Raw genomic sequence first — 72,089 nt, 5'->3', positions numbered from 1 at the left:
TTATTTAGTAGCTCTCCACTAATACCATTTTTACATTTCTGACCAAAATTTTTCATAGTTTACTTACTTCATCCATTCAGTGAGGCAGCAAAAGATATGACAAAAATGACATTCTACCAGAAAGAATGTTTCTTTTTCCATCTTTTACATCAACTGGGGGAATTAATTTCTTGATCTAGGTCAGGAGCAACCATTTGACAATAAGAAATTATAATTTTTATGGAGGGGGCTCGGTTGTAATAAAAGGCATGAGAAGCAATGTAAGGAAAGGTGAAGCAGAAAACAGGAGCATTTTCATGTCAGAGAGGCCTGATCTGAACTCCATATGTACTGTGTGTACTGAGCTTTTTTTCTCCGATGGTCCATATTCCCTTCTTACTGCAGAAAGAAGCTGCAAAGATTTCTGAATGTGTTTCATTTATAATATCCAAACTGTGTTTCTCAGGAAAAAACAAAAAACAAAACTTCCAAAGTCTATTTTTTAATGAGAAAGAGAAACATAGATATATTAAGTAGTCAGTCTAAGATTTCACTGGAATATGATTTTTGGGAAAACAAATATAAAAACTACTATTTTCAGACCATTATTACAGCCTTCTCTTCCTTCTCTTTCTTTCTTTTATTTATGGATTATCACAGAAACAATCAGTTATCTTTCATTAAATCAATATCTTTGAGGAACTATTAGTTACACACATATACCTAGAAAAATGAATTAAAACAAACTAAATAGTGATGCATCATTTACCTAGACGATTGCTAAGAGACAGGGTAAAAATACAAAAAGAGACATAAAACAAAGAAAAAAAACACTACCCTCATGAAGAATACAATGCCAGTATAGCACATCAATTATTTGGCTATTGAGTTTAATATCTAACCAAACAATTGAAAGACATGTGATGGTGAGGGCCAGGTTTGTCCGTTACATAGTATTTCTAATACCTGGCATAAAAATAAGTCAGAACTATTTGCTGAATAAATAAATTTATGTGCACAATGTTATCTTAAAAATGAAAAAAATAACAGAAAATTTTATTTATTTAATATTGCAAAGTTATTATTTTGAATTTAGTATACATAGTACGTTCATTCTGGCAGGGCCTCAACTAGTTGCTTTACTTGCATTATTTAATTGTATTTCCATTAATACTCCATTTTAGATGTAAGAAAAAAAATAAAGGATGTTTTAGAGTTGGTAAGTAATTTCCCTAAGGTCAGTAGCTGGTAAGTGGTGAAACTAAGGCAGTAAGACCCCTATAGCTTTCAAGGAGACAATTAAACTTCTATAGCAGTAAATTAGCAGTTTTTTCAGATTATTTGGACGTATGGAAATATTTGATGACATAGATTTCAGGGCTTAAGAGAAATGTTAAAGGATCAATCTGTAAAATAGCTCAATATATTAAACATGATTAGATTTAAGATGGTGTGAACAATGGTATTGAATGAAGCACAGAAGGGTCTGAAGATCCAAGTTGTGATCCATATTACATCAGCAACAAAGAGAAAACTATATTTCATGGTATGGAAATATAATGCTAAGGAAATCAACAAAAGATGAATAAAATAATTTGCCAAAGAAATTGACTTAGTATCTATTAAGAACTAAGAATCTGTCTCTAGAGAGGAACGGAGATCTAGTACTTAGAGGTTTTACTAATGCTTAATCATTTCTACCTGCTTTTCATGTCCGTTCCCCCCCACCCCAAATTTATCTTCTCCTGAGAAAATAAATAATTAATTGTCACTTAGAATTCATTTCAGCTGTGAGAAACAGAAATCCAAGAAAGAATGTTATTTCTCGCTCACATAAAAGTCCAGAGTACATTGTCTAGAGCTGATAATGGCAACTTCGTTCTATAATGTCCTTAGAATACCAGGCTACCTCTATCTTATTCTGTCATGTTCATCTTCATTCCCAAGGCAACTCATAATTCTAAAAGACTGTCCTTTCTAGCTATTATACTGACATTCCAACCAATAGGAAGGGGGAAAAGATGATGAAGAAAGGACAAAGTATACACTCAGCTATATATTAAGGAAAATAAGCGTTAGAAACATGGAACACCTTAGATCTTGTTGGGTAGAATTTAGTCGCATTGCCTGGGATATTGAGCAGTTAGGAGCTGTATGTTTTTCACAGTAGTCATCTAAAGGTAAGCAATTTTATAAGTATTACTATGGAAGAAGGGAAGAGTATATGTTAAAAGACTAGTAGTAGTCTCTGCCGCAGTTAATATTTATTTTAATAATGAAAACATTTCTTTTATTATCATATTTTTAGATTGACTTAAAACTCACTTCTTCCAGAGATACCTTCAATGTATAGAGAGTGAGGAACTTGCTACTGTTTCTAATATTTGCTAAATTTCCTGGGAATTATTTGCCTTTAGGAGCAAAATTTGTTTTAGAATTACCAAAATACCTTACCACAAATTACATTTAACATTGAGACCCATAAAGCCATATGGATTGATTTATACTTTTTCTCATACACAATCTTTGCACTGTTTATTTGTGGGTTCAGTACAGTAAACGACAACAATCTTAACCCTAGGTTGAGTTATTATTCTTAAAACATCACACTTTCAGTTCTGGCCTGGCTCATCTTCTTCTTTCCCCAAACCTGTTTTCACTCCTGCTGTACATTTTGATGAATGGTACCACCAAGCTACCTGAGGTCATACTTTATTTTTGATTCTTTCATCTAACACAGTCAAATACTATTGGCAGGACTCAGTCTTCACTGAAATCTATCTGGGGCAGGTTGATAGTGTAAAAGGTTTTCCAAATAATTTGTACCCATCCCTTCACCATCCTAGCTTCAGTTCTACTAAAGTCTTGACAAGAACCCACTCCTTTCTCTCTTAGGAAGCGAAGAGATTCTGTCTGTATTACCCATTGGTAGGGCTATCACTACAGAAATTCCAGGAACATAGGTAATCAATGTTTAGCTTTAATGTTCCAAAGCATAGATAGTAGTTATAATATCAGGAAAAGTTATTTTTAATTTAAAATACCTTTTGTCTTGAGCGTTGAGTATCTACCAGGTCCTGGCCTAAGTGAGGGGTACAGAAGAATGGTGATAATTTACAAATTGTGAAGTTATTTAACCCAGAGAAGGAAGATAAGAGATCAGAGAGAAGAGTCACTGTGATATGTCTCTGAAAGCTCACTTAGTAGTCCTCCTGGAGTTACACTCTCAGGATACTATAATCCCCAGAAAAATCTGGAATGCAAGAGTGAAGGACCTTTGGCATCATTACCTTGTTCTAATCTAGGGTTCAACCAAACTTTGAATTTTTCCTCACATGGTATTTGTGGTCAAAGAGTAACATAAAAGTGGCGGTCATGGCAAACCTGTATAGAAAAATACTGAGAAAAAGCTTGGGTGAACATGTCAAATTTCCTCTACTTTTCTGAGAACACTGTGGAATTGGCTGAAAAAAAGGCCTAGGAGGACTTTCAATTGTAAAAGAGATACCCTGCTGCTATCTGATTGGACTGTGTGATGATGGCAGAACATGGGAAAATATCTCAGCAAATCCTGATGAAGGTAAATACAGGAACACTGGGGACCGTCACTTTCCACTCCATCCTCAACTTGACTCTAGTAGCTTTGGAAGCTAAAAGACGTCACAGAGAAGGACATACACAGCTGAACCTGGAAGAAAATAAAGGTATAGGAGGAGAAGGTGCTTCTAAGCCACTAAGGCCTTTAGATTCCTTTTCCCTTAATGACTCGATTTTATTTAAACACCAACTCCGACTATCTCTGAATACAGATACAAACCCCAAACATGGTGATGAAGAGAGAATAATCAGCCTATACTAACAACCCAAAGGGTCAGTTAAAATATAAATTACATTGAAGAATTTTAAAATTATGTGCACACACACACATACAAAACATAAACACATCTTGCAACCATTGATTACATATTCATTTTTTTAAAAAATATTTATTACTTCAGCCCTAAATCTGGTTGTCATCATCATCTCTCACTGGAAGCACAGCCCTTGGAGCTTCCCCAGGGCCTGGCTTGCACATTCCTCATCACAGGTTATCAAGAAGGCAGACTAGAGGTACATCTGTTGACTCTTCTGCTGTGAGTTTCAGCCTGTGCTAGTGATGCCACTGGCGTTTACCCAAATTCTTTGCATCAAAGTCCCTTTATTTTATTTTATTTTTTGCTGATTACACTTATTTGACTATAATGCTTGTAGTTATTATATTGTATCATAATAAAGTATTCACTTATTTGCTTTTCCAAGTGGAAACTCTTTAGGGTGAAAAGAGTGTGCCTTATGGAATTAATTCCAATACCTGATACACAACATATGATCAATCAGTTTTCATGAAATAAAAAAAAATAATAATAACAAAAAATAAAAATTTTTCTACTTTACATTTTTGAGTTTTAATAAAATCTTAGAATAATTATTCTAGTTAAATTAAAAAAGGAGAAGCCTAAGAAAAGAAATATCTTGAATGAAGTCCAGAGATGTCTTGTATGGAGGTTATAACAGGGTTACAGGCAAAACTCCCTAATTCTATACTTGCAACAGGAAAGATAAAAATAAAATCAGAATGTGTTTCTGAGTATTTTTGAATTTTCAGTTGTATATGTGTTTAGAGTCCAAAAATATTTCAAAAGCTCCATTTTAATTTAAAAAATGAACTTTGCTTTTGCTCTACAGGCTTTAAGTAAGAGCTTAAAAATGGTAATGTAAAGAAAAATTTTCTACCAAATTCATAATGTAAGTGCAGATCAGTGAAACAAACAAACAAAAAAATAGTAGACATTTAGCTATTTCATACAACACTTCCCCAAAAACTAACACACTTTTATCAATGAAAAAAATTAGAAAAAAGTTTGGTGTAGCCATGGAAGATTGTTAAAAATGACCCCTCAATAAATCATGCCTCTCTATGACCATAGTCTTTTGCCATATTTTTGCTGTTCCTACAATCAAAAGGTAGAGTGTATTTTCCCATCTCTTTGATTTCTCTTGGCCTTGTGAGTCTCTTACCAATACAATGCAAGGACTGATTTCTGGAACTTTTTACACCAAAATTTAGGAGGCTTTTTGCTTCTGCTTTTACTCAGAAGAACCACAGTCGCCATATGAAGAAGTCCAGGATATCATGCTGTACAAAGAAGCCAGGTGGAGAAAGAGCTCTTGGGGATAAGAAACCAAGTAGAGAGAGAGGTCCTGTGAAGGAGAACCAGAGCCCCAGACATATGAGAAAGCCCAGCCAACACCAAGTAAAGACAAAACCGAGCCGTCCTAGCCAACTCCATCCAACACTAGGGGTACATGAGTAAAGTCATCTTGCAACCTCCAGTCCTAGGCAAGGTGAGCCCTGACAATGTAACTATGGAGCAGAGATGAGTTGAGCCCCATGAGTCCTGCCTAAATGATAGACCCAAATAATTATAAGCAAGAATGAGTATTTGAGCTATTAAGTTGTGTGGTGGTTGCTTTGAAGCAACACGTAACCAATACAATACCTTAAAGGTTATCATAGTTTTCTGTACCTCCCAGAAATTGGTATAGGTTGGTGGCACACTAATTACTGCACTGTCTATAATAGTTGACTATAGGTGTTCTGAAACTTTTGATTAAAAAAAATAATAATAATTATGTGATTTCTACATGAAAAATGATAACTTTTGCAATATGTTCACAAAAGAGAGTATCTCTTAATGTTAAGAGTCAAAATATATCTGGTCTTGCAAAATTGCCATATACAAAAGAAAACTAAATAATTTCATTTTATTTAAATAAAAAAATATAATCCATACTTCTAAATATGTCATATATAGTAATATATTAAATAAAATATTTAAGTTCCATTAGAAGAAGAATAATGGACATTCAAGTATATACCATTTATGTTAAGAAACATATTTGCTGTTTTAATTTATATTTTCTTGCATACAAATTTTATGTTACCAATTTCAAATGGCATAATAAATCACATTCTTAGTTTATGAATTTTTAGTATTGAAGCAAAACATATTTTAAAAGTTGTAAATGTTATATTAACCATAAAAACAAATGATCCAGCTCGTTTAATTTATCTCATTAGTGTTATTTGACTCATCAATATAAAAAAATAGGAAAAATATAGTTTGAATTAAGGCAAAGAACAATGTTTAGGCATGTCTTACCCTTTTTTCAGTCATGTGAAGAACTATATAATAAATATTAGTCTCTGAAGATTGAAAGATGAACTGTTCTTCCAGAAAAATAGCTCAGAATAAGTAGAGGAAAAAAATCAAATGAGACTTTTTTTTTATTGTGTTTGTTTTATGTTTTATTGTATGTGACCACTGATCATTTCATGTTTCAGTTTGCTATTTTGTTTTGCTCTTTGTGAATGAAGAGTGAAGAACTAAGTGGTGTTACTTAAGGGTTATCACTAGATTTAATCAACCTTACTAAAAATCATACTGTAAGTCAGAGGCTTTTCCATTTCTACATTATACCAAAAAAAAAAAAAAAAAAATAGTGTCAGAGATAATCCCCAATTTTTACCAAGGCAGTTTTTTTTTAAAAAAGCATATGAAAATACAGAGAATCTTATGAAAATGTTTTATAAAGCTGATTTTAAAAATGGCTCATTTGTTATAAAAAATATTTATAGGTGTTTAATAGTCTCTAGAGAGTCATAATTTTTCTGGAGGGTATTATTCATTGTATTTTCAGGCATTTTGGTATCATTATGGTAAATTTTTGAAAGAGAAGTAATCATAGCTGACATTTCTGAAAAATTATCCAGTTTTTACAATTAAGTTGATTGCCAGTCTATATTTTTCATATAGAATATAATTTGCCACTTTATGAATAACTTAGCATTGATGAATAACACTCAAGTTTGCATACACAGTTATAATGTTCACATAATACTTTTCCCCCCTGTAACATATCTATCCTTTATTTTGCCAATAATTTTATGGACAACAAATTCCCAATAATTCCCAGCCTTAATCAAAGAGAGAGGACAAGACAAACAGACAAACAAAAACTCATAAACACAGACAACAATGTAGTGGTTACCAGAGAGTAAGAGGCAGTTGGTAGAAGGGTTAGGAGGTCAAATATATGGTGATGGAAGGAGAATTGATCGTGGGTTGTGAACACAATGCAATATATAGATGATGTATTATAGAATTGTACACTTGAAACCTATATAATTTTACTAACAGATGTCAACCCGATAAATTTAATAAAAATTAAAATAAAGAAAAAAGGCTGGGTTTAGAGGCATGAACAAATACAGTAAAAGTAATAAATTGGGTCCAGCTCACTTTTCCTGGGTTCAAAATTATGAGGCCAGAGCTCTCACTTTTTGGATTTTACATTCAATTGATTGAAATGGATTGCATATATTTTAAAATTCATTTTAAACAATGAAAAACTACCATCTTTTAAAAATATAGGAAGCAGAAATTTACAAATGACTTCACTGACATTACTATGCCTCTCAATCCCCTTATGTAAAAAATGGACACATAACAACATGGATAGATGTCTGTGAGAGAGGTTTTGTCTGAAGTTGTAGTCTTGATGATACTCAAAAGGATTTTCATTACCTGATAATCAGCATTCCATTAAATTCAGAGTATTGTCTAAAAATTTTGTTTGTATGTGTGCAATGGCAAAATGTGACAAAAGCACATTTGGTTTGCATTTAATATAGAACCAAACTATCTCTTTTTCTGCACTGGTTGGTTTTAGCAGATTTATTCTATGGCTACTAGGATGTATTTTAGTAACTCATTGCTGTGTAACAAATCATACCTCCTCGCCTCCCTCAACTTTGTATCTTAAAATAAAAATTCACTATCTTCTATAATTTTGTGGAATCCTAGACCCAACTGAGCAACTCTTCTGTTCCACATTATGTTTGATGGGACTGCAGTCATCTGGGGCCTTGGACTGGACTGTCCAAAAAAGCTCACTCACATGGCTTGGTAGGTTGTACAGGGTCTTGGTTGCTAAAAGACGTCACAGAGAAGGACATACACAGCTGAACCTGGAAGAAAATAAAGGTATAGGAGGAGAAGGTGCTTCTAAGCCACTAAGGCCTTTAGATTCCTTTTCCCTTAATGACTCGATTTTATTTAAACACCAACTCCAACTATCTCTGAATGCAGATACAAACCCCAAACCTGGTGATGAAGAGAGAATAATCAGCCTATACTAACAACCCAAAGGGTCAGTTAAAATATAAATTACATTGAAGAATTTTAAAATTATGTGCACACACATACACACACACACACACACACGCACACATACACATACAAAACAAACACATTTTGCAAACACCGATTACATATTCATTTAAAAAAAAAAATATTTATTACTGGAGTTGGTCTGGAGTTGTTAATTAGACCAACTGGAGGTCTGGAGTTGTTAATTAGAGCACTTCAGTTTTCTTCCACATTGCTTCTGTATGTAGCTTAGGCTTCTTAGAGTACGAGTATGGGACTGGGTCTCAAGAGAGGGCAATCCAAGAGTGAACCATTGAAGAGGAAGGAGGCAGAAGCTGCTAGTCCTCTTAAGTCCTGGTGTTATTTAATGCCCAGGCTGTTACTTCCACCACATTCTTTTGGTCAGAGCTGCCAAGGCCAACCTAGATCCAAGAAAAAGAACATAAGTTCCATTTCTTGAAGTGAGGACTGACATCTGTGATTGTACAGAGAGGCGAGAAATTTTGGACCACCTTTGGAGACCAACTACTACAGACTCATGTACTAAAGTCTCAAACACTCTCATACCAGCGAAGTCTCCTTATCAACTTTTCCATTCCTCATTTGCTCTACCCTTAAAATAGAGAAAAAGCTTAACTGAGGCATATCTGTTGAGTTCTTACCATGTGCCACACACAACTGGTTATTGTGAGAACGTAGGCTCACCAAATAAAGAAGACATAAAATGGTATCTTTTGAATATCCAAATTATTAGAGATAGGGTTGTCATTGTCCTGCATGTCAAAAATTCAGACTTCTTAATTTCCTATGTGTTTCTGAGGATTCTCATGGAAAGCTTCATGGATGCCCCAAAACAAATCTGCCTCTGTTCCTGTCTTTTCATTTTGCTGTCATGCTCCCACATTTACATCAGGTTACCTGCTAGATGCGGTTTTCTTCCTGGGCCATCTCCATTGGTAATTGTCCTGTTCCACCGAGTTTCTCATAGCATGACTCATACCAGGAGGTAACATTTATCAATGATTCAAAAAGGCTTAATGCTAAGGTAAATGTGACATAAAGATAGCTTGAAATCACTGTTAACAGGGACTATTCTTAGGTGCCACAGAAGAAACCTCTCAAATAAACCATTGCCTAACTATATACACATAGACCTTTACATTCTGGATTCTGACTCATCCACATCAAAGAAAACACACATTATCTCCATGTCTAGAAGACTGGGCCCAACATTATTTTATCTCCAGAGACAAGAAAAAGACTTCCCCTAAATCACTGACTCTCTTAGAATCTTAAGCTCCAACTCATTTCCTGCCACTAATTTTCAGAATGATTGGCAGTAAGAATGCCCATTAATTTAGTGTGTAATGCCCACTCCCATAGATATGGTGTGGTCTGGGTCACGTGGGCAGCAGACAGCAATTTCAATAACTGACAGTGCATTGCCCAAGTTAGATATGATATATTAAATAACACCTTATGTGACAGACATCATTCCAGCTCCTTTGAGTCCCTTTCAACAGTGGGACTTTAACAGAAAATCAGGTCTGATTATCTACTCTGACCAAGTCTGGTCTAGGTTGCTAAAAGAAAACAAAACAATTGCTTAAACCAAAACTTTTTTTTTCTCTCTCTCTGTCTCTCTCTGTCTCTCTCTGTCTCTCTCTGTCTCTCTCTCTCTCTCTCTCTCTCTCTCTCTCTCTCTCTCTCTCTCACACACACACACACACACACACACACACACACAAACACACGCACACATCAAATCACAAAGAACATATACATTTTAAGCATTAGATATTCTAAATCCAGATTGAGAAAAAAGTAAACTAAGGTAAATTTGACTTTTATTGGTTTCCCAAGGCTGCCATAGCAAAATACTACATAGTAGGTGGCTTAAAACAACAGGAATTTATTTTCTCAAAATTCTGGAGGCCAGACTTTTGAAGTCCAAAATATAAGTGCCCACAAGGTTGGGTCCTTTGGGAGTCTCTGAGGGAGAACTAAGAACTTATTCCATGTCTCTCTCCTAGCGCCTGGTAGTTGAACTTAAGCCTTGGAGTTGCTTGATTTGTGGACAACTTACTCTAATCTCTGCCTTCATTGACAGCATACTATTCTTTCCTGTGTGTCTCTGGGTCCAGATGCCCTTGTTTCTGGGAGGACATCAGTCATACAGTGGGGCTTAGGCCCTGACCTAATTGAGTATGACCTCATCTTAACTTAAATAGGGTCTTTTCAAAGACCCTATTTTTCAAATAAGTTCACATTCATAGGCACTGGGGGTTAAGATTGCATCATACCATTTTCAGAGGGCACAATTCAACCCAACACTCAATATTTGCATCCAGAAAAAAACTGCTATCTTATAGATACACACAAGTCAGGCTAGTTAACAGCCCACTTCACGTTCCTCACTTAAGTGTCTTAATATGTGTTACTTCATTGAATAATTGAAAGATCCCAAGAATAATTTAAGTACTTACCTATTTGCCTAATATCTGTATAGCTTAAAGACTAGATCATCCATATTGTCCCTTCCAGAAAAAGGAAAGTCTGCCCCCAAACAAATATCAACTTCCAGTCAATAAGGCAGAAACTGCTTATAACCTCCACTTGGCAATTTTATAACTTCAAAAATCTTAAGCTTCAATCTCCACTGGGCACCTGTTTACAAGGATAAAATGAAGTAATAGAATGAGAAATCCCTCAGCGTTCTTAGGAAGAAACAGTGATATACAAAATCCAGGGCAGTTTTATTATTCTCTTTTCCACACCACTGAATTCATTTTCACAGTAGGAAGCCTTTTCTATCATCCTCTTTTTTTCTACATTCTTTCCCAAAGCAGAGCTTATCTTTTTTATACCCCTTTCACATATATTATGTCATTATCACTAAAAGCAAACTTTAAAAGGACCTAGATATTGGAGCTGTTGCTGTACTCTTGAGAGAATACTATGCTACCCACTGAGAGAGAAGGAATCCTGCTGTTAAGATCTCTGTATGGTGAGATGACCGGGGTAATTGTCCAGGCTCTACCCTGCCAGGAGTTGGACAGGACCCAGAAAAAACACCAGGGGCTCTGAGAGGTGCGACTAAGTTGAGAAAATACCACCCATCACCAGTGTAAAGGGGTTGTAATTCAGACTATTGTCTCTCCCCCATGATTATTTTAAAAAACTTTAAAATCCGACTATTAAAACATACAAAACTGTAACTCTAGCCTGGACATTATGTGATCTAGGACAGGGCTGATAACTAATTGCTGAGAATTCTAAGTGATTTGAATATTCTACTCCAGAGATGAAGATTTCCAAAGATTAAATCTCAAATTCACTTATTTTTATTATAAAATTATTCTGACATAAAATAACTGTAGAAAATCATATGACAAACTCCATTGTGAATTTCCTATTCAATTGTATTCACTGTTTTTCATTTTTATTATTACTTGCAGCACATCTTTTTAGTTCTAATATATTAACATTTATCACTCTATCCCTTTTTAATGTGCATTTTTGTGTTTTATTTAGGGCAATGTTTTCCTTCCTTGAAGCCATTAAGCTATTCTTCTCTATTTTTTCCTAAAGAATTCAAAGTTTACTGTTTTACATTATATATGTACACCTATAGAAATGTATGTCTATGTTGTAAAGAAGGGATAGTATTTTTTATTTTTTTTAACCCACAAGGGGAAACCAATTTTCCAAGCCCATATGTTGAATAGTACATATTTTCCCATTTGAATTTTGGGAAAGACAAAATTACTGAAAAATTAAGGAGATGATTTATCCTATAAAGCTATAGTAGTTGGAAGAAAATTAATTAATGAAGAGCATCTCAAAGTAAATTAGGAAGGGGGCTTGGGGTTTTATGGAGTTGGGTAAACAAAAGAGTTTCTGTGAGACTTAGAGACACACAAGGAAAGAAGCAAAACGGTCTTATCTGGGAATATATGAGGGCATATTTTAAGGTTTTCCATTTTCTGAAACACAAAAATGTGGGGATATTTCAGAACACAAAATTGTAGGGTGGGGGATTTCTTAATCATTGCTGCTTTCTGGTAGCACAGGGCTCAGATCACAATCAACACTGGCACTTAAGGTCAAACCCCCTATAGAAAGATTTTCTTTTCCATTTATTTTCTGTTATTATTTTTAAATTAAGTGTATTTGGTATACAATATTATGCTAATATATGTTTCAGGTGTACACAATAGTGATTTGACATTTTTTTATCTTACAAGGTAGTCACTTTACTAATTCTAGTAGGTTTTCTATAAGCCTGACCCTGCTTCTAGATTATTTATGGGTTTGTCTATTCATTTGTTACTATTACCATTTCTTAATTATAATAACTTTATAATAAACTTTAGTATCTCATAAAGTGAAAACAGTGTCCTTGTTCTTCTTCTTTAAAATCCTTTTGGCTCTTATTTGTCAAATTCCAGGAACACCAGTTATGACTTTTATTAATATTACATTGAGTTTAAAGATTAATTTTGGAAATGGTGACAACCTTGTCCCATTAAGACTTTTTATACATTAATTTGGTTTGTTTTTCTATTTACTGAAGTTTGTTGTCATATATTTCACCTAAATTTTCATCACAACTTGCTTTTTTTTTCTATTTTTAATGAAATACAATAATTAGCTAAAATTTAATTAGGTAAATTTTGTTAAATTTATGTTGTGCTAGACTTAGCTTTATATAAGAACATATTTCTCACCACACAGGAAATATTGACTAATTGTAGAAATTTTAGATAAAAGGGAAAATGGTAAAAAAGAAAATATACATTGTCAATATTTTATATATTTCCTTCAAAGATCCTCATATTGAATACATCTATATATGATAACATTGGGATCACAGTTTCATGAGTAATTTTATATTCTACTTTATTCACTTATTATTACAAAGTTTAAACAAACCAATACTGTACTATTATGTGGACTTGCAATACTTACTGTATTTATTTCCATTACATTGAGCAGTTTGGTTGCGTGTAACTCTCAGTGTTATAAATAACATATTTTCAGAATATCTGTATAATAATTCTTGCTAACTCTGCTTAATTTCTTAGGACAGAGGTCAGCAAACTATGGCTCACTGTCTGTTTTTGTAAATAATATTTTCTTAGAACTCAGCCACGCTCTTTTGTTTATATTTGGTCTGTGGCGGCTTGCATGCTACAACAAGGGGTGAAGGGTTGTGACAGACACCATATGGCCCACAAAGCCTAAAACGTTACTCCCTGACCATTTACAGGAAAAAAAAAAAAAAATTGCTAATGCCTACCTTAGGGTAAAATTCTACACATAAAATTTCTTGGTCTACATATATACATAATTTGGTAACATCTAATACACTATAAATTTTCTTCCTGAATTTCTGAAGTTACTTTAACAGTATTGTATGAGTGCCTGTCTCAAAACACAATCATTGGGATTGGATATTTAACATTTAAACTTAAACAACACATTTTATTCTATCCCCCTAGTGGATTTTTCAAAATTTACGATTCAAACAATTTATCCATATCTTAAAAAATAAACTGATGCTGACTTCCTGCAAGAGATAGTTTGTTATTTTTATATTATAATTTTTATATCGCAATACTGACTTGTGTTTGGCCCTCCACAATATGTGTTCCTTGGGCTTTTCAGTGAAATCAGTGTAACGTCATGTGATGCTTGAAGTATTTGACACCAGCCAAGGGGATAATTATTCATGAGAAAACTGAAGCTGTTTGGGTATTACCCTTCCACTGTGTGCTCATGCAGATTCCCCTGGTATATGCCAGTAAACACCACAGAGTCTGCCTCTTTTCTGCCTCCAAGAAGATTTTCATCCTTCACCATTAGTTTTGCCATACTAAATCACCAGAACAAAAATTCTAGGCCTGTGTGCTCTGTCATCTTCTGCAGAAAAGAGTAAGAAGCATTTATGATTCTTACTATGTTTGGCTTATCAAATGCTGTACTAGCAAGATTTGTGTATGTATACTTACAACAGAACAATTTTATTTAATAGCAAATGAAAACCCAAATAATGACAAAAAATATTTTTTTTTCATCAGCTATAATATCTCTATTATACTCCAGTTATCTTATACAACAAAATTGTTGAGGAGATAAGTGTATGTGGAATGTTCTGCAACAAATAACAGCCAACATATTCTTTAGAGGAGAGACTGTGTCAGAGAGACAGCAAGATTTCGTCTTTGTTAACCCATTTCATTTTAGGATGGTGTTTAAGTTTATAATTTACTTGTTCTTTCTGTCAAATCTTTTTAATTAAGGAATTACAATACATTTTAAGGGATTAAATGTCTTTATAACCATTTTAACGTGTTTTGATTATTGGTTAGTTTGTGTCAGGTTTGAGAATAGAGGGCTATTACTGGGATGTTTTAGGGAAGATAAATGCCTATTGGGGTTTGACCTCTTGCTTTTTGTCATGAGAACAATCAAATCCTTTCTACAACTTATTTAAACTCTGGACATGATATTTATTCATGGAAGTGATTCTCAGAATATGAGGCTTTAGTGAGGAGATGACACATTAAAGAGAAATGATGTGTTTCTTTGAGTCTGAGAATTGATGAGGAAAATGGGTATTTATGTATATTGGAAATTCCATACTGGACTGATACCAAGAATCTCATCTGCAACCAAGTTACTTCCTGCCAGGTTTACCCCTTTCTACCATTCTCCTCCTACCCTGGACTAGAAGAAAAGGAAACCATTATGACTGTGTAACCTCTTTGCTAATGACACAGTGCTACATGATGTTCCTTTGGGAAAGGTGGAAATGGCTCTAGGATAGTCATGGCCCTATGAAGTAGAATAGAAGCACTCTGCCTCAGTGGTCAGATGGGGTGTGGGTTTGGATTTCACATAACAGAAAGCCCTGATAATCAATCACTCTCACCACTGTGTTTTAAAATGTTAATGGGAATAATATCTTTCAGAATTATACCCTCACCTGCTCGTTAATTTATGCGAGTTCCCTTATGTCCACGAAAGAAAGATCTCTGGAATTGAGCTCCAGTGATCTACCTTTTTTTTTTTTTTTTTTTTTTTTTTTTTTTTTTTTTTTAACCAATGCCCTGATATTTTTTATGTAGACAGAGCACTATTTATAAAGAACTGTTTTCCACATCCTTCCTTATTTTGGAAATCAGCTTTTGAACTTGATGGAAAACTGTGGGAGCTTTGCACATATCCATTTTTCATAATGTGTGAAATAAGAATTTGTAATATAGTTAATATAGAGAGCATATACAGAATACACTTAACATACAGTATAATTTAGTGGAAAACTCTGGAGCTGCTGACTGACTCAAATGTCAGTTTTGAATTTTCATTCCATTTTCTAAACCTGATTCCTCAGTAGTAAAATGACACTAAAATTTAAACCAAGAACTGTAACTGAAATATCTTTTTATTCCAAGGTATCTAGATCGTGTTACCATTTTTTTTACCCTACACAAATTCATTCACACACCCTCACACACATGTGAATCAGCCCATGCCATTCATTCAGGTATGCAGAGTCCTAAATGCCTCACATGGAAGAGTAAAACTTCTACAGTACCATTCTTCTCTTTAAAAATCAATCTGAAGAATGAAGGAATAGGAGTGATACCACAAGAAGAACTTCACTAGTTTGATCTCTATAAGTTTCCAAGAAACTTGGGACTTAGGCAAATATCTTTGCCTGGGGAAACCAGTTATTTTTTCTTTCATTACTGAGGAAAATAGTTTATAAATATTCTTTCTGTGAGCTTTAGTTTTGGAAATGAAAGTAGGAAAAAACCACCCAAAGATAAATTACTAGGAATATCCCCTACATTAACAAAATTTTGGTTGGGAGTGGGGAGTTTTGCATTTTATCAATTACTAGATGAGCACAGTTGGCTGTCACTACAAGTTGAAAGTGGCTCCAGTACATCACTGACTGATTCATATCTTTGTCCTCCAAAACAGACAAATATAGCTCAGCACAGATGAACTCCAAGAATAATACTTTACATCTTGACTTTTCAGATCACTGTGATGTTTTGCAATATTCTTGTTATTAAGTCTAGAGTTCCTCTAGTTATTAGAATATATTGTCAGGAAAACCATTTCCTCAGTGAGTGATAGCTTTAAACTGTGACATTATATATGCCTCAAAACTGTTTCATTGAAATCTCCACAGAGATAATCTAACCTCAACTATCTAATATATTTTCCAAAACGTGGGAGAGTAACTTGGCAAGTGTCTCCAGAGGCATGGAGGGTCTGGCCTTTCCCCAGAGATTCGTTCTTTCACTAGATGTCTCCTTGTTCTGGGCAGATCTTTGAGGTTGTACACATTTTGTGATAGGAGTGGGCCACTAGCTAAAAAAAAAAAAAAAAAAAAAAAAAGAATACCTGATTTAAATGTTCCTCTCTTCCACTTTCTCTTCTTTCTTTGTCCTCTGATGTCTTATGTCTCTCCTTCTCCCCTTTCTCTCTCTCTCTCTCACTCTCACTCTCTCTCCTTCTTTCACTCTTTCTCTCCTTACCGCTTTTATTTATTTTGTTCTTCCATCATTTATTTTCTTCTTATCTTTCACATACATGTATTAAACTTCAGAGACAGTACTTTGGACAAAATTGGATCATAGTAAATGCTGAAGTATAATAATTATATGTGTAGTACATGTGATTATGGGTCTGTCATGTTAGAAACAAGTGTTTCTTTGTCTCTGGCTAGAACACTCAAAAACACTCTGCTGCAAGTTCAACCAAACTCTGATTTACGTATGGAATGACTTACCAACGTAGGCTGGCTAGTTTCATGACTTGATGTAGTCTTTCAAATTGACCTAGCAAAATAGACCAAGTTGATGGTATTTCAGGAAAATGTGCTTTCCCACCTTTCAAAATCCTTAATAAATGCAGATCATTGAGCCAGACATTTTTTTGTTTAACATTTCATTATTTAAACTATTTCCCTTCAAAATATGTTTATGTAAGAATTTAAACATTGTCACATATACCAGTTTTGGGAAACTTTACTACTCTAACCTCATTATTCTTCTCACTTTTAGTCTTAAGTGTTTCTTTTCCTATCTTCTAATGAAAAAGTTAGGATATCTAGGTAAACTGAGGAAATGAGCATAAAAGGTGATTTTGATTCTAGAAATACATATGTGTGTGCATCTATATATATGTATATATGTATGTATATATATGTGTGTGTGTGTGTGTGTGTGTGTGTGTGTGTGTGTCTGTGTGTGTGTGTTTTGTTTGTTTTGTTTTTTTAAGTTTTTGTTTGAGCACTGGCCAAATGCTAGTTATTCTGAGACTTGTAAGTCCAGAAACCTGTAATTTCTGTGGTGGTGTTTTGATGTTCATATGTGATAAGGCTGAACTACAATCCTCAGAATATGCTGTCTAGGTTGATACTAGCATGTTATGATGTGCTACAAGAGATAATCTCTTGTGAGAGTTGGGCCATGAAAGGAGACAGTGGCCATTTTTAATCACACACACCTTCTCAAAGGTATTCAAACACTAATCTAGATGTTGCAGTGAATGGATTTTGCAGAAGTAATTAAAATCTCAAATCAGTTGACTTTAAGTTAATCAAAGGGGTGATCCTGATTAATCAGTTAAAAGGCTTTTAAGAGGGCTAAGGTCTTTCCTGAGATCGCAGATTCCAGAGAGCTGCTGAGTCAGCAATTTTTCTCCCTTCTGTGGATCTTCCTCCCTGACTGCATGCAGACAACAAAATTCAGATCATATCATGGGGTTGCAGCCTAATCATCAATTTTCCTTCCTGACTGCCTGCCCAAGACTTCAGATTTGTTCAGTCAGCCTCCACAATTGCATAAGCTGCTTCCTTCAATTACCTTTTTACATATTATCTTGCTTAATTTATTTCTTTGGTTGACCAGTGAATGATACATTGTAAAGGAATAGTAACCTGAAACTGAAGCTTCTACCAGAGACCACTATTACGATAACTACATTTTATGTGTGTGTGTGTGTATTTATGTCTTTGCATGTGAAAGTTGTTATTTTAAAGTTTAAGCACTAAGAAAATTCATTTCTATAATAATTAAGAATGTTTATTTTGTATAGAATGTTCTGTGAGAATACGGGTAAAGTGTGAAAATTTGGGACAAGTATTCACTTGGAGTTATAGTCAGTTCACCAAAAAATAAAATGAAATTGGTAAATTATATATTTTACATTGAAAATGTGAGTAGATATGATGAGTGAACAATATACTTAGACAAAAATTCCATAATACCAATGCTTTGAGATTCATTGTATCAGAATTTTGAAAGATCTAAGATATAGTATGTTGGCTGTAATATGTTCACATTAATGATATTTTTGCTGAAGGTAATCACTCACTACTCAGACAATGTATGTTTTTCATAATAAGGGAATTTAGACCAATGGCATAGTTATCCTGATTATCCCATTGAGAATTTACAGGGTGTAATAAAAAGATAGCTCTGAAGTAGAAAAGTAGAGGCAGTTTGTTTTTGGCTTCTCCTTATTGAGATGATTCATTGTTAAAGGAGAGAACAAGGGCAGAGATATGAAACTGAATCATTATTTACTTTTCTTATAGTATGTGATCTGTATTAGGGAAATAGGCTAAGTTTAATTAAGTAGTATACTCTATTTGATATTTTTTGTATTTTTGCAGTTTTCATATAAGATCTGTGTATACAAATGCACATTGATGGACTAGAAACCCCTGGAATTCTTAACAATCAACATAGAAGTCAAGTAGAATGATTTAAATTCTACTTTGAATCGATGTTGTAACTTAGCCCAAAACAATTAAAAATATATTGATTAAGAACTTACTGTGACCAGACATTATTCTAAGTACTATGGCAACATAATGATGAAAAACATGGTTTATCATTTTAAGCAAAGTATAATCTAAAACTCTTTAGTCTCATTCACAAGTCCAGGAAATCTTTTTTATTTTTCTCTATAACTAGTTATGCGCTTCTCTTATTTTTATGGAATCTATTAAGTAAGAAAATGATGGAAATAGCATAGTCTTTTCCCTGTAAGAATTTATATTTTAGTAAGTAAATAAAATTAACATGAATTTAGATCATAGAGGAAATTCATAGGAATTATAAGTAAATATATAATTATCATTAATATGTGACATAATACAAAACAACTAAATATATTTAGTGTTTACTAGTATTTTCGTATTAGCACTTGACTATATAGATGTAATTCTTGATGGATTAGGGACTTTAGTTTATTTGTACTTTTTCCATTCTGTAATTGTTTAACTAAAATCTAGCTTTTCATATTATTTTATGGAATCCATTTAATTTTCAAAGGTTCTTGAGCCTAGTTGTTTAAAACCTGGGAGCAGCACTCATGAATGTCCTCTGGTTATCACCTTTTGTAAAAGTTGTTTATCTAATGAGAGCTAAAACTTATTCCTGGAACTCAGCATGTCAGCATTGAAAGACATCTTGCTGGCTACAGAAGCCGTTACATTTTCTAGTATTTCCTCTCGAGTGAATATTCTGTGATACTGTAGATACATGATATGGTGTTCTTATGCCTAGAATTATCTTGCCTTGGGTTTGTTCAGCTGAATCCCATTTAGTATGCATTTAATGTGAATCTATTTCTAACAATTCTGGTTTTACTTTTTGGGTAGACCATGGATTGGAAAACTATAGGCAATGTGCTAAATCCAGCGAAACGCCTATTCTTATAAATAAAGATTTATTGTAAAACAGCTATTCTCATTCATCTATATATTTTCTCTGGCTGCTTTCTCACAACAACTTGCATATTTGAGTAGTGGTGACAGAAACCATTTTGCCTGTGTGGTAGGCAGAATTCTAAAATGGCCTCCCATAGTTTCATGCCCTAATTCCCAGGACTGAATATTGAGCTTGTCTGGCCTGCATTGCATCTCAACTTCTCCTTCTGCCCAAGCTTGCATCTTTTGCTCCCTTTTACAGATTTTGATCTAAGGAGCACTTTTTAGTTGGCTTTTTAAAGGAAACAACCTGCATCGCAGAGGTTGATCATACAAACTCACTGTTTTTCACGGGTCAAATTTGGACCTTGTCTAAACCTGTTATCTTTGTTACTTGCAAATGAGTGACAAATACTTAGCCATTCATGGGAATATGGTGCTTTACTTCTGTATGGCTTTCTTTTTTCTCCAATGACCTTTGTTCCTATATCTATTTCTTATTTTAAAAATCTCAATATTGTGGTTTAATTAAGACTATAATTCCTTGAATTTTGCAATATTGAAGTGAGAGTTGGGGCCTGCTTCCCTCCCTGCAGGTGAAGCACCTTGAATCTTAACTGCATCCTAAATCCTCCTCTGCTCACAAGAACTGGAGCCTGGGGTTTGAAAGAAGCCAAATGAGCTTCTTTCTTATGTGGCCTTCTAATTTTTCAAAGAACCTTTCTTGAAAGAATTCTCATTTGGAGTCAGGAAGCATTTGTTAAGGTGTAGAATCAGACACACTTTATTTTAATTCAGGCCATCCTATGCTAGCTGTGTGATCTTACCCAGGTTATATAACTTCACTGAATCCAATTTCTTCAACTGTAAAATGGAGATGTTAATATCTACCTCATAATTTTTCTGTGAGCTTTAAACGGAGGGGGAAATGTACAAAAGCACATAGTACACTGCCTGGCACATTTGTAAGTCCTCGATAAATATATTAGTTATTATAAGTATTTAAGTTATTAGACTTATTGTTCCTATTATTACATGTACATGTCTGACCATATTAATCCTTGCTTTAAAATCCATCAATGACTATATTTTCTTCTTTTTTTTTTAGGATAAAACCCATAATCATTAGCATGCCTCATAGGACCCTACGCGACCTAATCCTTGCTTGTCTCTCTGCCCCATCTTTGCCATTTTCACTAAATCCCAGACACATTGGCTTCCTTTGGTTTCTTGACTGCAGCAAACTTTGTCTACCTCAGGGTAGTTCCATATGCTGTTCCTGGGTGTGGTATTCTCATTTTCCCTGTGTTGATTTAGATAATTGCTACTTATCCTGTAAGTTTCTGCTTATAGTTAGGTTTAAGGATAAAAACTTTTTTATTTTTTCTCCTCACCACCATGACCCTTCCTCCAGGTTTAGATAAGAACACCATATGATAATTAGTCAACTCAGTCCTTACTGTAGCTTCATAGCATTTATTATTAGATATGATTATATTTTTGTGATTAGTTGATTAATGTAGGATGTAGCTTCCATGATAACAGGGGCTTTGCTTTATTCATTGACATGTCTCCAAACCTGCAATACTCCTTGTTCATAATGGGCATTAAATGAATACTTGAGTCAATGTCTGTGTGTCTCATTAGACTAAGACATTTTCGAAAGCAAGAAGTATATAATTTTATATCCCAGTGCCTCAAACAATGTTGACATGTATTAGGATTTCAATAAATATTGGTTGAATGATTGAATACATGAACAAATAAATGGTTCTATAGTTTTATCTGGTTAGATAAATATTTTTTTAAATAAGCAGGTAAGAAAATCTATAAAATGTAAGTTAAACAGTAAAATCTTTATAATATTTGGGTATTTTGTCAGAGATCTAGCTTGTTGTCTGGACTGGGCCTTAGGCTGCCATGATCAGGCGCAACAATATTTTACCCACACTAGTGTGTCCTGATGTACATTTACTAATGAAGTTAAGCATTTGTAAAGGCTTACTGGTCATATATATGTTTAATCTTTTGTATTGCCTGGTTATGTACTTTGTCCATGTTTCTGTATAGCTTTTATTTTCCTACTAATTTATAAGTATCTCTCATACCAATATTCCTTTACCCAAGTTCTATATCAACTTTTAAACTTGGAGATGGCTTGCTCCAATCTCTGGAAGTTCTTATTAATTTTTCTTCTACTGGTATATACAACATTTACAATAAATGATTATGTTGAACATCCAAGATGAATAATTATTGCTTTACATACTAAGGATGTTAAAACGTTGATTATCAAGTTGGTTATAAAAGTGTTTGTAGGTTGTATTTTGTCTTTTTTGACACATTGAAAAATTTAAATTTTAAGTAGTCAAATCTATCACTCTTTTGATTTTATATGTATTTTCATTTAACATTGATGTTATGCTAAGGGAGATTCCTTAAATAGATTTTTTTTTTTTTAACCTTCATGTTTCAATCATTTTGTAAATAGAAAAAAATGAAAGCGTGTATTTTATAATTAGTCTGATCATCATCACTGATGCATACAGCTAACCCCCTCAGCAGCACTTTAAATTTATTGAATAAGAATTAATTTATTTGGGTAGAATAAGGAGTTATAAAATTATGTATCAAAGTGTTAGGTTAGCTGTGCCTTGTGTTGGCAACATGACCTCAGGTAAAGGACAGGGGTATTAAAATCAAACTTACTCTCAGCTTCTTGGGGGCAGGGGCCTGTCTTATGAATCTGCATAACCCTGTACCTGGGATAGTGTCACACAGAAACACTTAACATTTGTTGGATGAATGAATTTCTTGGGATACTATTAAAACCCCACAATTTATGGGCCATAGAAAATTACCAAATTATTTAATTTCTTTGATCATGCATTTTGTCATATGGAAAATTTATATGATAACTTCTTTTGAAGGCTTGGAATCATTACATTAAATAATTTAGAGTGAGACATGGTAAGCATGCTATAAATAGTAGTTATTATCATTTGATTCCTTGCTCATTTGTTAGCTTGGGTTCTAGGAAAGATTTTTAGAGGATTCAATAAAACTTAAACAGAGTTATGAAGGAATAAAAAAGGTTTTAGACATACTTCAGCATACTTAGGAGTTTTGATAAGAAGGTGTATATCTGTTTTTATGCTTAAGATTGAAGCTAGGTTTGGCAAGAAAGCTTTAGAGAAACTTTCCAGCAGAAATGGTGGTTTGAATCAATTCTACTTTATTACTCATGTAAATTTGGATTATGTTTCTACAAATACTTTCTTTGTTTGAACATTTAATTGATTTCAACTAAGAATTGATATGATGATTTTAAACTTGGCTGTTGATTCAACTATTCTGAAAATAATCTGGTCAATTTATTCTATGATGAGCATATATCAAAATAATAAAATATTACAATTAATTCTGAAATGCAGTTGCTATGAATTTATTTTTATTATCTGGACTGCATGGCTCTCACTTGACATAACAATTAAATATAGTTATAGAGATAACAAAACTCCTTAGCATAACAATAGGCCTGTTCCTTGCAGCTGTTATTCTTAAATGAACAGGAAGGAACAAAATAGAGGCAGCGTGGATGGCTTTTAATGATTTCTTTTCAATCCACATCTATGCAATATATTGGAGTGCCACTGTAGTTGATAAGAAATTACACAGTTTAATGAACACAGCATTTGTTTCATCAAAGTTTAGAAAAGAATATTGTTTGAGATGATAACTCTCCTATGACATTTTGAATACATGCGTTTTCAAAAATTAGTATTGTGCAACATCATATTATCAGACTTCAAAAAACTAATCCAAACCTATGCATATTATCACACAAAACTGTAGTCTTATCACTTTTTTAGGTGCCAACAAAAGTGTTATAGTTACTTACAAATAAAGAATTCAATAAAATGTTTAAAAAGTTAATGTAGAAAGTATATAAGTACACTGAATCATCCTGTGTGAATTTTACATATTTTATTTGGAATAAACATTCTATTATGATGCATAAGAAATATGTACAGTAAATATTTCATGATACATCATAAAATCTGTTATTATTTGCATTTCTGTAATACAATAGACCTGTATTATAAGAACATTTATATGAAGATATATTTTACTTTTGGTTTAAAATGCAGAGTTGTTTCTTTTGCTGTTGTTGTTGTTGTCTTAATAAATCAATTCTATACTACAATCATAAATACCTGATGTATGTCCTTAATGGTTCTTCATAGAACCAACATTTAAACTCTTACTTAATGCAGGGGAATTTGATTTACTAGAATACGCACCTTGATTGCTGTAGGAAAACATTTACAGAGGTTTCACAGTATTAAAATTGCATTCAATTTCTTTGTACTTAACTGTTAGGAGAATGCAGGGAATAAAGATGAATGAATGACTAATGTCAGAAGGTTCTATATTTGTAAATGTATGACACGCTGATAAGACTGGGATGTCATTAATCTAGTCATATGTAAGTATTAATATTGTGTGTTTCTGATGATACATAAAATAAATTATTATACAGGGAAAGATTTGTTGACATGAATCCCAGCGCATAAACAATATGAGCTTCCTGGGCCAGGGAACTCTGTTATTGGAACATCATAGATCAATATTAAATACAAAAACAATAAAGAACAACTACAGTGCTTTTTCTTTATAATCATTTTTCATTTTGTCTTTTGTGCGTTATTGAACTAATCTGGGTTCAAAGCTCCAAATAAATTAAATATAAGTTTTGGAAATAACTAGATGATTGAGAAATTAGCCCAAGGTTATTTTGTGTGTGGATAGTTAGACTAACGCCAAGCCTGAATGTTTCATTTTTATATCAGAATTAGACAACATCGAATATTTTCCTCTTTGAAATCTGGCATTTTGCTTTTGTGTGTGTGTGTATGTACAGGTGAGTTTGGTTGGTTGGTTTCTGTCATATTATGCTTTGCTAGTTTTTCTGTCAATTTTAAAATCATAAACCACTTCTCATTTCTCATTTTCACAGGAACTTCTTGACCTACTCATTTTTGGTGATACACTGTGTGCTATTCTTGTTCACTTTTCTACTTTTGCATACTTACCTGGGGGAATTTTATCTACTCCCCTGGTTTCAACTGTCAACTCTTTGCAGGTGATTTTAAAGTCAATAATTCCAATCAAATATCTTTCAAAATCCAGACTAATGATACGCAACACTTCTAAAAATTTCTGCCTCGACGCGCCAAAATAACCTGCAAATCAAATCTGGCTTTCTAGTGTCCTTTCCCCAAAGTGATATCTTCATGAGAGGGGAAAAGGCTAATCAGCATTTCTAGTCATATGTGGGCTTCAGCTAGTGCAGAAGAAACAAGAGAAAGGCGAGAGAAGTAAAAGAATTCACAGAATTTCTAGAATAACGGGGGCATCCTCATCTGTAGCAGGAAGTAAAGAATCCAGAATTGTTTCAGACAGAGTGGTGAAGCATGCCAAAGCTCCATAAGGGTTTCTCTACAACAATCCTCAGTAAAGCCAATACCCTAGGCTTGACTCATCCTTGTTGGACACACAGAAGCACAGATATAATGAAAGCCAGAACTTCTCCTCTAATAACTATTAGAAAAAGAAGCAGAGATGCGTTAGTATTTCCAAGAGTGATTGCCCAATGACCCAAACAAGAGATAGTAAAGCATCATGTTAGACATAGGTATTAGAAATTTCCACTCTAAGGCTGTGGAAATTTTTTTCTAATTTACTTCGCTTTGGATTACCATAAAACTATCTTGGTCAAAATGCTGGGGGGAAAAAAAAAAAAGATAAATTCTCATACTGGCAGTGAAGAGGTTCAGAACTCATTTCCCCAGAATTTGCCACTTTGGCATGCAGGTTATTTTAAGCTGAAGGCAATCAAGGGCAAAGGATTCCAGAAAAGCTTTTTACCTTCCCCTTAACTGCCTAAAAAAAAATTAGATAGAGGGCCTGATCCAGGAAAAGAAGTGCCCTGAAGTGGAGGCAAGTTCTCAAACGGTAACGTTATATCATCAGTATACTGGGACCATGTTACTGACGGGTAGGAGAACAGAAACATATCATGGGGCTGTGCAGGTAGCCTTGGGAAGGCACACAAAAGGTTTACTATTGTCCATCCCACAAGAAGGCAAATTGATCTTAGTCACCAGAAACCTGTGCTTTTGATAAAATTCTTCTTAAAAAAAAAAAAAAAAACAACACACAAAAAAACCTTAAATGAATCCATTCCAATCTTAGCTTAATTACACACAAAATTTCTTTCTTAAGATTCCTTTTTCACAAACCTTCTGCAAGTTCCACTATTAAAGAGGAAACCATAGGCTCTAAATGGTGTTACTTGTGATAAACTCCATGATACCAAACCTAGACTTAATACCTGACCTAACTACTGTTTCAACCTCTCCCAGAAATATAAAGAATTGCAAAGCTCTCCTTCAGCCTTTAACCCAAAATAATAGTGCTCAGTTACTTTATCTGTATGTGGCCCTGACTAGAAAACAAAAGACCACAGTTTGGGTCAAGAACTCCCTCAGTCTAATGAGCAAAGAATTATTTTTCTATTTATCCAGGAAGAAGTTCTATTCTAATGATTGAGATTTAGCAAATATTTTTCTAATGGCTAATTTCTCCATGGAACACAGATTGAGTTTTCTTTCCTTAAATGAAAGAAATGATAGTTTCAGTTAAAAACACTTTTTTTTTTCACATTTCAGTTACTGCCATATTGCCCTGTATATATTTCATTGTTAATTTTTGAAATTAGATTACAATGTTTTCTTTTTAAAGAGAATCTTAAATAGAATCTTTTTATTGATGATTTTCAACTTAAAAATTAATTCTAAACTAATAATCTTCTAAATATATCCATTGGAAAGGTCAGTTGTGTTCATGACTAAATCAATTTGATGTTCTTATCCTAAAAATCTTTATTATTTTTTAACATAAAGAATTGTATCTTAAGCTTATTAGTTTTTACTACCAATTTTATTTTACTGAAGTGTTTTGATTTTCAAAGAATAAGATAGTAATGCAAAGATTTTCAGGTCAAGCAAAATATGTACTGTTTTTAATGTCATTCAAGCAAATTGAGATACATTTCTTTAAATAATTGTCATGGTAAATATTTCAAGAATGTTTTTATTTAAGTTTGGCAGCAAAAATTTATGAGTTTTTGAATGAACTGCATTTTAAATTAATTTAGTAATATAACCAGGTTCCCTCATATAGCCAAAAAAGATTACTGAAGATCTAAAATGACCATGAAGTGGCCTTACTAACATATTTCATGACACAGTTTACAAACTTCATCATTGTACAAACTTGTATCTATTAGGTCTCCATGTCATGAAAGATTAGCATCATTAAGAATGCATGGCTTCCTTCCACACCTGGCATGTGGTCCCATATTCTTAATGGTTACTCCAAACCACACTCTATAGTGCGTGTCTACCTTCTCCTTACTTGTAGCACGCAAACTTATTTCTTCACTCATAACACTGAAAAATCATTTCCTAAAAAGCATCCATTCTGTCACTTGAGCAGAGCTTTTCTTTTCTGGAATTTTATGCACCACAGAAAAACAAATATGTAGTTGAGAGAAGAGAGAGAGAAAGCGCTTGTATGTGTGGTGTGGGCATCAAGGATATCCAGACTATTTTCTCTCTTTGGCAAAAAGAAAAGTGGTTCACTCCTCTTCTGTGAAGAATGAGGAGGAAAGCAGTTTTCTTGTGGAGTTGCCTATGGGAGGGATTGAAACTTGAATTTTGTGTGTCCTTTTTATATTTTTATTAATGGTTCTTACTTACTGGTAAATAAAGTATGTTAGTAAATTTAAGTTCTTCTGAGTAACTTGTTTTCAGAGGATTCGGAGAAGGTAGATTTATTCTAATTTCAATGAGAGCCTCAGGAACGCTACCCTACTTGCGTGGCGGTAATAGCAGAACAGGCACGGGGACTGAACAAAGATGCATTTAGAATCAAAGATGTTGGAGACAGTGTTCTTAAAGGACCCCATTCATCTTTTTTTTTTTTTTTCCCCAAAACCTCATTGTTGCAAAGAAGATCATATGATTACTTCCCCATCTGGAAGATATGAGGTCTGACAATTAAGTTCACGAACTGGTGTTAATGATATTGCTAAACGTTTTTGATATCAGAGGGATTCTTCATTATGAATTTGTACCAACTGGACAGTTAACCAAGTTTATTATTTGGAAGTGCTGAAAAGGCTGCGTGAAAAAGTTAGACGACCTGAACTTTTCCCCAACAATTCACGGCTCTTGCATGACGACAGTGTACCAGCTCACACGGCACTGTCTGTGAGGGAGTTTTTAGCCAGTAAACAAATAATTGTATTGGAACACCCTCCCTACTCACCTGACCTGGCCCCCAATGACTTCTTTCTTTACCTGAAGATAAAGGAAATATTGAAAGGAAGACACTTTGATGACATTCAGGGCATCCCTACAAAGACAACTCTGATGGCCATTTCAGAAAAAGAGTTCCTAAATTGATTTGAAGGTTGGACTAGGTGCTGGTGTCAGTGCATAGCTTCCCAAGGGGAGTACTTTGAAGGTGACCATAGTGATATTCAGCTATGAGGTATGTAGCACTTTTTCTAGGATGGGTTTGTGAATTTAATAGTCCAACCTCATATGCAGAAGGTGATATTTATTCTTTTCAGTTTTAGTGTTGCTAAATTTGGCTCATTTTTCATATCTGTCCAAATCCTTCAAAATTCTGATTCTGTCATTCAGCTTATTCAGTCATCTCTTCCAAACTATGTACCGACATAGTCAATGCATCACCAGTGTTTTCATCTAGATGCTGGTTTTATAGATTGAGTATAGCCCAATGATATAACTCTAGAAAACTAAACTAAAGTTGACATACGTTTTATCATCTGGTATATTCTTAGTGTATGGTCATTCAATAATGAATGACAATGTAAAGTTGTATCACAAATTCACACAACTGGATTATTGTCTATTCTGTAATGTTTCATCTCATCAATAAGAATATTGTCTACTAATTCATTAATTGGACACGTGAGACAGGTTTTCCCTGCCTAAGTAAAATCCAGGTGTCTATACTACATAACTTTATCAGGGTAGAAACCCAGCAGAAAAGAATTATATAGGATAATATCATGATCACAGTTTTAAATATAAATATTTTATCTCTAGCATTACACTTATTAAAATATAACATTTTTATTATAATGCATAGTGAAAAACATTGGATGCACCATGTTTTTAATTTAAGATATAGTGTACTTTGATTTTCTAAGATTCTGTTATGTGATTTTTTTGTTTCATTTTCATTTGCAGTGTATTTCTATTTTATGAGCTCTTATTCATTAAACATAAAATGCCATTAGATGTAAAACAAAAGAGATTAAAATTAATTACATCCATCTTTTGGGGGGTAGTTTTGTTATTTTAATCGTTTGGGACTTTGATAGAATACATTTTCCTGTCTATCCCATGATGTTTTTAGGCATATTTATATAATAAGGCTAAAACTGACATATCAGTTTATGGTTGCCAAAATAATTACCATTCACAATAAGTGTACTTTTACTTTATTCTTTATGAGGTTAGAAGAAAAAAAGACTATAATGGTGAGCACTGCACAATACCTATTTATTTAACCTAACAGATCCGTACTAATATGCCTGTATCAGTGTCAAATTTATCAGTGAAAAATACAATTAATTTATCAGTAGGGGATTTACTTATCAATAGAGGTAAGAAATGAAACTAATGGCTCCCTTAAACAAATTCTAATATTATTACCCAGTTCTGGACATGAACCTGTAATCTTTCTGCCTTTCGTCAGGAAGAGAAGAACAAGAAAAATAAAACAAAAAGAACTATGGAGGTAAAAATAGGATATAAGTAGGGAAGAAGATTAAAAGAAATTAAGACTGGCATTTGGATTTTTTTTTCTTAACCTTAGAAATGGGTGAACAGTAAAGAAGTATCAAAATAAACACACACACACACACACACACACACACACACATATATATATGTAACATAGGTGTGCCTATGTATGTGTGTACACACACACACGCAGACATATGTATGTAACTGGAACAAGGCTTTTCCCTTCTCATTTCTCGTACACATTCCTCCTAAATGTTGTATCACTGGAATTCATTCCTAACTAATAGAGAATAAAAATGATCTCTGAGAATATCTATTTAACATTTTTTTTTGCTTATGCTTGTTTAAAAATGAAATAAAAAAGGTACTACAAATATGGTCCTATTTTAAAATCATAAGATGATCATGTGAGATGGAAATGGACTAAACTGAATTTGCAATGGCAAGTCAGACAGATTAATTTAACAATTAAAACAACTAATGTGTACTAAGAGCTTTTTCTGTAACTGTCAATATGCTACATTTCATATTATTTTTAAGTCTAAGGAATGAGAAGTCTCAGCATTAGTAGAAGTATCGAAGATAGGATAAAAACTAGTGTACTTAATATTCCTAATTGTTAAAATTTGTGAGTTAATTTCTTATCTTTATAATTAATGCTATAGTGAGTCCCTACTTTATATATATTCATATTCATATTTATATTCATATTTATCTTTTACTCATATATTTATGTTTTTATGGCTATACTTTTTCCTCTTTGCTAATGATCTTCTTGAATAAAAGGAGCACTTAAATACAAAAAACTGTGAATAATTGTTGAGATAAATATCATCTTAATGTTCTTACAAATATATACCACTATGTTCTGAATTTGTCTATCCTCTTTGGACTTCCTTTAAGAAGGGACTTGGATACCCACTTGTTCAAAACATATTGTTTGATCATCCATTCTGAGATGACCATTTTGATATGTGCTCAGAATACACATAGAAGACAAGATCGCCTCCTTAAAGGATTTAAGAGTATATTTAAAAAAAGCAAACATATAAACTCATAACTGTGTCATGAGCTATAATGGAGCTTTTTATTACAGACTTTTAAGATTCCACAGGAATGAATTATCAACAGTGTCTGGATGGATTAGGAAATTGGTGAGGAAATTCTTGCACTAGACGTTGAATATGGGCAGAAGCTCAACAGGCAATTGAGGGGCAGTAGAGGCTTTCTCCGTAGAAAGAAAGATGGGCACTAATGCTAATGTAGCCATAAAACAGAGTGGTAAATTTTAGAAATTGTAAAAAAGTAGTATGACTGCACTATATTGTAACTTCAGAAAACCAGTGATGTCAGAGTTGAGGCAAAGTTCAGATTGTGAAGGGCATAGAAACCACATCAGGATTATGTATTTTAGTCTGGATTTAGTGCAAGTTCTCTGAAGAATTTCATTATAGAGAATTCAATGTTATATTTACATTTGGAAAGACCTCTCGCTCCCTCTCCCCCAAGCAATGGTATAGAGGATGGAAAAACAATGATAAATGAAGATATTCATCACTTTCTAACACTATATAGAGATAACCCGAATTTACCATGTGATGAGTCTTGATGCTAAAGATTTGTGGATTAAATTAAATTTAAGAAAATATTAATTAAAAAAGTTAAATAGTACTGTCTTTAGTTCCTTATAATTCCCAAATGGGTAACAAGAGAAGTTTTAAAATCAAGTAAAGTACCAGGATATTAGGCTGCTAGCCTCTCATTCTGAGGATTGCACATTAATAGTGAGAGCAGTGTTGGTTTTTCTACTAGCAGGATCTTTCTTTTCTTTCTTTCTTTTTTTTTTTTTTTTAAACATTTTCTATTATTACATCCTAAGCCACCTTCCCACTGCTGCAGCTGCCACAGTTTTCCCCCCAGTCCCCCCCCCCCATCATCTTGCCTGGTTTTGCTGCACCCCATCTCAGTAGTTTTGTACCTGAGGCCAATTTGTAGTTCTCTCCTGTAGTTAAACCAGCTGTTTTGTAATAACATTGTTGATTTCCCTGAATCGGTAGTACAGAAAGCAGCCTTTTACATTGTCATAACATTTGTAAGACATGAGCCCAAAAGGATCTGAGAAAATTTATAGTGTGAGAGAACATAAAACGTTTCTCTAATTTCAAAATGGTTTGTTAACATGGATTTGAAATAATATGAAATAATGGCAGTCACTTGGCCCAGCACTGATTCTAAAGAGAAGTGGTCTTTAATGTCAGGCAAAAAAATGAATGCTGGTCCATGAAGGCTGTACATCTGTTAAATTCCCAAAACAGCTTGACAGGCGAAGAAAGAAGAGGAAGTGGTAGAGTCAAACTTTAGCTGCTTAAATGGGAAGGTATCTGTTTTTATAATCAGCGTAATGGGTTAAGAGTAAAGATACATTAAACTGCCATTTATCTTTTCTAATTATATTTTATTTCCATTACTTCATTAATAAAATTGATGTTTTTAAATTGCATGTAGCACATCTGAGCCAGTTATAAAACCCTGAGTGTTTCTATACTGTAATGTTTTGTTAGAATGAATGACTAATATTGGGGGGGAAATTGACAAATATTACACAGATTTTTCATGTGTGTTTCAAAAAAATTAAGAATGAGAAGACTTTTTTCTAGGTCATAAATAGTAAAATGTTGTATTATACACTGTCTCTAACATAAAAGTTGAAGTATGCTAATCATTATGGTATTTAACACAGTATATTTAATTGGAGACATTTTTACCCACAAGCTACTATTTTTGGTTATTTTATCTCTATTTCTATTTTTGACTAAGTATCAAAATGAAACACTCCACTTGAGTTCATGAAATGATGCAGTAAGCCTTTTTACATCATGATTGATGAATTTCTGTAAGATGCTGCTCGTCTACTAGCATATGTTCCAGATGTTAAATATTATGAGCAATCTCTAGTACTTATAACACTAGTAAGTGTCTTAGAAAGAGACAGACCATTATTAAATTTGGAGAGGAAATCCAAAACTGAGGACAGATTTAACATTTATTTCACATTTAAAATGTACTATCTTCCATGAGTAAATTGTATTAGGAAAGAATCATACAGCTAATATATTCCTTTTAATAAGTCTTATTGAAAAACTGGATCAAAGTTTTCCAAGTCATCTGTGGTAGACCAGTCAAATTTGTCACATGTGTAAATGCAGGGTCACTAGCCACCATAAGCTTTCTTTCTATAAAGCTAATAGGATTTTCAGCTGGGATAAGAAAAGTCCAAGAGAAAAAAGAAAAACAAAAATCCTTCTCATTTAGATTCCACCAGAATTCGTATAGGTTGGCACATGGTAATATTAACACAGGCTTTCCCCAATCTTTTAAAAATTTTACAGTTTCAAGGAAATAAATGTAGACCGGCTTAGTGATTCCTCTACTATAATGTTTCTCAAACTTCTGTGTATCAGAATAATCTAGAGAGTTTGTTAAAACCGTTTACTGGGCCCAATTCTGGAGTTTCTGATTCAATAAGCCTGAGATGGAGTCTAATTTTTGCATTTTTAAAAAGTTATAAGATAATGTTCACATTGCTCATATCAAAAACACACTTTGAGAAAAACTTTATTCAAGAATAAAAAATAGAGGAAAATTTATTAATTTGACCATTCAATTATGGTTTTCTTTTGACAATGAGACCTGTTTTTCCCCTTGCTTTTTTGGTGTATCTGATTTTTAATTTAATGACAGATATCATGGATATAGACAGAAGACAGTGAGGCAGGTACAATTAAGTCTGGAAACAGGCTTGTTTCTTCTGTAAAGCTGTTATTGTTGGTTGTGTGAATTTATCAATCCGGAGATGGTCTAGATTTGTTGTTGTATGGTTACCTTCAGTGTACCACACACCTCACTATCTCCGATGCTGCCTTGTGCTTAGGCCTAGGAGTCTAGTTTGGGGTTTTTTTGCGTGTTTTTTTCCTTCTAAATCTTAATGCTCTACGTTCAGCTTTGTCTCTGTGCACGCCAGACACAGGGCTTTTCTGTTCCTGATATACGCCCTTTCCACAGCAGTAGGTTGCCGTTGTTTGTTACTTGGTGCTTTAATGGCCTGGTAGTAGGAAGTGGGAGGGTGAAGTTCTCTGTTTTCAAGGTCCAACCACAAACTTAGATAGGTCGTGGGCCTGGGCTTTATGAGTACTGCTTTCTCTACATTCTTAAAATGTTTCCTCACGGCAGCTGGTCGCTGCTTTGGATTTGTGGCCTATTTGTGCAATAATTTCCTGCCTCCCTCCTTCCACTCTGCCAGTGGTAGAATATCTCTAATAGCATTGGTCTAAGATTTTGGGCCTAGAATTGATTTAGCTAATCTCCTATTCATGGAAATGGAATTCCCTTCATTGTTGAAATTTAATAAAGAAAACTGTCTTTTAGGTGCACTGGAGATATGGGCTTCTCTTCTATTGTATAGTACTTGTAAATATTGAGTTGTGTAACTTTACTGTGTTTAATTTTATTATATTGTGGAGGACTTTTAATTAAATAAGCATTAGTCAGTCATTCATGAGAGCTTTAACACTCTCACAAAAACACCTGAGACTGATTTTTATTTATTTTATTTTAAATTACATGATAGGTCTAGTATAGAAAATTTACAATGTACATTTTATTTTATTTTTTTTTGTTAGTCTATTCCACTTTCCAATATCTTCTTTTTTCAATTTTGATAATGTCCATTTTCTTAGAAAAGTATGTGTGATGAACTGAATGTGTTTCCCCAAATTCATGTTGAAATTCTACCTCCTGATGTGATGGTATTAGTAGGTGTGGCCTTTGGGAGGTGATTAGGTCATGAAAATGGAGCTCTCCTGAATGGGATAGTACCCTTATGGTAGAGTCCAGAAGGATCCATCACCCCTTCTGCCATATAAGGACATAACAAGATGGCCACCTCTGTAACAAGAATGGCTCTCCTCAGACTCCGAGTCTGGGGGCATCTTGATCTTTGACTTCTTAGCCTCAAGAAATGTGAGGAAAAAATTCTGTTGTTTGTAAGATACCCTATTTACAGTATTCTGTTATAGCAGCCCAAATAGACTATGACAGTAGTTCTTTTAGTTTTTCATATTATAGTATAAATATTATATATGTAATAATATATGTAGTAACTTACCTTATTTTATATTTGGTTGTTTATTTGAGTTTTCTTCTGTGTGCTTTTTTAAATCACTTTGTAACAGATTTACTTGTCTTAGTACTTTGTTCAAAGAATCAGCATCTGTTTATTAGACATATCAATTTTATTTTTTACTTCTCTGTTTTATCGTTATCTGTTTTTATCTTTTCTATTTTTATCCATATTGTTGTTTGGGTCAGTTTACTTCTTTGTTTGTCTATATTCTTTAATTGTTTTCTTAATGATTTTTAAGCTTTCCTGTTTTCTAAAAAAAAAAAAAAATGAATCAAATTTATAGCATATAGCACTGCTATATTCTTTATTTCACAATTTTGAACTATAAATACTTCATTGTTATTAATCTTTAAGTGTATTATAGTAAATTTATATAATTCTTATTTCAAGTGTTCTTTAAATTACCAGACATATGAATAGTTTTAAGCCATGTTTACTATTGCTTTCTAATTTTATTACATTTTAGTGAGAATATATAGTTTTACAATACTGATTATGGGACTGTATTAGGCTTTCTTTCTGACTTGATGCATATTTGAATTTTGTGAAGGTTTTGTGTTTGCTGAAGAAAAATTTATATTTTCTGTTGATGGGTTTATAGTTCTCATGGCTATTAGTTTAAGCAAATTAATAGTATTATTCAATTTCCCATACTTTTGTTATTTTTTTCTACTTATTTTATCAGTGTTTGAGAAAGATATAAGAAAACAACAAAAAGTATGGGCCAGGTGTGGTAAGCTGGGGAGACTGGCTGGGTCTATTTGTTCATGTTCTTCTCTGTGTTTCATTGACTCTGGCAAACATTTGTTTACCAAACATTTGCTCTTCTCTTCCTGTGAATTGACTGCTTCCCCTCTGAAGCCCATGGAGTATGAAAAAAAATAAATAAATAAATTATAATCCCTTCTCCTTAGCTCAGGATGTCATATACGCCTCAATTGCCTGACTATCTGGGACCCTCTCATGTCTTTGTGATTCTCCTGTACATACGAAATTTGTTTTTCACTTGCTAATCTTTCTTATGTCAATTTAATCAGCCAAAGAACCCAGAAGGAAGGAAGGGAAAAGTTTGCTTTCCTTACAGTGGTTGGTATCACCTAGACTTTTAGTTTTGAGTAGATGTGGATGCACGTTGTCTTATATGTCAGCGTTTTCTTTGTAAAAAGTGAAACTTATTATGAACTTTCTTCATTCTTACTTATCATATAATTTCTTCTCCTTCCTCTTAGATTTATTTCTTGCTTTTTTTAATTGCTAGAATACAAAATTTTAATTTCCTTTTCTCCAAAAAGAGTCATTTTGTGATAAATTCTCTGGGATCCTGTTTGCCTGTGGTTTTTATTCATTTATTTTAACTGCATATGCTTATTTTCCAGGAAGTACAATTAAAGTCCTTTCTTACTATTTTTTTCTCACCTCTCATTTATATAAAGAAATTTGATATTAATCAGATTCATTCTTTTTATGCTATCTGATTTTCCTCTGGAAGTAATTAGATGGTTTCTTGACTTTGATGTTTTCAGATTTCATTATCTTTTCTTTCTTCATGAGATGTATCCTAACATTCTGAGCGTTGCTTTCTTTTTCTTTTTTAAAAATTTCTCTCGAGTTTTATAGATATAGCAAAGTATAACATTTTTCGTGCTTCTTTCTTAATGCTTGTATATCTCAGATGCTTTACGTTTTTCTTTGTGAATTCATCTTTTATTCCTTTAGAATTATGCTTTGGCTAGTGACGACTCCCTGAGGGTAGAGAGAAGACCTGAGTTGTAACCCTTACAGATTATTTTTTGGAGGCTGGGAGGTAAGTATTTTGCCTTAGGACTGAGATCCTAAAGTTTTACAGTTTGGGCTTAATAATTATTTTTTATTCATTTTTTTATACTTGAGGTGTCTCTATGTCCTGAGGAAACTACTGTACTTTCATTCCAGGGACCACTTTCCTCATTCATATCTAAGTACCTTTCAGGGTAATTTCCTTATTTATGGTAGGGAGCGGAGGGGAGACGTGAGAATTCTCAGAAATCTGCTAATTCCCTGACTTGATATGGGATAAAGACACTGCATGCATTTTGACTTTGTTAAGAAAGTATAAAGGCCAGTATATAAGTTAAAATTTAAAAGAACTTTATTTCCTAATTACATGGTAAGCAGACATTAGGTAATGTATCAGATTTATATTGTAATGGATATATCCCCTCTGGACTGGACTCCTTTGGTCTCTAAGCATGTTGACCAATTGTCTTCTTGTTTGTGTTTTTCTCCTCCTCCCTAGGTATTCTCTTTTCTTCTCTCCTACACTCTGTCTTCTGTTTCTCAGACACTTGTTTTTTTATATTTCTCTCCATTTCTTCATTTTGTGTTTGTTTTTTTTTAAGATTTTTATTAAAAATATAGTTGGCATATAATATATTAGTTTTGTGTGATATAATAGTCAACATTTATATACCTAAAGAAAGTGATCACCATGATAAGTTTGCAACCATCTGACACTGTACCACGCTATCACAATATTATGGCCTATATTCCTTATTCTGTATATTATATCCTCATGACTTATTGGTTTTATACCTGGAAATTTGAACCACTATTGCCCTTCACCTTTCCCCCTTTTTAATTTTTCAGTTACAGTTGACATTCAATATTATTTTATAAATATCAGGTGTACAGCCTATGGTTAGACATTTATATAATTTAAGAATTGATCCCCCTGACTAGTCTAGTACCTACCTGGCACTATACATAGTTATTACCATATTATTGACTATATTCCCTATGCTTTACCTTACATCCCCATGATTATCTTGTAACTACCGATTTGTACTTCTTAATTGTTTCACCTTTTTCACCCTGCCCCCCAATTCTCCTCACATCTATCATCCCAATAAATCTAGTATCCATCTGACACCATACTAAGTTATTACCATATTATGGACTATAATCCTTATGCTATACCCTACATTCCCATGACTACTTTTTAACAACCAATTTGTATTATACTTCTTAATCCATTCTCCTTTTTCATCTACCCCTTCAACCCCCCCCCCCCAATCTGGCAGTCATCAAAATGTTCTCTGTATCTATGAGTTTGTTTCTGTTCTGTTTGTTTATTGTGTTCTTTAAGTTCCATATGTAAGTGAAATCACATTGCATCTGTCACTGTCTGACATACTCTACTCAGTAGAATATCCTCCAGGTCCATCCACGCTGCTGCAGATGGCAAAAACCCATTCCCTTCCCTGGCCAAACAATATTCCACTGTATGTGTATCCACCTCCTCTTTATCCATTATTTCTTCAAATAGGTTCTCAATCCCTTGCTTTCTCTCTTTTTCTGCTGGTACCCCTATGTTGTGAATGTTGTTATGCTTGATGTTGTCCCAGAGGTCTCTTAAACTATCCTCATTTTTTTTGGATTCTTTTTTTTTTTTCTTTTTGCTATTCTAATTGAGTGTTTTCTGGTACCTTGTTTTCCAAATTGCTGATTCCATCTTCTGCTTCATCTCTGCTGGTGAATACTTCCAGTGCATTCTTCATTTCAGTTACTGTATTCTTCACTTCTGACTGGTTCTTTTTTATGATTTCTATGTTCTTTTATCATGCTTGCAAACTCTTTGTTGAAGTCCCTTGAGCATTCTTACAACCATTGTTTTGAACTCTGTCTCTGATAGATTGCTTTTCTCCATTTTTTTCTTTTTCTTTTCTGGAGTTCTGTTCTTTCATTTGGTACCTATGTCTTTGTTTCCTTATTTTGTCTGCCTCTCTGTATTTGTTTATATGTATTAGGTAGGGCTGCTATGTCTCTTAGTCTTGTCAGATGGCCTTATGTAGTAGATGCTTTGGCACAGTCTCCCTGGTCACCTGCTCCATGTGCTCCAGGAGTGTCTTTTGTGTGTTCCTTCCTGTTACAGTTGAGCCTTGATTGCTATTGACACATCAGTGGGTGGGATTGACACTCACACTGATTGGCTTTGGGGATTGGCTATGTCCACAGTTTATAGGTTGCTGTGCAGGGGGCTTACCCCACTGAGTGGGATTTACCCCAGTGGGCTCTGGTGCCTGTTGAGACCATTGTGTTTTCCGTTTGTGGGGTTAATTAGGTTGTGTTCTGGTGTGGTCTGTGCCAACCTCCAAGTTTGTTGTTCTGGGGCCACTTGTGAGGGCCTCTGGTACGGGCCCAGGTCACCCATGCCTGCAACTGGCTGGGGTCTACTTGGTTGGAGCTACAAAGCAATCTGCAGTTGTTCATTGCCTGTGCTAATCCTGGAGGCACGTAGGAGAGGCCACACTGTGAACTGAGGATGCCTGTCACCAGTACATAGCCTGGGGTAGCTCTCCAAAACGCCAGGACACCCTGCTGCCTGCTGCCACTTGCTAGCTCCCTTAAGGTTCAGCCTCATGTGGTATACACATTGGGTGAGGCAGAGTGTCACTAGAGTGGGAAGAGTTGTGGTCACCATGTTAATGTAGAATCTAGTTTGGTGCCAGTGTTGAGCCTGGAGTGGCTCAGCAAAAGTCTCAGAGCACACTGAAGCCAGTGTTACCTACCTGGGGCCAATGGACTCTGGTAGTTTGCCAAGAAAGAGTGCAATTTGGGTAGAGCTGTGAGCTCACAGGGAAAATGCCTCTGATATTGGGTGACTTGGATGGGGCAGAGTCCTAGTGAATCAGCAGGATGGAGTGAGTGGAGCTTACTAGGCCAATCAGTGAGTGAAGCTTACCAGGCCTGTGGGGGAGGGATCAACACAGGAAAGATGGTGCCTGCCTGCAGGCTGCATGGGGTAAGAAACCCAGCAGGGAAAACGGAGAATGTCCAACACCCCTCTCTACGAAAACACATACCTCAGTCTGCCCCCCATTTGTTTCCAAGAAGCCCCGAGTTACTGTCCCTCTGCTGGAACCCAAAGTGAGTGACTGCGAGTGAGAGTCTGTGTGCAGGTCACTTAAGAGTATGTATGGATTTCCCACAGCCTTCCATCCCCCCCGCGGGTCAGAATCCCCACTGCTTTTCATAGCCAGATGTTGTGGGGACTCCTTTTCTCAGCACCAGTACACTGAGCTGGGGAGATTGGTTTGCATCTGGATTCCTTTGCTCCTCCAGGGGGAACGTTTGTGTCCAAAGTATCCCTCCTGATTCTCAACCACCTCACAAAGGTTTTGGCCTAGACTGTTTTCATCTCTGCCCCTCCTACCAGTCTCCACGTGGCTTCTTCTTTATATACCTAATTATAAAACTTCTGTTCAGCCAGACTTCAGATGGTTCTCCAGGTTGATCATTCTATAATTTAGTTGTTATTTTAATGTGTTCATGGAAGGAAGCAGGCACAGTATTTATCTACCCCACCATCTTGGATCTCCTCTATCATTACTATGTTTTAGAACTAAAGGCAGTGGTTTAATCATAATGTTATAGAACCATTATAGCCATAAGTTATTCTAAATGGTCTCCATTTGTTCCTTAGGCTCCATTTCTCATTTTTTAATAGTGTCATTTCTCATACTCAAATCTGAGTAGGGAATTCCTATGCTTAAATAACTTTAGCAATTTTAGAATTTGGCAAACTCCAAATTCCTTTGCATAGAAGACAAAAACCAAATTCCTGAACATAAAAGGCTAAGACCCTTTCTGATCAAGCTCTGCTTAGCTCTTCTCTTGTAAATCAATTTTCCCTCCTGACATACTCAATTATTCACAACACCTGAATTGATTGTGCTCCTTCACAAATCACTGCCTTCCACATGCTGCTCCCGCATTATATTCATTTGTAGATTTTGTCAAGTGAATTCCTGCTCATCAGGCAGGACTTAACTCAAGCATTGCTCCTTCTAGACCAGGGATGTCCAAACTTTTTCAACGTTTTTTACCAAGGGCCATATGTGGTAAAACACACAAACAGCTGGGTCACTCACTCGAGGTGAAGTATATATTGCCTCACCTGGTTTATTTAAGTAAACTAAATATATTTTTGGAATTTGCTGCGGGCCAATTAACAATGGATTGCGGGCCGCAGTTGGCTCGTGGGCCACAATTTTGACACCCCTGTTCTAGACAATGTAATTTGACTCTTCCATTGAAACTAAACAAGTTTCCTAATAACCTCCATAGACTTCTATTATACATTTTGAGAAATTTAACTTTGTCTACTTTGTCTTTCTAACAAAAGTATAAACTCTTTGACTTTAGACACTATGTCTTACTCATCACTGTATATTTAGGAAAAATTAGCAGTCTACAGCATGGTAGACCTCTACCCTTAATGCACATTTTTTGATAATAGAAAGTATGAAAAAAATGATGTTGGTAAAATTCAATTAGTGAATACAAACTTACAAATATACTTACTTGATGCTGATTCCAGAGGGAAAAAAGTCTTTACTAAGAATATAAAATTGTGAAAAATGATTGAAAAAACTTGCAAAAATAGAATCATTATATCATCTTGTATTAAAGGTTGTCACACATAATGAAGGAAAATACAGACTAAAACCACCGAAAACCTTTTATGCGTACCAATCACTAGGATGAGAGCATGATCCTTTTCAAATCCCAGAGAGATTATAATTCAAAAAACTTCCAAAAGTGATGCTTCATTGAAAAACACTGACATCTAAAATAGGAATATGTGGGAAAATACAAGAACTTTTAAAGAAAAAAAATTGGAAGTAGAGATGTATCTATACTTCATTTCTCAATATAAAAAAATACTGAGCTCTCCTTATATATACATAATAACATATTCAGTTTTACTTATTAAAGAGTAATATTATTTCACTTGCTGTAATTTCAGGATTTTGCTATTAAGCATTCAGTAAGATACAAAACATTTTCTTTTGACTTGCATATAATAATATTTTTTATGCAGAATTTAATTTCTTGTGAAGAAAATTGTAAATAGCAACTTATTTATGATAAGTCTACTCAGATTTGACCTGGTGACTTATTCTTCCTCTACTGGACATTATCACACATGGGGTTCATGGATGTACATGGTACAAACCATAAAAAACCCAAAAATGTATTGGCCCAAAATTTAAAAAGGTAATTAGTAGAGTAAAATATGTGACCCCTCACTTTTTTCTTAGCCCAAAGAGAATTGTGCCTAGATCTGGACTAGCTGGACTACATAACCAATAGACAGCATTATGGCAGAAAAACCTCAACCCTGAAATGATCCTCATATTTTAGGAAAAGGGGATCAGAGAAAATCTATGCAGCTATATCACAATGGAGGCTCCCTGTGTAGAAGTGATCCTTTGTAGAAATAGGAAGTGTTTCAGAATTCAGCCTTTAGAATTGGACTATTTTTCCAATTAACTCAATCAGAAGTGCTTAATTGACTCTGAATCTAATTCTGGCTAAGTTATTAAAAGTGATAAATGAAACAAGTCCTACTGTACTTTTCTCTCTTAAGATACAGTGTTCATAGGCTTGTCAAACAATCTATATTGTTCTAACTTGGGCATAATATGAGCAAGACCTTCTACATTTATAAAAATATTTATCAAGATATTAATATGTGCCAGTCATGAATTGGATCTATGAACTAAGGGTATAGCAAGAAATAAGACAGACAGGGTCTCTTTTGTTATGAAGCACATATTCTCCTGAAGGGACACAATAGGAATATTAATTAATACATAACTAAAGGAATAATTAGTAAACCATTAAATATAATGTAATACAAATGGCTTTGTACATAATTAAAATTAGGTAATGTAAAAAAATGTTACTGGGTAACTACTTAGTTAAGTGGTATACCAAAAACTGCTAGTAATCACCAGTATTCATCTTATCCTCTTCTTCTTGAGGAAAACACTAAGCCATATTTTCTAGCCTCTCTTATATTTAATGTGACTATATGACTGAATTCTAGCTAATAGAATATGGGAAAAAATTGATGAAATATATCTCAGAACCAAGCCATAAAAGGATCCTGTGCAATTCTCCACAAATTCTCTTCCCTAAATGTGATATGGGCCAGATGCAGAGGCTTCAAGTGGGGATCTCCAGGCCCTATACATGTGTTGGAGCCAGTAAACAGAAGAAGACCCTGAAAGCTTCATGGTGCAAAGCAAATTCTTCCCTGTCACCTCCCCTGTCCCCCGCCCCCCACACACACTACACACACACACATACTGAGTGAAACTGAACTGTGTACAAGTAATAAATAAACTTTTTGTTTGTGTATGTATGTGGTAAGCCCACTTTAGACTTGTTTCTTATGGAAGATAGCTATGTAAAGGTATGAATTTAAATGAATAATCAAAAGTAGAAACTATCCATGGACAAACCATGGACAAGAGTCTTCCAAGGGGTGAAGAAATACAATTTAGTACAATCAATGTAAAGAAGGCCAGTGAAGCTAGCGAAGGGTAAGCTAGTATGAAATGAGGTCACAAAATTAGTAGGATTATATTATAGGCCAAAGCAGAATAAAAATATAATTTTATTCTAAACATGATGAGAGATCATTTGAGGTTTGTAAATAAGACAATGATATTCCAAATTTTTACATATGTGTATATATATATATGTGTGTGTGTGTGTGTGTGCATATATATACATATATATTTTTTGTTGTTTTGTGAAGAAAAAACAATTAAGATGCAAAAAGGAAAACTGTTTAGGAGCCTGTGACAATAGTCCAAGTGACAAATAGGGATGTTTTGTCTGGGGGTCTTTAAATAGAGACTGAAAACAGTGAATAGATTTTATGTAAGTTTTAAAAGTATAATCAATAGGATTTGCTGATAAATTGGATGTATGCCATAACTTTTTGGCTTGGCCAACTGGTTACTGAGTGACAGTTTATTGGGGTAAACCATATCACTGGGAAAAGACTGAAGAAAGATCTGGTTGGGAATGGGAATAGTTTAACTGTTCTGTTTTTTGCATGGTAAGTCTCAGATGCTTATTTGTCATGTATGTGAAGATGTCAAGTAGAAAACTGAGTATATGCCTCTTGAGCTGAGGAGAAGACAGGGCTGCAGAGAGATATTTGGAAATCTTTGACATGTGGAGTAACTGATGAAAGAAGTGAATGGGGTCATGGGTGGAGAGTGTGCAGATAGTGAGCAGGTGACAGAGACAAAGCCATGAAACATTTCAATACTTAGAAGTCAAACAGAATATGACAAACTGGCAACTGATCTTGAAAAGGAGTAGCCAGTGATCAACAAGATTAAATGCTGCTCAGAGGCCAATTCAGGTACACAGAGGTGACTACCAGATTTGATAAGAATAGAGAGTAATGGTATTCTTGACAAAATGTCTTTTTTTCTTTTTGCTAGTGTTGTTGTTGTTGTTTTATTTTTGTTGTTAATTTTTCAGTATTTGGTCTTGAAACAATGTAGTGGGTTAAGAAGAATGCCACGTGAAGAAGTGTAAATAGCAAAAATTAGCCATTCTCTTTAAGAAGCATTGGTGTGCAGGATAATAAGAAAGTGGTAGCTGGTGGCAGAAAGATAACAGAAAAAGGGTTTTTTGTTTGTTTGTTTTTGTAAGATAAGTATTCTAAGGAATGCTTGCATGCTGGGGAGAATGTGATAAAGGTAGAAATAAGAGGAGAAAAACCCTGGAAAGTGTAAAATTATCAGAGATCTGTCATGGAGAAGGTGAGAGGAAAAGATTTCCCGAGTGCAAATGGTTAGTTTGACTTACGATGGAATTATTCTAGTGTAATAGGAGGGAAGAACTTGTACACAAATGACTTGGCCAATAGGGATGACCTGGAGAGAGATTTCCATAGCTCCATCACCCTGATTCTGGAAGCTTCTCTTGGCCCTTCCTTTATGAAGACTGTTTTTTCAGCATTTACTTTAATATTGAATTACCCCACATCCTTCCAATAAGTTACCTTTTACTTTAGTTAACTAGAGCAATGTACTTTGGCTCAGAAAATCCCAACTAATAAAATAAGTAAATGCTATGTGAAGAAAGCAGTCTTCATGAAAATTTGGGAAAGATTAAGTGGAAAGATTTTTCTATCCTAAAATATCTTCTCAAGCTCCCTCATGCAATGCCAGAGATTCCAGCAACAGAGGGTATTCATCATGGTCTCAAAAACTATGGTTGCTGAGAGATCATCATTGGAATACACTGGAGAGACAGTCAGTGTCAGATGAGTAGATATAAAGCAATGAATCTCTTCCCTCTCTCCATTTCAATAGTTGCCAGCCTTTACTTGGCTTCTTCTGACAACAATAAATGTTGTTTTGCATATAAAAACATGTTCTGCAATCAAGGTTGATGTTTCAAAGTAGAAAAATGTCAGGGAGGTGGATTTATCTAGGGCGCTGTTTTCCCCATTACTGCTTTAGCCATGGAACTGATTCATTGAATTCAAACATGCAAAATGATATTCTGTAAAATTAAAAATAGAGCAGTTTTATTTGAATTAGGAATGGGTGTCCATAAGCCCAACTTTGGTCAGCCTTCTCTTTCAATCCTACCCATAATCCCCATAAACCATGGGCTCTACTGTCGAACATAGTTTGTAGAACTACAGCTCCACATAGTAAAATAAATTTATCTATTGTCTGTCTGTCTGTCTGTCTGTCTGTCTGTCTATCTACCAACCTACCTACCTATATGTATCTACTTTTTTATTTGTTGATGTATTTTGCAAATGTTAATATAGCGATAGACTAGTGAATCTTTTATATGTTATATTATGAGTAGCTTCTTTGACCATTTCTAATGCAAATCACAACTGAAAGTGCTTAATAACTTTTCTTCTGATTGTACAAGTATGAACTATAATTTGAATGGTTTGAATACATGCTCAAAACCTTAAATTAACTAGTACCCACCAATTTAACAAATCACATGAATCATTATATGCTAATTGCATGTTTTTTAATTCTATTATTTGTATTATTTTTCTTTTTGTGATTATGCAGAGTAGCAGTGTCCAAACAAATGTGTGGGAGACAATACTCCCTCATTGTAGTGATGAATACTGTTGATTCGAGGCAGTGTGGGCTGGCCCTCCTTTCTCTGTGACTGCTCAGTGTGTGTGCTTCAAACTATGTGGTCATTCAGAAAGTGAGTTTCTCAGGTAGAGAAGGACATTATTTAGCCAACAGAACACAAAGTCCAACGTATTGAATTATTTTTCCTACACTTAGATTAATATATTTGTATCTTAAGAGAAACATACATGCGGGCATGAGCCCTTATTACATAGATATCTTCAAAAGAGACTATCAAAGTTAGATGCATTAAGAACTGCATTCCTTAAAAAAATAATTAGCTATGGCATTTATTTAAAAGAGCTAAATCAACATGCCCACTCTTATACACAGAACCATTCATCAGAGAACAGATGGTCCCCTAAAAGTGAAACTAAACAGTTCTCGGAACATGACAATCCATTTATCTTAATGTGAACATCCTCTAGCAGATATCAAAAAACAACCAAGGCAGATTTATAACTTTTGGAGTGTATTATACATGCATTTGAAATCCAAGAAAGAGTGTTTGCATTTAATAATCTGACTCATGTTGGTAAATGACACATGGAAATGTATAATAAAGCAGTGCTTAAATATTTTGATTATGTTTAATACTACATTAGTAGAAAATATAACATTTATCACCAATATTTTTTTAAGCTTTCTATTCTGTTGTGTGGCAAAAATTATCTGACATTCCCTTCTGAATATCTCTAGATCTGCCTAGATCTTTGAAATCTGAGTATGTTTTGTTGGGTCACGTATTTTCCATTAAATGGAATAATAAATGTGTGTATATATTATTTTATCTTTTTAAGTCATGCATTAATTTCTTGTTTTATTCAGCAAGCAGTTATTGGGCAACTGCTGTAGACCATACCAGAAATGAAAATAAAGAGATAAATCAATGATTTCTCCATTCCCCTACCCCTTAAAGATCTTATAGTATAAAAGGGAGAGACAGACACATAAACATTTCATAATAATAAAGTGAAATAAGACTTTAAAATGTCGTGGGGAATAATATGTTGGAAATATTAACTAATGTCCCTTCCCTTATTCGCAGTTCCTCCTTGATACTTTCCAATCCCAACCTGATTTTTCTTCCCTTCATTCTATAAACCAGTCTCTTTCTGATTGTTAAGATTTAACGATATAAGTTCTAAAGAGAAAGAAAATGACTAAGGAAGGATTTTGCAAAGGACTGGGAATGAGCCAACAAGGAAGAGCAGGACCTAGCTAGAAAAGGGTTTTCTGTATTGAAGGGAGAAAGAAGAGCTGAATGGGAAATGTTAAGATTAGAAAGCAATGGGTCCTTGTAAATAGATTTTTTTTCTTAGTGTCTGTTAAGGCTGGAGTAAGAGCTGAGTAGAGATTCTCTAGATTCATTCAGGAGATCTGAGTGTCAAGGGAAACTGTGCCACTGTGGGCCTTGCCGAGGTAGAACCCAGTCATGAGTGTTAGCCCCAGCTAAACAATGATTGCATGTCGTGCTAATTGGACAAGGCTGGCAGATTGTTATGGAGTCCCCTATATAGACATGCGATAATATAGCAACAGTAATTCGTTCATTCATTCATCCATTCATTCACTCATTCATTCATTTTTTTCAGTCATTCAATAAATATTCCAACAAATCTTGGAACTTAGGGTATATGCATTGTGGTAGGCAGAATTTTAAGATGACCCCTAAGATCTATGACCTTATATAATCCCCTCTGCTTGGAGTGCGGGAGCAACCTGTGAATACGATATCATTAACATGACTATGTTACATTGACTGGCAAAAGACAGATTATCTGAATGGGTCTAACCTAGTCACACAATTGCTTAAAATCAGAGTTTTAACCTGCTGGTACTAGAAGCAGAAGCCACCAAGATTTTCATCACGAGAAGGATTTGATCTTTGCTGCCTTGAAGATGGAGGGGGTCACATGGAAAGGAATGTGGGTAGTCTCTAGAAGCTGAATGTGGCCTCTGCTGACAGCAAGAAAGGAAATGGGGATTTCAGTTCTATGAGGTCAGACAATTAAATTCGTGAACTCATCCTATAAAAAGTACTACATACCTCAATGATGAATAGAACTGCAGCCACCTTCAAAGTGCTCCCCTTGGAAAACTATGCACTGACACCGGAGCCTAGTCCACCCTCAAAGCTATTTAGGAACTCTTTTTCTGGAATGGCCATCAGAGCTGTCATTGTATTACCCTTAATGTCCTGAATGTCACCAAAATATCTTCCTTTCAATATTTCCTTTATCTTCAGGTAAAGAAAGAAGTCATTGGGGGCCAGAGCTGGTGAGTAGGGAGGGCATTCCAATACAGTGATTTGGTTACTGGCTAAAAACTCACTCACAGGCAGTGCCATGTGAGCTGGTACATTGCCATGTGATTCAAGAGTCATGAATTGTTGATGAAAAGTTCAAGTCGTCTAACATTTTCATGCAGCCTTTTCAGCACTTCCAAAAGCGTAAACTTGGTTAACTGTTTGTCCAGTTGGTAAGAATTCATAATGAATAATACCTGTGATATCAAAAAAGGTTTGCAACATTGTTGAAAACAAGTTTGTGAACTTAATTGTCAGGAACTGACTAATTATCAGGAACTGACTGCAAAAAACTGAATTCGGCCAGCAATCCAAATGAGCTTGGACATGTATCCCCCACTACCTCTACCCCACCAAAGCCTTCAGATGAGAGCCCAGGCTGGTTAATTGACACCGGGATTTGGGTTTGTAAGACCCTAAGCAGAGACTCCGGAGAAGTCCACCCAGACTTTGGACCCACAAAACTGTGGGTTAATAAAGGGTGTTGCTTTAAGGTACTAAGGTTGTGGTAATTATGGTAAATTGTTACCTAGCAATAAAGAACAAACATACATGTGAATGACAGAGACAAAAACCCTGAAGACATGTAGCCTAAAATCTAGTGGGGAGATATAGATAATAAAAAATAAATAAATAAAGGTTCTTATGTATCATTAAAAAAACAAAATTAAATTATGGTAAGTGAAATTGGATATGGAGAGATGCTACAAGTATAGAGAGGGTGACTAAAGGGCAACACGTTGAGGTGGTGATATTTAAATTAAAAAAATTTCAGGAGGTGAAAAATTTAGCCATTTAGTGTCTGAGACAAGTGAGGTCTAGGAATGGAAAAGAGTAAATTCAAAGGCTCTACATTAGGTCATGTTTGCAGAATAGCAACAAGGCCAAGGTGGCTGGAGCAAATCAGACAAGGAGGAAATTAAGAGATGAAATCAGAGAAGTAATAGGAAATTAGATCACGTAGGGCTTTAAAGACGGTTGTCTGAATATTGGCTTTTCCTCTGAGTATAATGGGTTTTGTACAGAGGAGAAACACGATGTGAATTTCTGTTCAAGGATATCATTCCAGCTACTGAAGAAACAACAAAATGAGTGTGATAGAAACATGGAAGTAAAAGCTGTTAGGCCTAATAGTAAGTTACATATGGAAACAAAGTAAAACTCATAAGAAACCTATATATGCCTATAACAAAGGACCAGATAAGATTGTAAAGTTCTCAGAAAATGCCTTTGAAGACAGACATCCCAGTAGAACGTAAGCTCTATGAAGACAAGTTTTTGTTTTTTTTTTCCTTATTTTCTTGAATAGGGTATTCCTGGAGCCTACAATGCAGTTCCACTCTGTAATTAGTGGTTGAATGAATGGAGACATGCCTAAATGAATCCATGATCACTGCAAACCCCTCATTTACCCACTTTGTCTTCCAAACTGGGAGAAGTTAGGGTATTTTGCAATGGATTGAATATATGTTCCTGCCACATTGATGTAAATATATATTTTTAATCTTTATTGACTTTTAAAAATATTATTTACCCAATATTTTTTAAAAAATATTATTTACTTTATTGACTTTTAAAAATATTATTTACCCAAGTTGGGAAGCAATAAACTTGAGGGTAAGGACAATATCTTATTTATGATTATACCCCCAGAGACCAGCAGACTGACTGATACGTTATAGGCACTGCAAAAGATAATATGTATCCAAGAATACAAAATTATTTGATGAAACCGTTTGTTTAGTTTTTTATATAATATTGACAATTACTAGTGGGAAACAAATGTTCATGAGGCCCCTCTTAACACACAAATACTGCTGATATGGTACACCTTGGAAGCACAGAAAAAACAAAGTAAGCTATGTAAGTGAAGGGATTTTATCCTTCTCAATCACAACTATAGCGCCAGTCCCGGGAATATTGACTGACACAAGAGGGTGCTCAACGAATGGCAGGTGGGAGGTGGGGAGAGATGATTAGATGAGTGCAAAGGTCAATACAAAAAGATAAAAAAACATTGAGTTATAGTTTCCACTCACTATCAGTTAAGAAGTTATACTTTTAGTTAAGTAGCTAGAAACTAATGTTTGGTTGGCTGATTTTTAATGTTTGTTCCAAATTGTGCTAGTCTAGTAGACGAGTGGGTTTATTATACTCGTATATCAGTGTTCATTTTTTATTTCCGTTTTGATAGTAGAACTGCTATTATATAGAAAAGTGGTTTACTTGGACAAACACTAACATACTTTGAAATGATAGGGTATCAATTTGTCAACTGACTCAGAAATAGTTCTAAAAAAGGTAAAATAGAGGAAGAGGAGAGACACTAAAGAAAAAAGATGATAAAATGTTAACACATGGGACATAGTAGTGAGGGTAAATAGGAGTTGTTTGTACAATTATTGAAACTTTAACTTTGCAACTATTTAAAATGAAAAGTTAAAAATAAAACAGGGATGTTAACGAGTAATATTCCTTTATTTTTTTCTCCATAAAGTTTGCCATTACAATTATGTACTAGAATTGTAATACAGGATAAGATCTATCTCTGCAATTATAAAATAATCTCCAAATGTCTAAAGGCTTAACCCTTCGATGATTATCCCCACAGGAAATAGAACGTATGGTTGCACTGTTTTGTTATCTTGCACTGTCCAGCATTGCACTGACATAACCTATGCTTTTTCATCTGCCAAGTCCACCGTTCTCTGATATGCTTGATCCGTTATACTCATCCATGAGGTGAATTTTCTGACATGCCTAGTATAATGAGTGAGATTGAATGTCTTTATCTCAGAATGAATCCTCTATCTCTTCCTACCTTTAGCAATAAAGGAAGACTTTATAGCCAGGGTGATTAGAGTTTTGTTTTTGTTTTTTCCTCAGAAAATTCATACCTTTATGCCACTGACTAAAGAAAGTGGAAAAGCAAAAATGGGAATTAAAATAGAAGTCATAATTTATTAACTGTCACATGTATGCACTTAGTCAAATATTTTATTGTGTATTTTTTATTGCAATGGAGCAGACTTTTTTAAGTGACAGAATAAAAAAATGAAAGATAGTTCATCATATTCAAATATTATTTTTGAAATTAAAAAACAATAATGTGAGTACACACAGAAAGCTGTGATGTATATGAGAGGATGATATTACACCAGGTAATTCTGTGTTTTATTTACTCCTGAAAAATACCTTCTCTGAGTTCTGCACAGTCTGGATTTCACCTCTTGTCTACAAGACAAGAAGTTTTTATATCTACACGTAAAATGATGAAACCTATTGCTGGCTGCTGTACATCACCATGCTCTCTCTGGATGATATTCATTCACTCTACATTCAGCAAACATTTATTTTATTAGGCAGTACACTAGGCTCAGTGGATAACAAAATGAGTAAAATCGTGACAAGGCCCTCTAATAACAAATCATTTCTGCAGCAGGCACCTCTCAGTATGTATGTACACATGCGGTTATTTCCTTTCACTGCCAAAAAAAATAATATCCCATCTCTGGCTTCAGGATTAGATTAGGGTTGAAGACTACCCAAACTCAACCATTGAGAACCTGTTTTAATGAATTTGGAATTAGGACTGTAAGGATCTAGGACCATCTGACATTTTGATTACATTTAAGTGATATGTCCTGGGGAAGCATGGGGAGGCTGACTTCTCCCATGTGTGTGAAGAAGGAAAATACATTTTACTACTGGGCAGAAGAATGAAGAAGATTTTCAGAGACAGAAGAGGAAACATAATCAAGCCTCACAGAATTACTATTTGGCTTTCAGGTAGCTGTTTAATTTTTGTTCCTAGATTTCTGTGAGACCCTGACGTACTTCACTGGGGTTCTGTGAAATGCCACTTTATTCATAAAATCAATTATCCTTTTTTTCCCCCTTAAATAACCAAAATACTATTAGCAAACGCTATCTCTGGCAAACCAATGATTATAATGATGTGATTGGGCCTGCAAAAAAAATAATAATAATAATATATTGCATTAACTAGTACATTGGTCCAGCTGCTTTATAGAGACCAAATAATACTAAACTATACAAGATAGGTTTATTTTCCTCTTTCCCAGAAGTCCTGATAGGCAATCAACTAAGTGTAGAGAGGCTACGTTCCAGAAAGTGAACCAGCAACCCAGATTCCACCTATCTTGTTGCTCTGTCATTCCCTAGGGTGTTCCTTCCATGTTCCAACCTACAGGAAGTGAAAAGAGAATAGAGAGGTCAAGAAATTCCCCTTTAAGCATGTGATCCAAGAATTGCTCACAAAATTTCTGTTCACATCCTTTTGGACAGAAGCTACTCATATGACCATGTGATAAATATTTAAGACTTTTGGGAGCCCTTAGCAGCTTCTGCTACAATAGTGTCATTGGCACATAATAGTGGAACTCTTACTTACACTCAGGATTATAAGGAAGGGTCTTCTGAAGAAAGTGAGTCTCGGTTGAATCTTGTTGATGAGTTTGATGGGGTAAAAACAAGAAGGAAAGTGGTCATTTCAAAAAGAGAAGATATAACGTACAAAAACAAGTATTCATTACTAGAATTTGCTGTGGCTGAAACGTAGACTGTATATGATGAGGGAGTGAGGAAGGCATTAAATGAGTCTGAAAATGAAGGCCAAACTGCAAATATTTTATATTTCCTTGCAAATAATTTTCATTTAATGCTGCGGCAGCAAAAGCATCATATTTTTGTTAACAGAGTGGTGATCTAATTAGATTTGTTTTTGGAAAGATGACTAGCAACATGTAAAGAGTAGACAGTAAGTATAGTAGTGGTGATACATGGGGATCAGGTCATAGAGATAAATAGCATAATCAATATTTCTTCAGGCACTCAGTAAACATAAATTTTGTCATCAATGCATTTCTCAAAAGAAGTGATCTTGTGTGAAATTTTCCCACTGTATTTCCTATTCCCCAGATTGCCTTCTTGTTTTTTTGCTCATCAAAATAATAATAATAATAATTTAAAAAGCCTAATTTCAATCAGAGTATTACTAAGAATCTAGAGTAATGAATAAAGTAACCTGCAACACATAAGAAAATCCTATTTGTTGAATCGTATTGGTTTAATGTGTGTGTGTGTGTGTGTGTGTGTGTGTGTGTGTGTGTGTGTAGAACCTAATATGTACCAAGCACTTGGTAAAGTTTTAAGGATATCCTATTAGTCAGGAAAACAGCCACTGTTAAGTATTGTGGGAATACAAGATTTATTATGGGAATATGGGATTTATTATATGAAATAGACCTTATACAAATGTCCTTTAAAAAGGTGCTCTGGAAGTAAAAGTCTGGAAAGAGTTAGTAAGAGGATCAAAGAAAAAGTCACTAACCTCTTCACCTGAAGATTCAGAGCAGGGGGACAAGTGAGCACTTGCAAATAAACCCAAGAAACTGAGCTGCACTTTAGTGGGACCACAAAGAGGGAACTTGTGGAAAGCCTATGGAGACTTTTCTGGGTGAAGTATTTTATTTATGTAGGTGTCTTGGTGGTTCCCAGCCATAGTCAAATTGACAGAACATAATCCATTTATTTATCTGGGGTTGGGGTTGGGCTGGAAAACCAAGTTCCTGCACTTAGCTTTGTTTATTAGGAAGATAGATCTTAAAGAATTAATGACAGACAAATTAAAATAGGAACTCAGATAAGTGCTAGACAGAGTCACATGATGCTATAAATTAAAGAGACTAATAATGTGACCCTCCCCAAGGCAGTGGTACTTGAGAGGAGATAAGATGAAAATGGCCTCAGTAATATCTCTCTCCTCATATTTCTTTTATAATATGAACTTGTAACTCCTTAATTAAGAGGCAGAGTCTAATTTCCCTCCCTTTTCTTGAGTTTGGGCTGGCCTTAGTGACTTCCTTGTAATAAGTAGAATGAGGTGTCATTGTCACTGTCTGACTTCCAAGTCTTGGTCAACAGAAGTCTTGTGGCTTCTGTCTTGCTCTCTTGAAATGTTTGCTCTCCAGATGCTTCCGCTTAGAAACCAAACCTCACATGTAGTTGTTTTGCTCAATAGTCCTACATGAGCCCAGGCTTCAAGTTTTCCCAGCTAGATGAGTAAAGAAACCATCTTGGACATGGATCATCCAGCTCTAGTTGTTTCAGCCTTTAGCTCTGCAGGTCACCCTCAGTCACTTGAATCACCTTTCCTTCTCCACCATTTGAGTCTTCCAAGCCATGGGTCCAGACATCTTTGATCAGAGCAAAACCATACTCATTGTGCCCCTAACTGAATTTCTGACCCATATATCTTGTAAGCGTCACAAAAATCACAAAATTGTTGTTGTTTTATGACATTAAGTTTTGGAGTGTTTGGTTATGCAGCCATGGTAACTCAAATAATCTGTTAATCATATGATATCACCATCCCAGTTGAAAATGTATTTTATCTTTCACCCAACTCACAGTAGTGGAGATGAAGAGAAGCAGAAGTGCCTGAGAGATATTTACAAGTTAAAACAAAACAAACCAAAACATAGTAAGGCATGAAAAACATTGGTGTTTACGACTGCACTATGCCATAGTTGGTACTATCACTTTCAATATTAAGAATACAAATTTATAATCATAAATGCTATGCTTTAATATGTAAATGGCACATTAGAGTGATAATGGCTATGGTTTCTATTATAATTTGCAAATAAAGAATTTCCTGCATCCATTTTTCTTTCCTGTCATCTGATTAGACTGATGGTGTTCACCTATAGCAGAAAAGTAAGACACCAGACTATTCAGAATACTTCCCCCTTCCCATCTGTTCTGTGTTCTGGTGATATGGTTAATAGGACTAAAGGGTTGGGTTATGGAGGTATCATGTTCTATTCTCTTCTCACATCATAGAATACATTGTTCTGAAAAAAACAACAACATAGTTATGTCTTCATTTCCATCGCATAAAAGCCAATTTAATGTACAATATCACTGAAAAAAAATCACTAATTACTTTCTGTGCTCACTGTATTATAAAAAATTATTGAGTCGTTCTACACAGTGAATTCTCCTTTGTTGGTTAACCTGGGAGCCCAGATACCATTTCTGAACTGTTTCTATTAAAAAAAAAAAAAATGTTGCTAAGTTGTTCACTTAAAATTCTTGTGTTCTTGTGTGGAAGATGGGGTTTTCCACTGTTTTTATCTCCAGAATAAGATACAAAATGTGTCTTGTTATAGGAGACAGCATGGTATAATGGAAAAAGTCTAGGACTCAAATTCCAATGTCATCATTTACTATCTCTGTGACCTGAGACAAATCAGTTAACATCTATAGATCTTAGGTTTTATTTCAGAAAAATAAATTAAAATATTTTAAAAATATATAAAATAAAAGTAACATATTCTCTTTATATCATAAAAGTATAAGATATTATAGAACTCTGAAAACTTTAAACCACCACATTAATATAAAGCATTACTACCTCTGTTAGGTCTATCTTGTATTCTATATGATAGTAACAAAAAGGTGACCTATTTCTGCCAAACCTTTTATTAGATTAATAGAAAATGATAAATAATTTTGAATTATACTAAAATAAAATTTTTATTTATAAGCCAACCTTAGCACCAAATCAACAAATCCTCCAATATTTTAACAGAGAATAAAGCTTTTTGAATGACACAAATACCACAGAATTTTTAAATGTGAGAATGAAAAAAAACTAAAGACCATCAAAACATTGTGATAATTATGAAGTTAAGACAAATTGTCTATTTATACCTCGACAATGTCTAATGCATATGATTCCAATAAATTCCATGTGAAATTTTAAAACATCAAACTTTAATGACCAGAAAAGTCTACTAACCATATTGCAATACCTTTTATAGTATGTTTTTGTGCCACAGTGCAATTAAAAAAAAATCCAGATTTCATAATTATATTTTTTTTCTTTTTTCTGTTAAAATACTTCAAAAAACCAGTTTTAAAATGTGTCGATATTCTTCAACTAATGTTAAACAAATTTGTTAATTGTATTACTGAGTCTATAACTACACACACCTATGTAATGTATTTTTGAGAAGTACAGTGCAGATTTCATGTGGCTCTATAACTAGGGAGACAGACATAGGAACAGAAAATTCTCCTATTTTATGTTTGAAGTTCTATGGAATAATATTTAAAGGAATAGTTACTTTCCTGGGGCTTGAAAAGTTAATAGTATTTCACCAGAGAAAAAGAATAAAGGGCATTCTAAACAGAGGGAATAAGACCACATGAATTGTTTCAAGAAATGTGGCATTTTGTGACCAGTCATCCCATGTCTGCATTGCACAACTCCCAAACCACAGTTTATGCTCCGTTTTGCAACGTGTACCTTTTCTAAAACTACTATTTGGTCTTTTCACTCCTCTGTATATAAGTCTTTGGTACCTCCTCACTGCCTAAAGAAGAAAAGCTCAAACTACTTTCTTGGCATTATCTTCTGAATATTTCACAAACCAGAAGTTGTGAAAAAATTTAGACGACACAGGACCTGGACTTCTAACTGATCCTCAAATCCCTTGCAATATTCAGAGTCCTTAACTTTTTCTTAACCACAATTCCATTGTCACATCTTTGAGACTACTTGCAGACATCTTAGCCTGTTCAGAATTCATACCTTGGTCCTTAATACTTGACTTTGTCCATGGGCTTCAACCTTCATTCCTGACCACTGACTTTGTTCCCTGATCCTTTATCACTTATTTATAAAAAGTTCCATATTATACGAACATTGTGTTAGATTTCTATTGTTGTATGACAAATTGTGACAAAGTAAGAGCCTTAAAACAATACACATTTAACTCATAGTTTCTGTCACACATGAATCTGGGAAAGGGTTAGTTGGGTCTTCCGTACGTCTAAAATCAAGGTATTGGCCAAAGGTAAATTGTCATCTGCAGACTGGATTCAGGAAGAGTATGTTTCCAGTTTTACTCAAATCGTTGATAGTATTTCCTTGAAGTTGTGATACCCGTGGTAGCTTCCTTCCTCCCAGTAGGAGAGAGAGAGAGAGAAAATCCAGAGCTATAGGCTAACAAGTTGGAGTCTTTTATAATGTAATGCAATCAGGGGAGTGACATCCCATCACCTTTGTCTTATTCTATTAGTTAGAAGCAAGTCACAGGGCCCACAATCACTCATGGGAAGAAGATTATAGAAATAAGTGAATATCAGGGGGCAGAAATCATGAGGGCCTCTTAAAGTCTATCTGATACACATAAGCATCTGGTTTTCTAGCACATAAAAAGAGTCCAAGCGTGTGTGCATATACACACACACACTCCAAACACACACACACACACACACACACACACACACACACACACATTAGGTGTCTCAAGTCTTAGGGACATTTTGAAGTTTAATAATTTCATAGGTATAAAATACCACAAATGTATAAATATACAGACTTATAATATTTATTTATTTTTTGTACAATTATTCAATTTTGTGAAGATTCATTTTTTAAAATTTTACTGTTTTCAGCCAGTGTTCATTATCCTCAATCAGATCCTCTCCTTTCTCTTTCTCTCCCCACACAAATATTATTTCAAAAGAACTCTCTAAAATACAATGTGAGTGTACATATATATGGAGCTATATATCTATATTATATATAATACGTGTATATATCAATATCTGTTTATCTATGTGTCTATCTATTTATCATCTACTTGTCTATCTAGAGAGATTAATTCAGACATCATGAGAGAGATAAATTGAGATTGGTGACTTGAAGGAAACTCAAAGATTGTGTAGTCTAAACTTCCTCATTTTACAGACAAGGTAAAGATGGATGAAGTGACATGGTTACCATGTTAAGAGAACCAAAATGAGAATTCAGAATTCCTAACCTCTTTATCAGTATTTCTTTCCACTCTCAACACAATATATCACTCACTATATTGTGAATAATTATATAAGAGCAAAGAATAGCATTTAGCTTAAATCTTGGAATACAGTAGGTACTTAAATATTTTCTGAATAAATTCATGAAAATATAAAGAAGAAAGGAAGATTTCTGTAAGATAGATCCTCCTCTTTATCTGCTTAACAACTATTTATTTGTTAACTTTTAGAGATGGATATATATATATATATATATATATATATATATATCCCTTAAAAGTATACATCTCTGTAAAAAGTTCATATATATAATATATATTTATATGTAAAATATATATTATATATACTATATATAGTATATATAATATATAATTGTATATGTTATATATATATATATATATATATATATATATATATATATATATATGTATATAAAGTGATTTTATGAAACACTATCCAAGATCACTAATCTAATAACAGATTATAAAGCAGGCATATCAAGGAAATGGTAAAATAGGAACGATGCTGCCAATCAGAAAGAGATAATTTAAAATAAGTAATTATTTTTTAAGCATACCTTACCCTTAGAAGTAGGACAGAAATGGAATAATGAAAATATATAAGAAAGTCAAGATGGTACTTGCATAGGTTTGTAGTTCACCTTGCCGTTATTAACCAAACAATTTTAAAGTGGCTATCAGTACATAATATCCTCAAGTGACTGCAAAAGCAAAAGGCAATTCTACTCTTAAAGACACGTACTTCAATCAAGTTTACAGTGATTTTAAAATGCCATGCACTTAAAGATAATTTTTAATTTCAGTGTAATAAAAATGTGAAAAATATTCTTAGGTTCGATGAAATGTGGTGATATCTACAAAAATTGTATGACCTGGCATTAGGTTTTTAGGTTAAACAACTTATCCAATACCACACTATACTTAAATGGCAGAGGAAAAATGTAAACCCTAATATAACCACAAACTATACAAATCTTCAGAACATGCAAATTGGATTCACTGCATGTTATATAATTTGTGTTTTTATTAAATTATCTTTCTGTACCACAGAAAAAATGCTGAACAAAACCAGACACAGATCAAAATAATCTTGCTTAAGTTAAAGAATAATTAGACTAAAATAAGAATGCTTTACCAACCGTACCATGACATTCTTCTAAATATATGCCAGTGTGATCTAAGATTGTCTTGTAGGACTCCACACTGTCTCCCATATGCACATCCCAGGTAAACAGGCCATTCCCTCAAGGACTTCCAAACTGTGCCTTCCCTTTGTGCCCACAGCCAATGGAATCAGAAACTATGGCTGAGTTCTAATAAGGTAGTCAGATTACTTTGATAACTGACTTTACTTGACCCTGTAAACAATGCTTTCATCAATTTGTTTTTGTAGTAAGTCTTTCCCAGCAACAAGCTTATTGAATAAAAGTATGAGGATGTATATATTTCCTACTCAAATCTGTTGAATCTCACACTCATGAAGTGATGATTAAACAATGCCTACATCCTTTCAATACCTATCTGAACTGATCATAGCCAAGTTTATTTGGTTGACCATCTTGTCTGTCTGCATCCTTTTCATTATTGCTTTGTCCCTGTTGTCAGGCTGCTGTCAGTGCCGTCACAAGAAGTAATGTTATATTTATTGTCCCATATTCACTAAGGGGATTCCAGAAGTATTCCAGTTTTTATTCCCATGCCACAATTCATAAAGTTGTAGCCTCATATTATATAGTTTTATCTATTACTCTATAGCCAAAACCCCCTGAAGGAGCTATTTGAAGAAGCTAATGTAATGAGGTCACAATTATTCTTCTAAACCTGGGAATTAGGTGGAGGCCATTCTGTTCCTCAGAACTTAAGGCATGGTGCCTCACAGCTTAAAAGTAATCACTGGCCTTCTTCAAATAATTCAATACTTGTACATAGAGAATCATGCTCCCTCAGTATTCCTCAACCTGTATTTTACTAATAAATGTCATAATATTACAACTTCCTCTCACTGTGCCTGTCCAGGAAGACAGGCACACTGTTTCACAATTTAAACCCTTCAAGTTTCAGACTACACTACCCATGCATCTTATAAAAGTTTCTGTATGATTATTTCTGCCCCACTGTAGGCCCTCTGCCTTTATCCTAATACAAAAACAAAAAAGCCAGTAAAAAGTACTAGCGATTAACTAAAAAATACAATTGATGTTCATTCTGAGCATCACATACCTTCTTTCTTGGGCCCATTCACACTTAGTTCTTTGATGACTGGCCTGGTGTTGTGGTTCTCAAGATGAGAACTGATTATGAGCTTCCTTTGACTTTGGATTGTCTTTCCAAACTCATACTAGTTGCTGGTTGATTTTTTTTTTCCTCATGCCAAAGGATTCCCCACCAATTCAGAAGCCTTTTGTGGACTTTACCAAGAAGAGGGTCATTAGGGTGGAGACACTGGTTGAGATATTATGGTATACTGGAAAAAAGTACAATTTAGAATATATGCCATTGTCATTAACTAATTTTGTGACCCCTGGGCAAGTTAATTGATATATCAGCCTTACATTTCTCATCAATAAGAGTATAAATCCAGGCATTGAGCATCCCTGCTAACACAATTTTTAAGTTCTCTTTATATAGACAATCTTATCTGTAGAATTTGTCACTAGCATGCCCAAATAGTGAATTCTGAGCATTGCATTAAGTAAAAACTCAATAAAATTTCATGACTGAATTATTGAATAAATCTGTTATCACAGACATCAAAGAAAACCTGGCTGTTCTTGGGACCTTCCCCAATGGGAACATGATAGAAAAAATATTTTATTTGATAGCTGTATTTATTAAATTCTGCCCTATCAACAATCACAGTCTACTGCATAATAGCATGTTTTAGTGTCTTCAAGGGAAAATACATATGATAATTATCACACTCAAGTATCACTGATTAGAATGGTCTTTTTAGGCTACATGGTATCAATAGTTCCCCCCCTCTTTTTTTTAGATGAGTGTACGCATTTGATGAGCATGTATATGTATTACATACTTTCCCATGCCCAGAAACTGCATTTTAATAATGAATTATTACGTGAAAACTCCTATATATATATATATACCATATAATTCAATTCAGAACTAACGCACACTTGAATGTATTCAGAATATTCGATTTTAAGTGTCAGTGGATTTAACAATCAGATTGTTTCAGAGGTGCATGGTTACTGCTAGAGTTTTAAATAGCCATGCTTTAGAATCACTGAAGTTTCTATACATAATAGCTATGATTCAATCTAAAAATGATGTTGATATAGTAAAAATAATACTATTTACAAAGTAAGATTCTAAGCCTACGGAATATTTAGGTCAAAGTTGAATGAATAGCATGAATCATGTTATTTATTTTATAAACTACCTGCAAGTTTTAGTTTCTAAATAATTTACTTCTACATTTTATATTTAAGCAGCATTTATGCAATATTTTCTTTTTGTGAACTAGAGACAGAAGGATTTTCATTACTGCTTTTTTACTTTTTAATAAACATGTGCTAAAATAGTTCAAACAATATTTTACTGAATTATATTAGGAATTATAAGCAAATAATTACTTCTGGTATGCAAATTTAGTGAAACAACCTAATTAAATAAATATTGATCTGTGGATCAACCTATTAAATGCTCCTTATTTATATCAGTTTTACACATCTGTGTTTATGGGGAAACCTATTTAAATAAACAAATGATCAAATAATAACTATAAAACAAGTAATTCCCTTAATTATGTCCACCTTGAAACTATACTTATACTTTTTTTTTTTTTTTTTTTAATTCTTGGAAGGAGAATTTCATTCTTAAGTGGATGAATTCCAAATAAATGTGGGATGTTTATGGAGTAGGATTGTATTTGATTTATTGTTTTGTGAAGGTAGTTATGTATAGTATCACAAAGGAACTAATCACTCAAATGTCAGAAGAAAAAATATTTTATACTTATTAAGATTTACTCCAAATACTGAAATTCTAAATGAGGAAGACATAAAATGTAAAAGTATTTACAGTAATTATATACTCTTATCTCAACTACTAAAAGATATCTTAACTAGCTAAATTTCATTGATCCACTATAAAGCTTTGTCAACTAACACTTTTTTCTTAAATTGATTCTCCAATTTGTCTTCTGATTTTCTCAACAGTGCACAGCAGGAATCGCTGTCTACAGATAGAAAACAGGATCTAGCTGTAGGCATATGGATAAAACAAAGAGGCCCCAATTAAAGATAAAGAAAAAAACGCTATTACTATTTGATCTTCAAATTATCGATCTTGTCAGTCAGTTATAGTCTTATTTAAATCTGTAATAACAATGTTACAGTTGTATTGCTGACCATTTTAATTAAAAAAAATCAAAGAAATCTATAAGATAATGTGCTGTGATGTTAACCTTGTTTTGACTGCCTATAGTATATCAGTATACATTGTAGTTTACAAACATAAAATCAGTAAAGAATCCTTTGGAATTAGAAAATCAGGGCATCTGTCAAGAGCAGAGCCCCGTGTGGTTTAGGCCCAGAGTGGGTGGTGATCTTGTTCACTGTGTTTTCTCAATAAAAGGGAGAGTGTTAGGAACAAAGAAAACAGAAGAAAGAGGGTAGAAGGAAGGCACTGGGTTGAACTGTAAATTGAATTGGGTTCGTAACAAGGCCCAACGTTGGTTAAATTGAAGAAGGAAAAACAGAATGGGAATCTGCCTGGTGACACGCGGCTTTCATTTACCGTGTATAACTGGCAGATTCTAAGTGAGAATGTTGATTCTCGCTGCTTTTTGCTTCCTTCCACCCAGGCCAAATGTGGACAATTTCTGGTACATCTGTAACAATGCCACATTTCACCTTCACATATACCCATATCCTCTAGTTCATCAAAAAAGCAGACTCTATTTACCAGAGAAACATATTTCACTTTGCCAGTCTTTCCTTCATGTACTGGGAGAACTTTGCTGTTTCTGTTCTAGTAGGGTCAGTCGCACCTTTGAACTTACCTTCCCTTAAACTACAAAGGGGTTTGCACTGAATAAGTAAAAAAATATATGCTCATCCCATACAGACAGAACATGCACAGGGTCCTGCAATACTTTCTGTCACAGCTTGAATCTGCAATCTTGAGTCTATAAACCTTAGGACATGCATGGTAATTGCAACTAACATTACATCAGGTCTTTGTGGAGTTTTATCAAAAAGGACCAAATTACTTATTTAAGGAGTTGGTATCATTCTTTATGGATTCCTTAATCCCCAAATAGATTCCATATATAAATTTTCTTCAATTCCAGTGAAGGTAATGTCGATCGGATGAGTGTTAAAGTGGATTGATTTGGGGATCATCAATACTCCATAATCATGTTTAAGTCTACATTTTTAGTTATTGAAATTGTGAATCATTGCTAGTGTCATCATTATAAATATATACTTTGTGTGAAGGGTAGTCAAATCTTAGCCTTTGAAAACAGTATTCATGATATCTCTAATTATTTTCACATAGAAACACTTCAAAAATAGTTTATTCTGTATTTTTATTTTCCCAAAAGAAGATATTTGTCTACCGAAATACAATGCAAAAACAGTTCATTCCATGAACTAAGTATGCTTTTCCATCAGTAGGCTTTATATAAATATATATGTATATATATGTATATGCTAAAGTAACGAATTGTATTTTGTTGACCTCAAAATAATGTAGCTCAAAAGAAAAGAAAAAAGATTCAGAGGTTCGCAAGCTTAGTTTTCACAGCATCAGGTAGAAAAAAAAAAATAGGTGAACAATGTTCTTTCATTAATTTTCTGAGTTTTATTCAGGGAACTGTATACATAGGCAAGTAACAAGCAGAATTTATTTGAGCTTAATTTTGAAAGCAATGATTTATATTTGTATGATGCTTTATACAGTCATGCAACCCATAGCAACATTTTTATCAACACTGGGCCACATATGTGACAGTGTCTCATAAGATTATAATGGAGCTGAGAAATTCCTATCACCTAGTGACGTTGTAGCTGTAGTAACATCATAATACATCACATTACTCACATGTTTGAGATGATGCTGGTTTACTGTTAGTAAACTTTCTGCCCTAACAGTCATATAAAAGTATAGCGTATACAATTATGTACAACACAAAATGCTTGATAATGATAATAAATCCCTGTTACTGGTTTATGTATTTACTATACTATACCTTTTATTGTTATTTTAGAGGGCACTCTTTCTACTTATAAAACATTGTTTGCTCTAAAACAGTATGCCACGTTATGCAGACAGCAACCTCAGACATCTTGTGTTTACCTTGTACCTTGATTGCCTCATTGTCTGTTGTGCTTGATTTAATCTTGTGTTATTTTGTACAGTAACATGCTATCAGGCTTATAGACTAGGAGCAATAGGCTGCACCGTGCAGCCTAGATGTGCAGTAGGCTATACCATCCAGGTTTGTGTAAGTGCACTCTATAATGTTTGCACAATGATGAAATCACCTAATGACACATTTCTCAGTATATATCTGCATTGTTAAGTGGGGCATGAGTAGTTTATAAATATATCTCATGTATGACATTTCATTTAATACTTATAAGTCTGTGATATACCATAGAATATATTATCATTCCTATTTTATGTATGAGACAGAAACTGAGCCTTAGGAAAATTTTGATTACAAGGAAGTGATAGAACTGCAGAGTGAAAAATTTTGTATCTTTTTACTCCTATCAAGGGATTATTTCCCCTAAATCAGAATGCCTTCCCATCTATAGCATAAATATGAGTAACAACAGTTAAACACTTTAATTTTAGTAACTATTAAATTTATGTTATCCGGAGGAAACAACAACAAAAAAAGCAGTTTTGAAGTGCCCTAAGATAAATGAACAGATTTCTGAAAACGCCATTGAAAAAAAATGGCATAAAGAGTGAGCACTGTATTTATGATCTGGGGATTACAGAAACATTAACATTGGTATGTATAAGATCTGTAACATGAGAAAGACACAAAAAGCCATGAAGGAGACTTGAATATTCAGAAGAACAAAGATCAATCAAGATATACATTGATAACAATAAAATCCTCGAAGAGAGGAGAGCTATATAAAGCATAGCAAGCTGGAGCAAAACAAATAAAAAGAAAACAAGGAGAATATAAAAATAAAGGACAAACTATATAAGTGAAGGACATTCTGAATTGAAATGGAAATAAAATAAGCTCGAATATAGAAAATATTGTTAAATGTGTGTTGTTATTAACGCTATCACTCTATAATATTTATTAACAAAAACGAAAGGGATATGTATTTAATATTCTCTTACAATGAGAAAAGCTAAAAATTTGAGCCTAAGAAATTTACCACAGACCATAAATAGATATTTCTCTTCCTGGAATCTTGAGGAAAATGGAAGCCAGGATGAGACATGCACTACCAAGGGCAAAAGTGAAAGAATGCAGGAATCTGCAAAAATAGTATCAAGAAGGCTGAACCACAGGGTGAGCTGAGCCTTTTGAAAAGCACTAAAAACAACTGAAATATAATTTCTAAGAAATACTTGCAAAGGATAGGCCTGCTTCCTGGGACAGATGGTGTAATATTAGCAGATGACATTGGAAAGACTAAACTCCTATTTTGCTTCTGTTTTCTCAATCAGGAAAAAAATGATCTTCAAACTCAAAAGGGTAGGACAAACAAGGAAATCGAATCCCGAGATAAGTGAGGAGATAGTAAGAGAGCACTTAGCTACTTAAATGAGTTCACATTACCAGGCCCAGATTGATTACATCCCCAAGGACTGAAATAACTTGTACGTGGACTGAGACTCATCTCTGAATTTGCCTGCTCCTTTCTATCTTTGCTGCCACTCTCTATCCCCTATACTCACAATTTCCCTACTGGCTTATTTTAACAGTCTTCTGTCTAGTACCTGGCCCTAGCCTCTTTTCATTGAGATCAAATCCTCCACACTGCCTCTAAAATGAATTTCTCAAAAAACACATACATGGTCATGTACCTCTTTTGCCTGAAACTCCCCGTCTCTCTCTAGTTTCCCCAGTTTAAACAAGATACACTTCTTAGTATGCTATATGTGCCTTCCCACTGTAGCACTACCTTGCCATTCCAACGTCATCTCTCAACATACCAAATAGCCCATGTCTTGCCAAACCGGACTGTTGGTCAACTGGTCACTCTCACATGTGCTTCCTTATTTTGGAACATGCTGTTCCCTCTGCCTAAAATATCTTATCTTGTTCCATTGATCCACTTGAATTCTTCAAGGCTCAGGTTAATGATAACTCTTCTTTGTCATTTACTCTGGATCTTAAGGTAGAAAGAATTCTGCACCTTTCTGTTTTCCTGACTAGATAAGTTGTTTTTCAAAGTAACTGAATAAGATTTACCTATAGTGAAATCCGCAGGACAAATGTTAAATGTTTGCTCAGATACATGTAATTGTTATTATGCAATGAAATATTTCCATAAATGTTTAGAGAATCATGAGCTACAAAGCATCATTAATGTCCTTGACTTCTAAAATTATACTTAGTATTTTTAAAAGTAACATATTGTTATTAAAAAGATTCAAATGCTATGTTGATTCAAGGAATATACCTTAATAGTCTTGCTCTTCTCATCTCTTCACCATGTACCCTGTAACTGAAGGTAACCGATTGTGTGTGTGTGTGTGTGTGTGTGTGTGTGTGTGTGTGTGTAAGTCAACCCAGCTACATATGTAGATCTACTTCACACTTTTAAAAGGTTACATGGCATTCCTTCACTATGAATGCAAAATGTTTTATTTATTTATGGTAAAGGAAGGAGCAAGGGAAAGAGATTATTATGTATATATTATAGGCCTTTTCAAATGGGCCTGATTCATATACCTAGGAGTGAGAATGCTACAAGACGACATCAGTTCTCTTGAATCTGTCGTTAGGTAAGCATGTTTCTCTGCTGAGAATGATTCTAAAATATTTAAAAGATTTCAGGAATGTGTTTCACTAACCTAACTCCACAAAATCTGCAACTCCACTATATCAAAAATTGCTGAAATAAGCACTCTTTTATATGTGTGTCTGTATTTTGTATGTATTTTTTTTATATTTATATGATAGAGTCCACACAATGAATTAATTACTTCACCTAAGATTTTGTAGTTGGAGTTCCTATGTTGAGTGCTAGTTTATTAAAAGTGCATGGCAATTAATAGCCCTTTTCATCAGAGATTTTTGTAAAATAGAAAACTGCCATCGTAATGGCTGATGTGTATGGGGAGCTTATGAAGTGTCTGTCAGGTATTCTTTAAATCTATCATCTAAAATATTTTATTTAATCCTAACAACTGCCCTGTGTGGTACGTAAAGTTATTATCCTTAGGCCTTAAAATATCACCTACTTTGGCCCTAGTTTTGCAACCAGTAAGTGGCTGCCTGGCTCTGTGTCACTGCTTTTAAGCTTCATGATATACCATTCCCAATGAGTGAAACACACATTTTATCTTGTGATGAGTCACTTTCGAACAGGTTCAAATGAGTGAATGCTAGTGATTATGTCTTGTGCTTTAATAGCCCCAGTACTGTTTTTTTTTTTTTTTTTTTTTTCCCTACTATATTTATTAGATGTCTGCAGAACATCAGCCAGTCTAAGAATAACAGCCGCAAATGCTGTCATGTTAGGGACGCTACTAGTTTCTTTGACCCTTATAGCCTGGCTCTGGAAAGTTCATCTCCCACGTTAATTGAGTTCTTTCTGTCTATGACTTGCGTATTGTAGTACTTCAGCAAATTCTCAGGGATAAGTAGCATGTTCAGTTATTCTTTGAAGTACCGGCTATGGAGGGCAGCGGTAGTTTGAAATTGTTCTTTGCCAAACATAAGTTATGTGGCTTTGGGCTAGGTCTTAAACTATCTAGGTATAATTTTTCTCACCTGTATGATAAAGATAATAATAGATACAATATTTTGGATTAAAATGTGACTTAAATAATATAGGGTTATTTTATGGATTACACATAGAAGTTCTTAGCACAGTAACTGACACATGGTAAATGCTAGATAAATGTTAGCTATCATTGTGATGATGGAGATGATGACATCTGTCAGTACAATGTTCTGTACTTCAGTTTCACAGGAAACAGAATGCATGCAAGCACACATGCACACTGCAAATCTTGGTAATAATACACATTGTTGTGCATATGTTTCTACAAAGCAGTTAACAGAAGTTCCATATTGCAATAATTTCGAAAATGTCCTATAACTAAAAAGTATAGTTCTCAGTACAGAGTGAAGTTCCATAAATCATTAAAAATTATCATCCCCACTGAGTCTGGCTATGACACCTCCAGCAGCTCAGCAGTCATTCACAGGCCCAGCAGCTTGGAGGTTAAAGATTCAGTATCTCCAGGTGCCAAGGTCACTTCAGCATTTAACCCCTCATCCAGTCGATTTAAGACTATGCAGATTTGTTCTCTCCTTTGAGACAGGACCCAGCATGGTCTTATCAGGTGGTTATCCCCAGGGAACTGAAACTTAGTCCAGTATAAGCTAACCAACCACATCAAATAAGGGCAGACAAGGAACAGTCCCCTATGTCCCATGTGTGGATGTTCTGGGAGTTATGAAAAGGCCTTCAGAGTGTCATGATAAATAAGGGGAAAATAATACAAAGGAGGATAGTGGGGATGGTTTAGCAGACAGATGGGCCACTGTGGTTGGTTGTCAGAATCTTGAGCAGTTTCTTCAACCTTATGGCCAGAGCAGGAAATAGTTTCAAGAAAAAGAAAATGGCTTTGGGAAAGACATCTTCTTACACAGATATTTATGATTTCAAGGATTGTATATATGGTGCTGTTGTTACCCATTTATACACAATGAAATGATGAAACGAAAAACCAAGCCTCATTTTCTTACATAAACACCTCAGGTGTTTAAGAAAAGCATAAACAGATTAAGATTTAAGATTCATCATACTTTTTTCTACATGCCTGGTTCAATTTATTATAGTTGAGTGATTTTTATAATAAACTATTTTATTTAGACTCATGTAGGGATTGGAGTAATTTAAACTTTTGACTTTATTTTATTTTAGCTATTCTTTTCAATCTATAAAGTAATTAAAAACAAATCCACCATGATGCGATGTCACAAGATATGGAGCATCCCTTTCTTTGTATTTGAAATAACTTCTCTAAATTTTGCTTTGAGGAAAAATGTTAGGAAGCATCTGGATTTATGGATATCTTTCTTTTCCTCATATATATATTTTTTCTCTGAGTCTTATCCTAGAGGAAAATATATAAAATATCCTAGATATTATTACTTTTCCTAAACTTGAAGGTTAAATGATTTACTCACATAATGCTGATATGATTGGGTAGGTATTAATCTATTACAAATATATAAATGTCCAGAAAACATCAGCTATAAGTGGGAAGTTTGCAAAATGGAAAGCTAGAGAAAAGAGTGCAGTTTTTCTATGCTGCAGTATATTATTTAACTCCTTAAAAAAACAAAAAAGAAAGAGATATAGAAACTTTGGTAATTTAAAAACATCACAAAATAGAAGGTATAACTTTTCAACCAAGTTCTACATATACATTTTTAAAGTTCTGATATCTTGAGTAATTGCAAATTTTTCTACCAGCTATCTTTTATTTCAACACTAATGAAATAGGAGTGGCAGTCACCACAATGCATCAGTTTCAGCGCTATGTTGATGGGTAATAGTAAGAGACAAAGAGAAATGCACTTCCATCCTCTAGAATAAGACAGTCTGTCTATACCCCACTTTTATTTCCACAAATATTTACTGCACTCCCATCTGCTATGTGCTGGTTCCTTTGCTGTCTACTTTGCAGGAGAGAAGATGACTGAAATACTCCTTGCTTTCAAGGGCACAGTTTATATTCACAAGGGGGCATTTGACAAGTACACGAATGACTATACACAAGGTGAAATAAAGGGCATCAAAGGGAAGTAAAACTATGAGAGTACACATGAACCTACAAAATCAACTAGTCTAATATGTTTCATATTATAGATGAGGAAATGAGGTCAAGAATACGTGTTTTACTTAAGGTCATGCGGTTCTAATATGAACACACCTAGGACTGGAAGTCAGGTCTTTTAACTTCAAATTGGGGGCTCCTTTCAATTTAGATTGCGCTGCCAATTTTGGGGAACTTAACTAACTTTAGTTGTTCTTGGGCTTTGGTATGTTTAACTTTAATGCAAGAGTATAACAATATATCAAAAACCTTTCTGGACACAGCAAAATAGATGGAATGAGTTAAATTTTTGGCTAAGCAAAGTACCATTTCCCAACTTTCTAAACCCATTCTTTATATATCTGATGCCTTTAAAAAAGAGGTTCTAAAATTCAGAATTATCAGTGGAGCAAAAGAGCAAATACCCATAGATAGGTCATGACAAAAACACTAATTTTTGTTATTCATAGATATCTAAAATTTACCTTGGATTCGTGACAATAGTGCTTGCCAATATTGTTAACACTGTATGGATCTTCACATGATTATAATTTTCCTCTCAGTGAATGTTGATTGAAATAAGCATAGCAAATAGCTAATATGAATTCTATAACAATTTTAAATTATGAGACACAGAAGCATCTATAGACACCTGAACAAAATAATTGTAATGGGTGTGTGTATTCTGCCGTATATATTTCTTCAAAATACCATCTTACATGAAGGTGATATTAATCCCATTCATTCATAACTCATTCATTCAAGAAAAATTTATCTGATTGCAGTCATGAGACATAATACTAACTGTCCTTTTTCTACTATACAAATGTTTTTGTTTTTTGTTTGTTTGTTTGTTTTTCCATATTTATTCCACTGGACTTCCTTGTGGCCAATAGAACAGAAAGTGGTTGTTGGATTTGCTGTGGAACAAAGACAAGAGTAAAAACATAGCTTCTTTAGCAAGATACTCTCACCAACTATACTATTTTTCTTGTATACTTCACAGAACATGACATAAATCACAGTGAGTATCCTACCGGAGAGAGTGTGAATAACCGTTCACTACAGTGTTTGCTCATTACTGACCTCTACTGGGCTCAACAGACCCTGTAAATTACTTTTAAATAGGTTAGGTGGATGGTTCTACTAAGGGAAAGGACAGAAGCTGAAATGTCTGCGTAACGCTAATTGGCACTTATCTTTAATCCAAATTGGCCAGTAAAGAAGTCCTCATTAAAGGTAAGAGATTTAAACTCTACCATGTGTAAGGCTTACTTGGCAGTGTTCTTTTTTAGGTTGGCATGGACTCCATTTATACCAATAACATCTGTTGATATGAAGTGTTCATTTGCGTTTGATTTCCAAATCCTTCCAGTAGTTCTACATACATTTTTAATCTGGCTAAATTCTGAAGAAGTGAGCAGTCTCACGGGCATTCCATAGTTACTTGTTTAGTGAGTTCCTTTTCTTTGCTTGGAACTTTGGTTCCTAGTAACAACAGCAAACCAATACAAATGTGGATGAGGCCAGTCCATCCACGTTGAAACTCATTTACTTTCTTTTTTATTACATTCAGGGTATTTTTTTTTTTTTTTTTTTTTTTTTTTTTATAACTGAGGTATATATTTACATGAAATTTGCACAAAGTGTTGCAATCATGTGCTTGCTTTGTTTTTAATCAGATCATTTATAATAGGTTGTCTAAATATGGATGTTAGTCTCTTTCTAAAATATATACAGCTAAAAAACAGCTCACTAATTCTAAATCATGCCTTCCACATCGGCAATTGAATTTGGACATCCAGGAAGATCTTTATGGACTGTAACAGATTATGGCTGCCCTCTAGTGACTAGACTTTC

Source organism: Rhinolophus sinicus, chromosome 14 (assembly GCF_057876585.1).
Source record: "Rhinolophus sinicus isolate RSI-liver-muscle chromosome 14, RSI-T2T, whole genome shotgun sequence".
NCBI lineage: Eukaryota > Metazoa > Chordata > Mammalia > Chiroptera > Rhinolophidae > Rhinolophus > Rhinolophus sinicus.
This window is presented reverse-complemented; position numbering follows the sequence as displayed.